The sequence below is a fragment of the Erinaceus europaeus genome, chromosome 2 (genome assembly GCF_950295315.1).
Source record: "Erinaceus europaeus chromosome 2, mEriEur2.1, whole genome shotgun sequence".
In the NCBI taxonomy this organism is placed as follows: Eukaryota; Metazoa; Chordata; class Mammalia; order Eulipotyphla; family Erinaceidae; genus Erinaceus; species Erinaceus europaeus.
Window position 1 is genome coordinate 17,054,181 of NC_080163.1, and position 71,613 is coordinate 17,125,793.

General features: G+C 45.9%; 1 protein-coding gene across 1 annotated transcript; it reads left to right on the forward strand.

The window, feature by feature from the left end:
* Positions 1-14,891: 14,891 nt before the first annotated feature.
* Positions 14,892-39,152, forward strand: LOC132532747 (thymosin beta-4-like). Its single transcript, XM_060171269.1, has 2 exons — positions 14,892-14,950; positions 38,941-39,152. The coding sequence occupies exons 1-2, from the start codon at positions 14,892-14,894 to the stop codon at positions 39,125-39,127; spliced, it is 246 nt and encodes an 81-aa protein (XP_060027252.1). The 3' UTR covers positions 39,128-39,152.
* Positions 39,153-71,613: the final 32,461 nt, after the last annotated feature.

The following is a 71,613-nucleotide window of genomic DNA, read 5'->3' on the forward strand; positions in this document are numbered from 1 at the left end:
AAACCCAAGCAATGTTAGGGACTGTCCCCACTCTCTGCAGGGAGGTTGGGTCAGTTTACTCTGTCACTCGAAGAAGACTGGTCCTGACATGAGTGACCTTGGACTGTGAGCTCAGTCAAACAGGGACTCCTGTTACAGGTTACAGGTTACAAAACCTCCTGTGCTAAATATGAATAAATAGGGCGGAAGGTAGATAGTGTAATGGCTATGCAAATAGGGTCTCATGTCTGAGGCTCCAAAATCCCAAGTTCAGTCTCCCAAACCACCATAAACCAGAGCTGAACAATGCTCTGGTAAAAAAAAAAAAAAAAAAAAATATATATATGCCATAGGTCATATCTATGGGGTAGGCAGTTAATTATATTTATATATTCTCTTCAAGATTGGGAGCTACTCTCTGCTCTAATCCAACTTGCTAGTTCTATTATCAACTCTGACACCATCTTCCCAGATAAAATTTCTAGCCCACCTCCATGTTAGCTGTCAAGCTGAAGCAAAGTCATGGGCCCCTTCGGACATACCTAAAGTAGACTTCCTATTCTTTTGACCTTAAGATCTACTCTATTCCTACTTTTTGGTTCCTGTTTACTGAACATTTTGTCCTACTTTGTATCTGACTGACTTTCAGATACCAACTTTCAAATGTTACTATGACTCCATCCTGACTTCTGTGGCCAGATAATCTCACCAGTGCTTCCTGGAGCCTCACCTCCCTAAAGCCCTACCCCACTAGGGAAAGATAGAAGTCCCTACTCCCAGAGGGTTAAAGAATAGGGAAGCTATCAGGGGAGGGGATTGGATAAGGGGTTCTGGTGGTGCAAATTGTGTGGAGTTGTACCCCTCTTATCCTATGGTTTGTGTCAGTGTTTCCTTTTTATAAATTAAAAAAAAACAGTCTGGAGGTATGAAGCGACCTTCCAACATCCACATCTAGTAGAAAAGCAATCACAAATCCCGGTTCAAGCCCTGGCTACCCATCTGCAGGGGAGTCACTTCACAAGCGGTGAAGCAGGTCTGCAGGTGTCTATCTTTCTCTCCCACTCTCTGTCTTCCCCTCCTCTCTCCATTTCTTTCTGTACTATCCAACAACAATGACAATAATAATAACTACAACAATAAAACAACAAGGGCAACAAAAGGGAACAAATAAATAAAATAAATATATTTTTAAAAAGATTACAAAGTAAAACATAATAAAAAAAAAAGAAAAACAATCACAGAAGTCAAAACTCCCACCTTCTGCACTCTAAGAAGAATTTGGTCCATACTCCCAGAGGGATAATGTTAAGGAAAAATGACCAGAGGACTCTGAACCCCAATTCCACCAGGACATAAAATGTCACCAGGAATCTTGGTGATTTTTTTTTCCTCCAATGTATTTGCTGGGGTTGTAAATGAATCCACTGCTCCTAACAGCCTCTTTTTTCCTTTCCCTTTTCTTTCCTTCCCTTTCCTTTCCTTTCTCTTTCTTTCTCTCTTTCGTTCTTTCATTCTTTTGGGGGGGAGGGTGATAGGACAGAGAGAGATTGAGAGAGGACAGGGGAGGGGGAAAGACAAAGACACCTGCAGACCTGCTTCACCGCTTGTGAAGCATCCCCTCTGCAGGTGGGGAGACAGGGGCTTGAACCTTGCATTTAGTACTATGTGTGCTTAACTGGGTATGCCACTGCCCAACCCTCACCCCCTCACCCCCAGTAATCTTGGTTTTATACCATCACTGAAAGGGAGGTCAATCTGGAAAGCAGCAGAGGAAGTCAGGCAATGTTTCTCTTATCTGAGGAAGAAGGGAAAAAAGGAAGGCCACTTGGAAGTAGTAATCGGTGTGATTATGAGTTAGAAAGGAAGTGAAGGCAGGACCATAGAAAGAATGGGCCAAATATACATACAGATACAGATACAGATAGATAGTTATAGATAATAAAGTTAATGCATATCTGTGACCTTGGGAGAACTACTGCAGTGTCCAGTGGAGGGAATGGGGACACAGAACTCTGGTGGTGGGAAAGGTGTGGAATTATAGCCCTGGTATCTTATAATCTTGTTTTGTTTTTCCAGTTATCTTATAACTTTGTAAGTCAATTTTAAATCACTAATAAAATAAAAAGAAAGAAAAAGAAAAGAAAAACCTAACTGCCTCTTTCCCACCTTCACTCCACCAATCCCATTCTCCACCCCTCCACACACACCCCCATCTCCAATACAGGACCACTGTATCTCTTCTGCCAACCTCCTCCCCATGTGCCTTTAAGCAGACAGGTGTGAACGGAAAGAACCTCAACCCCTCCCTCGCAACAAGTGTCACAACTACCCACCATTTCCTATGATGCTGGCCATCCCTCTGGGTTGATGGAGGGCATCCTCTTAGGTGTTTTTTTTTTTTTTGTAGCAGTGCTGTCTACCCTGGCATAATTCATTTAACCATTCTTTTTTTTTAATATTTATTTATTCCCCTTTTGTTGCCCTTGTTGTTTTTTATTGTTGTAGTTATTATTGTTGTAGTTATTGATGTCGTCGTTGTTGGATAGGACAGAGAGAAATGGAGAGAGGAGGGGAAGACAGACAGGGGGAGAGAAAGATAAACACCTGCAGACCTGCTTCACCACCTGTGAAGCGACTTCCCTGCAGGTGGGTCATTTAACCATTCTGTTGACTGTGTTCAGTATTTGCTGATAGGAAAGAAGGTTGAAATAGAATATCATGTGTGTGTGTGTATAAAATTATACATACATTGTGTGTGTGTGTGTGAGAGAGAGAGAGAGAGAATTATGTGGGTATGGAGGAAAATCCCCAGAAGGGATATAGCTCAATTTAAGAGTCAATGAATTTACATGGACTTGTAAAAAAAAAGGGGGGGCATGAACTTGGGGGATAACTCAGCAGTAGAACTTAAAACCCACATACATGAGGTCCCTGGTTCTGCATATGCTAGAGCTGTGTGGCTCTCTGGTGTCTCTATCTTGTAAAAATAAATAAATCTAAAAGAGAAGAAAAGAAAAGAAAAGAAAAAGGGGTGGAGGGGTAGCATAATGGTTCATGCCTGACGCTCAAAGGTCCCAAGTTCAACCTCCCATACTACCAGAGGCGAGGGAGGAGGAGGAGGAGGAGGGGGGGGGGAGGGGGAGGGGGGGAGGAGGAGGAGGAGGAGAGAAGAAAAAGAAATAAAGAAACAGAACTTGAACCACTGCTCAGAGCATTAGATAAAGATCTCCGGAAAGATCCAATGTCAACAAATCCAGTAACTGAGTTTTTGAGCCTGTCCACAGCCTCTATCGCTGGTTCGTGGGGAAGAGCAGAGGGCCAGGTAGGGGAGTGCACCCTGGCCTGGAGGGGGAGTGGTGGTCAGGAGCCAGCTTCCCAGGGTCACCCCAGCCTTCTGGTGCCCCTGCCTTCCTCTGAGTCCCTGCCCCTTAGCCCTGCTTTCTCTGGATCTGAATGCCTCCTCTGTGACTCCCACAAGGAGAAGAGAGGGAAGGGAGGTGATGAGTGACAGGTGCTGTGGATTCCAGGGTGCAGAGGGGGGGCTTGTCACTAGGCTGGCTCAGGCCCCTCTTCCCTGCACTCAGGGAAGCCAGACTCTGAGAACAGTCCTGGGTGGGAGGAGGGAGACTCATGAATATTCATAACCGCCCTCACCCCCGCCCTCCCTCCACCCCGTTTGGGAGCCTGTGGCAGCTGATGGGAAGCCGCATGAAAGGACTTGATTAACTCCTGAGTCAGCTGGCCCCTAGCCCAGGCTCAGGCAACGGTTGTCATAGAGAGCCTGTGACAAAGGGAAAATGGTCCTGCAGATGTGTGGCCTCTGAGCATCCATCCAGCGTCCCTCCCACAAGGAAGAAAAACCCGTGAAGATCATCAGTCCACTTCGCGTGCTCTTTCCCTATTCATTCATTCCCTCCCTCATCTTCCTTACACAGACATCCATTGAGCATGGAATGTACCTTTACCAAGGTTCAAAGACGTAGCAGAGATGATAATGATACGTAAAAATAACACAGTACTCTAAGTCTGCTACTGGTCTATCATCTCATTTAATTCCTCATTTGGGTAGTTTGTGACTTTACTTTGTGTGTGATGCAGGTTTGAGTCTGGGCCCCACTGCACAGATGGAAGCTTTGGTACTATGGTTTCTTCCCCTCTCTTTATCTCTCTCTCTCTCCTTTCTTTTCTTCTATCAAAAGAGAGAAAGAGAACAGAGCTTTGGCCTCATACATATGTGACTCAGGCTGTCTTTCATTCAGGTAGAGAGAGGGACAGAAACACACAGAGAAACACCATAACATCAGAGTTTTCTGGGAGTCGGTGATAGTGCAGCAGGTTAAAAACACATGGCACAAAGCGCAAGGACCAGCTTAAGGATCCTGGTTGGAGCTCCTGGCTCCCCACCTGCAGGGGAGTCGCTTCACAGGGGGTGAAGCAGGTCTGCAGGTGTCTATCTTTCTCTCCCCCTCTCTGTCTTCCTCTCCTCTCTCCATTTCTCTCTGTCCTATCCAACAACGATGACATCAATAACAACAACAACAATAATAAACACAACGATAAACCAACAAGGACAACAAAAGGGAATAAATGAATATTTAAAAAAACAAAATCAAACAAACAAAAAAAAACACATCAGAGTTTTCCTAGTGCTCCTGTACCTTCCGTGTGGTGCCAGGTCTTGAACTTGGGTAATAGGCATGGAAAGTGAGTTATCTCTCTAGTCCAAGAAGGTTTATTATTATGCCCATTGAACAGATGAGGAAAACTGAGACTCAGGGAGCCCAGTTCATTTGCCCAAGGGTACACAGTTAACATATAATGGTGTGATCAGCAAATCTAAGTTTCTGGCTTTTGTGAGGGAGGGGAAGCCCTTTGAAAATCAATTTTTCTGAAGTGGCGTGTGCTGCACTGTCATCATTCTGAGCTCTATGCAGACCTTCTGAGGAGCTTCTCAATTCCTCCTACCAGAGATGAACCTAAAACCGAGAAAGCAGAAGGAACTCCGTCAGAATCCTGTAGATGGTCAGAGGTCGATCAGAAAGCCACAAACAACCCTCTGCTCAGAGAGAAAAGAGGCTGCTTCCCTTATTCATGATTCCAGGCCCATTTCACACTGACAGCATCTGGTCGACCCTTGAAAAGGGGGAGAAAATAGATGACCTAATATGGAAAAGTATGTCAAATTTTCACCAGAAACAGTCACCCCGCTGCCCCCTTTTCTAACAGAAAGTGAGTCTTATTATTATTTTTATTGGTGATTTAGTTAATGATTAATAAGATTATAGGATAAGAGGGGTACAATTCCATATAATTCCCATGACTAGAGTTCTGTATCCCCTCCCATCCATTAGAAGCTCCCCTATTCTTTATCCCTCTCTGGCAGTATGAATAACAATATTATTATTGTTATTATTACGTGTTTTTTGGGTTTTTTTTTTTTACCAGAGCACTGATCAGCTCTGACCTATTGTGATGTGGAGGATCTAGAGCCTCAGGCATGGAAGTCTTTTAGCATGACCATTATGCTATCTACCCCTGCCCTCAAAATTCTTTATGGGGTGCAGAAGGTGGAAAGTCTGGATTCCGTAATTGCTTCTCCACTTGACATGGACACTGGCAAGTCAATCCATACCCCCAGCCTGTTTCTATCTTTCCCTAGTGGGGCAGGGCTCCCGAGAGGTGGGATCCCAGGACACATTGGTGAGGTTGTCTGCCCAGGGGAGTCAGGTTGGCATCATGGTAGCATCTGCAACTTGGTGGCTGAAAAACATTAAGATATAAAGCGGAACACATTGTTTAATAATCAGGCACCTAAAGGTAAGAGTAGAGCAGATGGAACTAAGGGTCTTTATGTGGGAAGAAGCTAGGAAGTCTATTTTAGGTATATTCCAAGGGGCCCGTGACTTTATTAATTTTTGCCTGAGCCTGACAGCTAACATGCAGGTGGAATAAAACTCAATCAATTCAATGCAGCCAATGCCACCTCTCCATGTTTCACTTTGAACTGTGTCCAGAGATGCTAGGCCTGGGATGTCAACCCTCCAGCTCCATTTCCTAGCTCATGGGACTCCATTTTGGATGACACACTTCTTAACAAAGTTATAGAACCTAGATAAAGACCAGGACCCAACAGATTGAATATCTGTCCACAGGTATCCATAAGTCAAGGAAAAAATATATATCTTAAATTAAATGTATTCAATAGTTTACAGTGAGTAGACATAGACTCTCTAAGTTCAGCGAGCAAGTAGAAAGACACCATAAAGTACTTAATCGAATATTTTCCCCTTAGGCCTAGATATCCTCCTTTATTACCCCCTACATGACTTCATTCAATCACTCTAAGTCTAACCTTGTCAGGTAAAGTAAAGACAACAAAAATGTGAATGAGGGCAAGAGACCCGGAACACTTTAATGATGACCTTTTTGGTCACTGCCAGGCCACTCCATCACCTGGGACTCTAGTCAGGGACTCTTTGGACTCCTACATAGATATGATGGGCCTATACCTCTAAGAGTATAGGCCCATCAACATCTTCATCAGGAACATCATCATAAGCCCTCTGATGGGTCTCTATAGGATTTTGCCCTCAATGTACAACAGCAATGGTAGGGACTGCCCCACCCTACTCTGCCACTGAAGGAAGACGAGTCCTCAAATGAGTGCAGCCTAGAATGTTCCTAGCTGAGACCAGGGCTTGTGAACTCAGACTGATGGGATGCAGAGTTTACAAAGGCTCCCGTGCTGAATATTAATAGACATGGGCCCTAAGTCAGATTGATGGGGTTTACAGTTAATGGTATTTATATACTTTCCTCATATTTGGGAGCTACTCTGTGCTCTGATCCAGCTCTCTAGTTCTATTCCCAACTCTGACATCATCCTCTCAGAACCTGAGTTTTGTTCACTGTCCTCCAAGGACTCACTCACTCCAGAAACTGGTCAAAGCTTCTGGGAGCTGGTTTAGGATGGACCAAAGAACCACTGATGGCCAGTGAGACAGAGAGGGAGGCTGTCATAGAGACTTTTGAAACTTTCAGCACCTTCTTCAATTCATAAAAAAGATGAGGTTTTTCTGGGGTTTCTGTCATGAACCCTGGATAGAATTAGTTGGGGGATGGAGGATGGTGCCCCCGGTTAAGAGCACATAATACTTACCACAAGGACCTGTGAAAGGATCCAAGTTTGAGTCCCAGACTCCCCACCTGCAGAGGGGAAGCTTCACAAGTGTTGAAGCAGGTCTACAGGTGTCTATCTTTCTCTCCCTCTCCCTCTCCTCTCTCAATTTCTCTGTCCTACCCAATAAAATGGAAAAAATAAAAATAAAAGGCCATCAGAAGTAGTGCATTTATACTGCTGACACCAAGCCCCAGTGATAATCCTGGGGAAAGAAAGAAAGAAAGAGAGAGAGAGAGAGAAAGGAAGAATTAGTTCATCATAAAGAATAGGGAAGTTTCCAATGGAGGGGGTGGGACATGGAACTCTGGTGGCAGGAACTATGTGGAATTGTACCCCTGTTATCTTACACTCTGTTTAATCATTATTAAATCACTAATAAATTTTTTTTTAAGAATTGGTCCATCACACCATCAAGAGTGAGAGAAGAGTCTAGAGGAGCTGACACTGACTGTTTATCATGTACACGCACCACTATGTCAAGTATAAGCATCTCAGGGGGGTACATAACATCTTGAGGGAGCACCTGTTGGAATAATCTCTCCCCTCCAACGTAAACCACTCTATTACCAGTTTGTTGTCTCTAGTTCTAGTGATTAAATCGAATTCTGTGTTTACTCTACAAAGCCTGACCTCAGCCCAAGGATGTAGGCATAATTCCAGGGTATCAGATTCTGCAGGGCCTCTTAACTCCATCTGTGTTTATCCTGGTGGCCAAACATCCTTGGAGGCTGGAGACAGGGACAACAGAGAAATCAAAGAACTTCTGATATGACTGGTTCTAGTACAGTTTCTTAATAAATAGAGAAATGGCACCTCTGTGTCTATATAGCGGCTTTATTCACAATAGCAAAAAAAAAAAAAACTGGAAACAACCAAAATGCCCTTCAACAGATGACTGGATACAAAAAAAAAAGTTACGGGACATCTACTCAACAGAGTATTATGCAGCTATGTAAATGGGTGATTTTGTGTCTCTTGGGATAAAGTGGATAGAATTGGAGAAGACGGTGCTCAGTGAAGCAAGTAAGGGGGGGGAGGACACTACAGAGTATGTCATACGTGGAATATAGAAAATTGAGTACATAAATACAAAAAAAAAAGATCAACCTATTTCTTTTTTTATTTAAAAAAGGAAACATTAACACAACCATAGGACAAGAGGGGTACAACTCCACACAGTTCCTACCACCAGATTTCCGTATCCCATCCCCTCTCCTGAGCTAGAAGGAATTATGTCAAGTGAGCTAAGTCAAAAAATAAAGATGAGTATGGGATGACCCCACTCATCAACAGAAGTTGAGAAAGGGAAACTAAAGGCAGGATTTGACTAAATCTGGAGTAGGGCACCAAAGTAAAAACCCTGGGGTGAGGATGGATTTTCGTATTTCCGGGGTGGCGGCGGGGGGGTGGGGGGGAGGAATGGGACACAGTCTTTTGGTGGTGGGAATGGTGTTTATGTACACTCCTATTAATTGTAGTCATATAAATCACTATTTAATTAATATGAGAGGGGAAAAATTGATTGTATGTCTCCAACTTTTTAAAGCACAGACTGAGTCACTTTAATACATAGGCTGAGTCTTTGATATGTTGACTCTCTCAAAAGTCTATACCAGGGAGAACAGAAGCAACCGGTGGCACAGCTATATACAAATAATGTCAAAGGACATAAATTATGGTGCTCAATCTATATTTAAGACTGTGGGAGAACCATAGTGGTTATCTATGGGGGTGGAGATAGGAACACAAACCTCTGGTGATGGGAGTGGTGAAAATAAATAAATAAATAAATAGGATAAGAGAGAGAGGATGTTCTGGGAGGTGGTGCAGTGGATAAAGCATTGGATTCATGACCATGAGGTCCTGAGTTCGTCCTCTCTCTCTCTCTCTCTCTCTCTCTCTCTCTCTCTCTCTCTCTCCTTTCTCATGAATAAATAAATCCTTAAAGAGAGAGAGAAATAAATCATATCCTCAAGCAACAGGCATTATGAATCATAGGTTTCTAACACTAAAGTGCCTTTTCTCTAGCCCAGCACACTATTAACTGTGTAAAACCAGGGATAATGGCAGCCATCTTGAAACTGTGAGAGCCAGGAAAAAAAAAAAACCAACCCATCCAAGGACAGGGAGGTTTTTCTGGCAGACTTTTTTTTTTTTTTAATTTCTTTATTGGGGAATTAATGTTTTATATTCGACAGCAAATATAGTAGTTTGTACATGCATAACATTTCCCAGTTTTCCATATAACAATACAATTCCCACTATGTCCTCTGTCATCCTTTTTGGACCTATATTCTCACCCACACCCACCCCAGAGTCTTTTACTTTAGTACAATACACCAATCTGTGTTGGTATGCTTCTAGTTCTGCTTCTGGGATCTAGTTCTGCTTCTGTTACATTGCTTGACATTGTGGTCTATTTACATGATCTTTTCTGTTACATTGGTTTGGTCTCACTCTCCCCCGCCAGGAGATTTGGTTTAGCCCTTGCTAGTTTTCTCACTTCTCCCTTCTCCCCGCCCCCTATCCTAGTGCTTCCTGAGTTCCTGCGGCTGCCACCGGAGGAGAAAGATGGAGGACGACATGGTGTGGTGATGGTGTGGTGATTAGATTAGAGTAGTTTTTGAATCATTGCTCCTGAATAAAGAAATACAGCTTCTCTGCTCAGCCGTGTATCCTCGAGTCTCTGTCTACCGCCGCGAAGCTAGCCCAGCCTACTGGTGCCCCGAACTCTGACAACAAATCTGGCAGACTTCTTATTAAATATCTATTCATTGCAAGCAACCGCCTCTACATCTGTGTCCCCCAGAATTGGAGGGAAGGTCAGGAAACTCATCAGCTTCCACACAGACACCCACAGTCCGCCTGAGGTCTCCCTTGCTCTGCCTCCTAAGTCTAGTCCCCAGTCCCTGAGGAGAAGGTGTGGACATTTGGTCACCTACATCTGATTTCTCCTCAGCTTGAGTTGTGGTTTTTTGTTTTTGTTTTTGTTTTGTGATTGGGCGGTTCTACAGAATGTTTGGGGACTCACTACATGGTTGCTCTTTCTTTCTTTCTTTCTTTCTCTCTCTTTCTTTCTTTCTCTCTTTATAATATAAAAATACTGGCAAGACCATAGGATAAGAGGGGTGCAATTACCACCACCAGAGCTCCGTATCCCATCCCCTCCCCTGATAGCTTTCCTATTGTTTATCCCTCTGGGTGTATGGACCTAAGGTCATTGTGGGATGCAGAAGGTGGAAGGTCTGGCTTCTGTAATTGCTTCCCCACTCAACATGGGTGTTGGCAGGTTGATCCATACTCCCAGCCTGCCTCTCTCTTTCCCTAGTGGGGTAGGGCTCTGGGGAAGTGGCATTCCAGGACACATTGGTAGGGTCATCTGTCCAGGGAAGTCCGATTGGCATCATGGTAGCATCTGGAACCTAACTAGCCCGGCTCTGCTGGAGCCCAGTGGCAGAGGCAGGATTCAAACAAGCTAAAGCATGCTCTGTACATTATCACAACATACTGACTCATTCATTCATTCATGCATGAGACAGGGGCAGACCTGCTTCACTGCTTGTGAAGTGACCTCCTCCCTTCCCCCCACCCCGCAGGTGGGGAGCTGGGAACATGAACCGGGATCTTTGCATGGTTCCTTGTGCTTCATGCTATGTGTGCTTAACCCAGTGCTCCACTTCCCTGTCCCCTTTTCTCTCTCACTCTTTAGCCTCCCTCCCTCCTCTCTCTCACTCTCTTATTTATTTATTTATTTATTTACTATTGGATAGAGACAGAGAGAGACTGAGAAGTGAGGGGGAGATAGAGAAGTAAAAAGACAGAGACACCTGCAGCCCTGCTTCATCACTCATGAAGCTTTCCCCCTACAGGTGGGGACCAGAGGCTTGAACCCAGATCCTTGTGTATTATAATGTGAGCACCTACCAGGTGCACCACCACCTGGCCTGCCTCTCACTCTCTATCCTCCATTCCTCTCTGTCTCTACCAAAAAATAAACAAGTAACAACAACAACAACACCTAGGGACAAGAATTCTCAGTGACATTGATCCAAAAGCAAAAACACGGAGGAGAGAGAGGACTCCATGAATCCCAAGCTTGGTGCCAGCGGGGTTGAGAGAAGAGTTTGTGATAACGGCCGCATCCTGGTAGACCAAACTGGCAATGCAGCTCAAACCTGATGGAAAAAGAAACCTATTGACTGGGCTGAAAAATAGAGACATGCCATGCCATGAGATCGAGCCTACAGGTCTTGGTTTCTCTTCCACTGTCTCCTCAGTACTCAAAGGAAGAAGCCCTGGCCACAGACGGGTTCCTGTAGACCCAGGTCTGTCTCACCACCACAGTCAGTCGGTCCCAAGGTTCTCACAAAAGACCTGGATTTTTTTGGTTTCACTGTGCTGGGAAATTGTGCAGATGCAGTCACATCTGCCATGTTGTCCCCTCGGGCTACTGCTAGTTCCTGCGAGAGTTGGGACATTCTCGGAGCGCCTGTTCTACCATGTTGTGCCCTCAGGGCATTGTCTATTTCCCCGCCATAGTTGAAGTGCTTTGGTTACTCCTCCCCCTTCCCACAAGAGTTATTATCCTATCCTGGAGTGCTGTGGTTACTCCTCCCCCTTCCCATTCTTGCTACTCCTATAAAAGCCCTTCTTCTTCTCACCTAGCTCTCTCACCGGCGCTTCACTTCGTTACTGCGTGAGGCGGCCATTTTCGCTACCTCCACATGGCCCAACCTGTTTCTCTCGCACCCAACTCTGAGGTGCCAGCACAAATAAAGATTTGTGTTCCCTCTTCGCTCCGAACCTCCTCTATCTCTTCCCCATGGTGCAAAATGACATCACTTGATTAACTCAGCAGATCTGTTCCTCTCTGAGCCAGAGGCTGTAGCTCTGGAAAGAACATGCTGACTGTTGCATGCTGGAGTCACATGCTGATTTGTCCACACTTGGGGTCCCATGCTGACTGTCCCTGCAAAGGTCACATGCGGAGCCCCTGACACAAATTGCACAGTTGGCCGAGCTGGACCAGTGAAAAATCAGGGCTGGAGTAATCCCCCAGAGCAAAATGGAAAAGCAGCCACACAAAGAAATATCCGTGGTCAGGGGCTGGGTGGTGGTGCACCTGGCTGAGCGCACATGTTATAGTGCAAAAGGGCCCAGGTTTGAGCCTCCGGACCCCACCTGCAGGGGGAAAACTTCACAAGGGTGAAGTAGAGCTGTAGGTGTCTCTCTCCCTCTCTATTGTGACAGGCAGTAATAAGCTGTTATATTGAAACCCCCTTCTGAATTAGATTTTAAATTTCTCCAGTTTCTCCCTTTTTAATTTTAGGGTTTAAGTGTTAAGTTGTTTGCTGAGGGAGATGGAAAATTCCTTGCCCTTTCCCCCTTGAATAAACAGGACCTAATCAGTGAAGGCCACCCATTGTTTTCTAAGTTGTTTGAAGGACCCTGCATGGGGACAAGCCTTATCAGGACCTTTGCACAGAGTTTGTGGCATGCTGTTTACCAGACGGGTGGTCATAGCTGATGGTGGGGGGATGTGGTGACCCTACCTGGCTAGATTCTATTGGTTGTGTGATCTTACTATATTTGAAACTAGCCCGTGCTTTGCTTTGAATGGATCATGCTTTTGCTAAGTTTGAAATAATTGGATTTTGTGTTTGTGTTTGGATCCTGTTATTGGATGTAGCTTGATAAGGTGATGTGTTCTCCCTCCCTGAGTGTAGTCTGAATTCCTATAAATTGTGTGGTTTGAGCCCTGTTCGGGGTCGAGCTTGGTAGACTAACACCAGTCACCATCTCGGCCCGGATTGCAATTCGTCAATAAACATCTTTGCTTCCTTTCAGTGGATGGTGGTTTGATTTATGCTCGCCAACATCTATCACCCCTTTGCCTCTCACACAGTTTCTGGCTGTGTCTATCCAACAAATAAATAAAGATAAAAAAATAAAAGAAAGAAATATCTATGGTCAATGGGTAGGCTTGGGGGCTGAGGAACTATAGGGGAGGAACTAGGATGCTAAAGGCACTGGGAAGCCATTAAAGCAAAGCCACCTGCTGACATTTCATTGGCTAACAATTCCCCAAGGTTCTTTGGGGGCCCTTCAGCAGTGCATCTGCTAGAGTGCACATTACTGCCGGGGTAGCATGGTGGTGCCTTCTTCCCAGGCGCACACTCTCTGGGTAGGAGAGAACTCGACCTGAGCCAGCCTGAGCTGCTGCTTACTCAGCAACGTGGGAGAGAGACCAGGAACTCGTGGCAGCATGGTAATACAATTCTTTATTCATGCGGGAGCCCCAGAGTCAGGTGTGAGCACAGCAGGTTAAGCCATGTGGTGCCAAACTGCAATGTCCAGAGTCTGCCTCCCCCTGCACACCTGCCCTCCTCTAGGTCGGGACGTGGAAGAGAGAGAAACCAGAATCAGAAGTGACTTTTATAGGATAAAACCAGAAGTAGCAAGTTGGAAATAGAAATGGCTAGGAAAAGGGGGTGGAGAAAGGAAAAAGGCACACTGGGAACTTCCTTAGCAATTGTTGTGATGGTTTTAACTGGTGGGATTAATGTTACCCTGCAGGCAGGGCGGGTCTTGAGATAGAAAGAAGACAGATCAGTGGCAGGGGTGGCTGGCTTAATGCCCAATACATTACAGCACTCAAGCACCCGAGTTCAAGTTGCCCCTGGTCTCCACCTGCGGCAGGGAAGCCTCATGAGCAGCGAAGCAGGTCTGCAGGTGCCTCTCTTTCCCTCTCCCCCTTTCGTCTCAATTTCTCTCTTCCTCTGTCCAAAAATAAATAATAAATTAAAGGGAAAAAATTAAAAGTTACTTTCCCTTGCTGGGCAGAGAAAAGATTGTAGGGAACTCAGTTTGGCAGGACTGAAATCAGGGGGCCATGACAGAATGACAGGCAGAAGAGGTTGACACCTTGAACCTAAGTGCTGGCATGACAGTGGGACAAAGACACAGAAAGACAAGCAGTCTTGGGGGCAGAGCTGACTTCTACTGCTGAGGGAGGGGCAGGGTCAAGGAGTGGGGGTGGAGGGAGAGGGGGAGATGGCAGGTGCGATTCCAGGAGATTCAAGGAGCAAACATAAGGAGAACAAAACTGGCATATAAATAGGTGTTCGAGGAGTATTACAACGGACCCGTATGACACTGACACTTGTGCCTTGCGGAAGTGGGCTGCTGTTGGCAGTTCCATAGGGCTCCACCAGCCACTCAAGTGCAGGGAGTGTCCCCTCTGGCCAAATGGTAGGTGCACAGGAGGGAGAGATATGACCCAGAGATGACCTTCATTTGAGACCCAGCAAAGAATACCCGCACCCTGCCAGACACTAAAAGTGCTTCCCTGACTCTTAGCTAATTAGCAAAATTGATTACAGAGTGAGCGTAGCAATGAAATTAGGAGGCTAGATCTTGAGGAGACACACCCCTGCTCTGCTTCTCACCAGCTTGCCTTTCTTCCTTTCTCTCTCTCTCTTCCTCTTTCCCTTCCTTCCTTGCTTTCTGTCTTTCTTGCTGGGGCTCCATGCCTACATGATAAAGCCACCACTCCCAGTGGCCAGTCCTCTCCCCTTTTTCTTCTCTCTTTTTTTTTTTTTTTGTTTAATAAGACAGAAAGAAATTGAGAGGGGTGGGAAGAGCGAGAGAGAGAGAAACACTATATCACGGCTTGTGAAGCTTTCCCCCATGCAGGTGAGGACTGGGGCCTTGAACCTGGGTCCTTGGCAACATGGACTCTCAACGGGTGAGCCACCATCTTACCACCTTTCACCAGCCTTACGGTCTTGAGTAAGTCCAACAATCTGGGAGTCCCAGGTCTCTCCTCCAACACCAAGCGGATAATCGAGGCTTTTTGTGAAAATGAAAGGAGGCTACACCTATTGATAGATCAGGACTCTGAGCTTTTGATGACCTTTCATTTGACTCAGAATAAGTGGGATGGCCTGACCCAAGACACTAGGGGCTAGGGGAGAGCTCACTCAGAAGGGCATATGCTCTATTCTGCATGAAACTCTGTCACCACATGGAAGAACCCACGGCACTGAGAGAAGCTCTGGTATCGGATTCTCAGGCAGAGAGAGTAGGAAGCAGTGGGGTTTTTTTAAATTAAATTATTTATTGATTTATTTTGGATAGAGGCAGAGAAATTGGGAGGGAAAGAAGAGATAGAGAGGGAAAGAGACAGAGACACCTGAAACATTGTTTCATAAGCTTCTCCGCTGCAGAGCTGGTCTAGGGGCTTGAACCAGGGTCCTTGTGTACTGTGATACGTGCACTCATCTAGGTGCTGACCACCACCTGGCCCCGGGGAAGCAGCATCTACTTAGTGCTGGCAGGCTCAGCAAATTCAAATCCCAAAAAAGAAACAGCCCAAAGCACAGAGGTGCTTCATCTTTTACACTTATCAACTTTCCCACAGCAATACCCGGCAACCAGCTTAACCAGTTACATTGTTCTTCTCTGTGTGAAGACAGTACAATTTGTCTGAGTTGCCAGCAGACTCTTGGGCAGAAGTATCTGATGTTAAAGCCGCTGACCAAGGCCACTCTGATGACAACAGGAGGAAGCCCTGTTTATGCTGAAGGGAAGGGACAAATGCCAACTGTGGTTTCTCTTCTTCAGTTTGAGAAGTTAACCTTTAGCTTCTCTGCCTCAGTGTCCCAGGTAGAGAAGGAGCGCTGTGGTGTCTCTGTCTCTCCCTTCCTCTCTCACCCTGCTCGTCGTCTATCTCCTTTTGTCAGAAATGGGTGGGATCATGCATACACGAAGCCCTGGCATTGCACGCGCACACGCACACGCACACGCACACGCACACGCACACGCACACGCACACACACACACATCAGGAGCCCAGCAATGCAAGGTCATCCTCCTCCCATCCAGCCGACAGGTCCCAGGAAAACCCTCAGATGGTGAGGTCACCCCTAAGCAGAGCCCCTGGAGGGGCTCTTGATTATTTATTGGAGTGACCCAGAGAGCAGCACAGCACCCTTCTGTCCAGTACTCTAAGGAAGGGGAGCGAGCTGCAGTCACCCAGAGCAGAATGGCTCACAGCTAGTGCGAGAGAAGTGACAGGGGACAAGGGAAGGAGAAGAGACTGTAGCACCCCGGCCCAGAGGCGGCAGGCACAGCCAGTTCTGGTGGGAGGTGAGGGCAGCAAGTGAGCCAGCGTTCCAGAGTGGCTCAGGCCAAGCCCAGGACGGCATGAGGAAAACAGTAAAACAGTAACAGTATCCTGTGGGTGGGCCCACAACCTCTTTAGAGGCCCATAATCTTTTTCTGCCCTTATTTTTCTGCCTTTCTATATATTTTTTAATTTCTCTTCTTTCCTTCCTCCTTTCTTTTTTCTTCCTTCCATTCTCTCCCCCTTTATTTCTTTTTTCTCTCTCTCTTTCTTTTTTCCTTCCTCCCTTTCTCTCTCTCTCTTTCTTTATTATTTGTTGGATACAGAGAGAAATCAAGAGGGAAAAGGAGAGGCAGAAAGGGAGAGGGAACAAAGCGGCAAGGACGGGCGTAAGGATCCCGGTTCGAGCCCCCGGCTCCCCGCCTGCAGGGGAGTCGCTTCACAGGCGGTAAATAAAGCAGGTCTGCCGGTGTCTGTCTTTCCCTCCCCCTCTCTGTCTTCCCCTCCTCTCTCCATTTCTCTCTGTCCTATCCAACAACAACAGCATCAATAATAACTACAACAATAAAACAACAAGGGCAACAAAAGGAAACAAATAAATATTAAAAAAAAATTTTTTTTAAAAAGAAAGGGAGCGAGAGTAAGACACCTGTGGTCCTGCTTCACCATGTGTGAAGTTTTCCCTCTGCAAGTGGAGACCAGGACTTGAACCCAGGTCCTTGTTCATGGTAACATGTTCTCTCCACCAGGTGTGCCACTTTGACGGCTGTTCTCTGTCTCCGCCCACAAAGGCAGCCAGGCAGAGCCTTCCTTCAGAGAGGAGGAAAGGGTCTTGGAGGTGGAGAGTCTGCTTAGCACATGTGAAGCTCTGCATTTGATCTTGACACCGCCCAGGAGGGCAACGAAAACAAGAATACTTGTAAAAGGGGGTCAGGTGGTGGGACATCCAGTTGAGAGCAAACAATACCCTGAACAAGAACCCAGGTTCAAGCCCTGGGTCCCGCCCTACCTGCAGGGGGAAGCTTCATCAATAGTGAAGCAGATCTGCACATACCTCTCTTCCCCCTTCTCTCTCAATTATCTCCGTCTTATCATATACAGTAAGACTAGCAATAACGTAACAATAAAAGAATAGTTGTAAAGAGATAGCTCACTTGCATAGTCTGCTACTTTGCCATGTCCCAGTCTGGCCCACACCACACTGAAGAAATTGTTGGGTTATGTTCTCTTTCATATTCTCTCTCTCTCTCTCTCCCTTTGGGGGAGGGGAGAGACATGCAGGAAAACCAATCCTGGGCTATGGTTATGCAGAAGACTCATGCCTAATGCACCAAAGGTTTCTGGTTCAATTCCCAGCATTGCCATATGTCAGATCTGAGCAGAGCTCTGAGTTAAATAATAATAATAACAACAGTAATACTTGTAAATTCGGGGCTTACAAATTTGTTTTTTATTTGTGTCATTCATACTTTTCATCAGGTGCACATTTTCAAAAATAAACCTAAACTAAAAAAAAAAACAACTTTCTGGTTACAACAAAAGTCAAAAGTAAATGGAGAAGAACCCATGTTCTAGAAGAACCCTCTGGTGACACAGAATTGAAAATCCTCCAATAATATTAAAAAAATTAAATTAAAAAAAAAAAAGAAAACTTTAGGGCCTGTGGTGGTGCACCTGGTTGAGTGCACACTTTACAATGTGCAAGGACCCAGGTTCGAGCCTCCAGTCCCCACCTGCAGGGGGAATCTTTGTGAGTGGTGAAGAAGGGCTGCAGGTGTTGCTCTGTCTCTCTCCCTCTCTATCTATCTATCTATCTATCTATCTATCTATCTATCCCCCTCTTCTCAATTTCTGGCTGTCTCTATCCAATAAATAAATAAAAGATAATATTAAAAATTAAAAGAAAAGAAAATAATCTTCCTACTAGGGGTCAGGCAGTGGTGCACCTGGTTAAGCGTGCATATTACCGTGTGCAAGGACCCAGGTTCAGGCCCCAGTCCCTACCTGCAGGGAGAAAACTTCATGAGTGCTGAAACAGGTCTGCAGGTGTTTCTCTCTCTCTCTCTTCCTTCTCAATAGCTCTCCAATAATAATACATCAATAAAACAAAATAAAAAGACTGAAAAATAAACTTGAAAAAAAATCTTCTTATTCACTTACAAACCCATAGCCATTTTCATAAAAACCCCCAAAAGGGATGAAACCAACAGAAAACGCATGAAAAAGTACCTATAAAAGATAGCATAAAGAAGTCAGAAGCAGACAGTGTGATCTGGGGAGACAGAACCTGGTCAGTGAGAGAGGAGTGACTCAGCAGGACAGAGGAACAGCAGGGCCCTAAGTCACCTGGAGGTGAGTGACATCTGAGCTCAGTCACTGCAACAGAGAACCTGCAGTGCTCAGCTGGAATATGAGAAGAAGCGAGAGGCAGCTGCTACGCGGAGCCGTGGTACTTGGCAGTAGAGTGGGTGAAAGGGGCTGCCTAGGGGAGAGAAACAGTCACACATGAATTCAACGTTCCCTGGGGGAATCTAGTGTTACAAACGGAACTCCTCGGGGCTGGGTAGCAGAGCACGGGGTTAAGCGCATATATTGCAAAACCCAAGGACCGCGCAAGCATCCAGGTTCAAGCCCCCGGCTCCCCACCTGCAGGGGGGTTGCTTCACAAGTGGTGAAGCAGGTCTGCAGGTGTCTATCTTTCTCTCCCCACTCGCTGTCTTCCCCTCCTCTCTCCATTTCTCTCTGTCCTATCCAACAACAACAGGAACAGCAACAACAATGGGGAAAAAAGGTGGCAGATGGAGCCAGGTGGTGGCACACCTGCTTGAGCGCACACATTAAAGTGCACAAGAACCCAGGTTCAAGTCCCTGGTCCCCACCTACAGGGGGAAAGCTTCACAAGTGGTGAAGCAGGGCTACATGTGTCTCTCTCCCTCTCTATGCCCCTCCCCCCCATTTAAAAATAAAAACAAACAAACATAAAAGAACAAAGTCATAGCAACCCCACAAACCAAGTCAATCACAGGGTCTCTGCAGGTGAGACACAGTCTGTGAGAAGGTACCCTGTGTAGTTTGGGAGTGAGCGCTGTGAGACAAAGAGTAGCACCGGTTCCAGCACTGACTTCACATGGGTGACTCCTGACATCTCCAGAGATTTCATCCAAGGTGGCCCTGTAGCACTGCTTGACCACAGGAGGTTGGGGCAGGGTAGTTGGCACACTTGGTTGAGCAAACATGTGACAGTCCTCAAGGACCCAGATTCAAGCCTCCAGGCCCCACCTGCAGGGGGAAAGGTTTGTAAGTGGTGAAGATGTGTTGCGGGTATCTCTCTGTCTCTCTCCCTCTCTCTCTTGCTTCCCTCTCAATTTCTGGCTGTCTCTATCTTTAAATAAATAAAGAAAAATTTTTAAAAATTTTACAAAAAGAAGAAGAAACCAGGAGGAGGTTAAACACAGGTGCTCCTTATTTGGCTTATCTTGGTTCTGCCCTTACTACAAATAAAATATCAAATGCAGCGTCCTGCATTAAAGTCTCTGTGGCTGAGGACTGGATGGTGGGGGGCTGGGAGGGGATAGAGCCAACAGACAGCAACAAATCCATAACGACACCAAGACTTGAGATAGTGAAAGGATGGGGGCTAGCCTCCAAATTGACATTATCAGTCTTCAGAGTTAAAAAAGGAATCACTTGCAATTAGGGTCTGAAGTGGAAACTGCAAGGTGGCTTTGATAAGAACAGGAATCAAGTAGAAACTGTAAGATGAAAACCGCAACCGTCATGATTAAAAAGCAAGACAGATTTTACAGTAGATCAGATCTTGCCACAAGCTTGACACTAGAAGACTGGGGTCTAAGATGGAATAAAGGACCCAGGATGTATCAAAAAAAAAAAAAAAAGTCAAAAGTGTTGCTGAGGAGTTATTCTGATGCAGTCTCTGCCCCCAGGTTTTATTACGCCCTGCGAAATCCTAGCAGTGCCCCCTTCAACCAATCCTGGCCCCACACGTCACCCCTGGTTGTCGCCCAATAAAAAGCCCCCTCACCCCCCCCTGGGCTCTCAGCTCCCCCTCTCTCAGATCTCGCCCCCTTCTTCCCCCCCCCCCCCCCGTGGTCAGGTAGTGGGGACGACCATTGCCGGCTGGCTCCACGTGGTCTGAACCAACCCCCCCCCCATCCTATAATAAAGATTTGTGTACCCCTTTGCTCTGGACGTCCACTCTCTTCTCCGCGGTGCAGCCCGACACCAGACCGCTGCAACAACACAAAAGGATGAGAAAGAGAAGAGGGAAAATAAAAACATCAAGCAGAGGGGCCGGGTGGTGGTGCACCGGGTTGAGCCCACGTGTTACGGTGCCCAAGGACACAGGTTTGAGTCCCTGGTCCCCACCTGCAGGGGAAAAGCTTCACAAGTGGTGAAGCAGGGCTGCAGGTGTTTCTCTGTCTCTCTTCCTCTCTGTCACTCCCTTCTCTCTAGATTTCTGACTGCCTCTATCCAATAAATAAAAATAACGATATTAATAAAAAATTAGAAAAAACCAACAAACATCAAGCAGACATTGGCATATTTGGCTCGAAAGGTCAGACACTCTCCTTTAGGATACATGGGCCAGGAGAGGTCAGGAGATGGGCCTCTCAGAAGAATGACTATCACCTGGGTTCGATCTCTAGCCTCCACGGTGTGTGTGTGTGTGTGTGTGTGTGTGTGTGTGTGTGTTTGCTTAATGAGCTGAGGAATAATATTTCAGGTTTCTTTCCTTATCTCTGTCTCTGTCTCTCATCTTCTGTCAAAAAAAAAAAAGAAAAAGGAGGGGACCACGTGGTGGCGTACCCATTTAAGGGCACATAGTACTAAGCACAAGGACCCGTGCACAGATCTAGGTTTGAACCTCTAGTTCTTTACCTGTAGAGTGAAGAACGCTTCGCAAACAGCAAAGCAGATCTGCAGGTGTCTATCTTTCTCTCTCCCTGTCTCCTCCCACCACCCCCATTTCTCTCTGTCCTAGCCAATAAAATGGAATAAATGGGCCACCCGGAGCAGTGGATCCATATTGCCGGCACAAAGGCCCAGTGATAACCCTGGAGGGGAAAAAAAGAAAAAGAAAGAAGGGGGGGGGGAATGGCCACTAGGAACAATGATGCAATGGAGGCACTGAGCCTTAGCAATAACCCTAGTGGCAAAATAATAATAATAATAAAGGCAAAACAAACAGTAGATTATATTTCAAACTACAAAATAGGTGGCTGACTCAGCGGGTTAAGCACACGTGGAACAAAGTGCAAGGATCAGCATGGAGGATCCCCACCAGCAGGGGGGTCACTTCATAAGTGGTGAAGCAGGTCTGCAGGTGTCTGTCTTTCTCTCCCCCTCTCTCTTCCCCTCCTCTCTCCATTTCTCTCTGTCCTATCCAACAACAATGATAACTACAACAATAAAACAACAAGGGCAACAAAAGGCAATAAATTTTTTAAAAAACTTAAAAAAAGAAAAGAAACTGTCAGCATTAATTTTATTGGCATTTTTAATTTTTTTAATTTTTAATTTCTTTATTGGGGGATTAATGGTTTATAGTCGACAGGGAAATACAATAGTTTGTATACAATAGTTTGCATAACATCTCCACATAACAATACAGCCCCCACTAGGTCCTCCTCTGCCATCATGTTCCAGGACTGGAACCCTCCCCAGTACCCCCACCCCAAAGTCTTTTACTTCAGTGGAGTAATTTTTGTTGACATTTTTATTACATATGCTTATTTATTATATCTACTATTTCCTATATCTATTATGTATTGAAGACAAGCCTCAGGACCAGGCAGTGGTATGTCAGGTTAAGCACTCACATTCCAGTGTGCAAGGACCCATCATTCAAATCCCTGGTCCTCACCTGCAAGGAGAAATCTTTATGAGTGGTGAAGCAGGGCTGCAGGTGTCTCTCTTCTCTTTCAGTCTCTCTATTTCCCCCCTCCCATCTCAATTTCTCTCTGTATCTATCTAATAATAAATAAATAAATGGGCAGGGGTAGACAGCATAATGGTTATGCAAAGAAACTCTCATGCCTGAGGCTCCATAGTCCCAGGTTCAATCCTTTATACCACCATAAGCCAGAGCTGAGCAGTGCTCTGGTAGAAAAAAAAAAAGAAAGAAAGAAAGAAAAAGAACTAATAATAAGAATAAATAAGAAAGAAAAAAAAAAAAGACTAGTCTCCAGTTAGACCTCCCAGAAAAAAAGTAGAATATGGAATGGAATAATGGGCAAGAAGGAAGCAAAGGTTAATAAAAATACTGAAGAACTGATAAAAGACTCGAAGCAATTTTAAAAATTCAGGAGCCCAGAAAGTCCCTAGTAGGATAAACAAAGACATTTATGCTTTGGCGTGAAAGTAAAGCAAAAAAAAGAAAGACAAAAAAAAATAATAATTCCCAAAAGATGTCAGAGTAAAAGATGACCCTCAAAACAGTGAAAGTCAACTTGTAAATATCCAAAAATTAAATGAAAAGACTGGCACACAGGGTAACCTTCTTTCTCATAGAAGAAATGCCACTGACCCTGCAAACTCATACTTAAAGCTGAAAGCAATCTAAAGCCATTACTAGACTAGGGAAACGAAGGGGGATTCTGCAGATCTGCAATGCAGGTCTTAGAACGTGTGTGTGTGTGTGTGTGTGTGTGTGTGTGTGTGTGTATAATTTTTTAATGTGGCATTTATTTATTTAGTGAGAAAGAGTCACACCAGACCTCTGCTCACCTCTGGCTGATGGTGGTGCTGGGGATTGAACATGGGACCTCAGAGTCTCAGGCAAGGGAGTTGTTTTTTTTTTTGTTTTTTTTTTTAACCAGAGCACGTCTCAGCTCTGGCTTATGGTGGTGAGGAAAATTGAAACCTGGGACTTTGGAGCCTCAGGCATGAGAGTCTCTTTGCATAACCATTATACTATCTACCCCTGCCTGAGCATGTCTTTTAGATGGAAGGAAAATGATCACAGACAGAAGGAAGAGTCGGGCAGAAGAGAATAGAAAAGGAAATAGCAAAAAATTGCCACTTAATCTAGATGAATATTGGCTGTGCAGATTCACAGCTATTTGCCTTCTGGTGTTTGATACATGGAGGGAGTTAAAAGAAATCACAATAGTGGCATGGGAGTTGGGGGAATTCTAATATATATATTATACATATACATTTATATGTTTGCTCAAGTGTTTGTGTTCTCTGGGAGAAGAGGAAAGGCACTAATTAACTTTAGTAAGAATTCACATTATCATTTCTAGGATAATCACCAAGAGAATTCTAACACTGTAAGGAACTTCCAAACTAGTAGAACTCAAACGACTGAAAAACAATCAAATAAAAACAAAAAGGCAGGAATAGGCAGATAGCATAATGGTTATGCAAAATGTTCCCAGGCCTGAGGCACCAAAGTTCCAGGTTCAACTCCAAGGAAGGAAGGAAGGAAGGAAGGAAGGAAGGAAGGAAGGAAGGAAGAGAAATACAGCATAATTAACACTATTCATTGTTTTCTTATCAAATATCTATGTGAGTGTGTTTGTGTACTGAAAAGAACCTAGACCATCTACTAAATTATTAGTAGTCCTGGCTAGATTTTGGTGTGATGGTGCTACTGGGGAGATTATATTTCTCATAACTATGGCAGCATTCTGGGTGAGGGTTAATTTCATTGTCTCTCCTTTTAATTTTTTTTTCAAATAAAAATGTTAAAAGAAAAAAGTTGTCAAAAATATTTGACAATAAAGTTTTCATCTCAATTTTGCAATCAAGTGCTAATCAGGAAAATTATATTTTAAAAAATGTATATGTAAAGCCTGTAAGAATAAGTGCATACATTTCTATCTGCTAAAGTCCCTGTGACCTTTATTTAGCAGTCAGGTGCTGGCTGGCCAGGTAGAGCACATGTGTTGCTGTGCTCGAGGACCCAGCCTCACCAACAGTGAAGCAGCACTGCAGGTGTCTCCCTCCTCTTCTATCTCCAGCTCTGTGTGTCTTTGTCTCTCATCTTCCTTTTTTAAAAAGTGCCCTTTAGGGCCTGGGCGGTGGTGCACCGGGTTGAGCACACACATTACTATGCATAAGGACCCAGGTTTGAGCCCCCGCTCCCCACCTACAGGGAGAAGTTTCAGACACACACACACACACACACACACACACACACACACACAGAGGCCTGCAGGTGTCTATCTTTCTCTCTCCTTCTCTATCTCCCCCATCTTAATTTCTATGTATCCTATCAAGTAAAAGATAGAAAGAAAAAGAGAGAGAGAGAGAGGGAAAAAAAAAGAGAGTGACAAAAGAATTGCTGAACTGCTGCCAGGAGTTGTGGATTCATAGTGCTGGCACTGACCCCAGGGATGACCCTGGTGGCATAAGAAGAAGAAAAAAAAAGAGAGAGAGAAGAAAGAAATCTTTATTTGTTGTTTTCGACGGGTTATGTTATTTTCGCCAGGCTGGCTTCACAAGCCGGTAACAGACGACCAGGGACTCATGGTTGAGCTGTAGGCAGTATCTCTTTATTCATGCAGGACGCAGCGCAATCTAAGCCGAGCTAAGCTAAACTCAAGGTACTGTAAAACTCACAATGCTGTCTTTATATATACTTGCCAAGTAGGGTGGAAACAGGATGTGACATAGAGAGGGTGGAGACAAAAGTGACTGGTGAAAATCAGAGTGTGACAAGGAGGGGGCAGAGCAGGTGAGAATCCTATCACTGAACCACCAATGCCCTGGAGGGAGGGTGGTACTTGTTAACAGTGGTTATGTAAATAGAATGAAGTCGTTATGTAAATAGAATAGTGTTAAGCAGGGGGGATTTAAACCAAATGTAACGGAAGGGGTCTCATGCATACCAACATTTATTTATCCTTTTTAAATAGGAAATATTCTACTTAGGTAATATTTATTGAAGACTGAAGAGATAACACACATGGAAGGGTACCTACCCTGTCATGCCCAAGCTTCAGGTTAAAATCCTCGTCCCCTGCAAGAGGTACTGTAGCAATGGAGGTAGCTTTGGTGTTGTACTCCTATCTATCTATCTATCTATCTATCTATCTATCTATCTATCTATCTATCTATCTCCTTCTCCTCCCACTGTATCACACTCTGACTTATAAAAGCAGCTGAGAGTAAGGAAAATGCATGTGTGATGGACCAGCTCTACAGAGAAAGAGCAATTTGTGTTGACTGGTTATCATGTCCAGGGCATAAAACTAGATATGTAATTTCTCCTAACACCCTGGATTCAATATAGAGCATTTTCTTTAGAAAATTACAAGTCCAACTGAAAGGGAGCTACATCTGCTAGATTGTAGTAAGAAATAACCTCAGAACTCGATGGCAATAATGGAATTTTTAAAAAAATTATTGCTGTACTGTAGAGAAACTGAAAAAGATAAAAACGAGGGGGGTAGGTGTCTCTGAATATTATCAGCTGTAAGAACTGGAAAAGAAACGATGCATGAAAATCTGACTCATTCTGTCTTTTTAAAAAATCATGTATGGGGCAGGGGCTGGGTTGTGGTGCACCTGGTTGAGTGTGCATGTCATCATACCCAAAGACCTGGGTTCAAGCCCCCTAGTTCCCACCCGAAGGGGGAAAGCTTCATGACTGATGAAGCCTTGGTGCAGGTATCTCTTTATCCTGTCCTCTCAATTTTTCTCTGACCTATCAAAAAGAAAAAGAAAAAGAAAAGAAAGAAAGAAAGAAAGAGAGAGAGAGAGAGGAAGGAAGGAAGGAAGGAAGGAAGGAAGGAAATGGTTGCCAGAATAGTAGATTCATCATGCAGGCACCAAGACCCAGCAATAATCCTGGTGGCAATTAAAAAAAAAAGGAAGGAAGGAAGGAAGGAAGGAAGGAAGGAAGGAAGGAAATGGTTGCCAGAATAGTAGATTCGTCATGCAGGCACCAAGACCCAGCAATAACCCTGGTGGCAATAAAAAAAAAGGGGGGGGGGGACAGGCAGTGGCACGTCTGATTGGATGAACACACTAGTCAAGTATCTGGGTTCAAGCCCCAACCCCCAACTGCTAGAGGAAAGCTTCACTAATAGTGAAACAGTGCTGCAGGTGTCTCTCAGTTTCTCTCCCTCTCTATCTCCTCCTTCTTTCTCTTCTCAGTTTTTCTCTGTCCTATCAAATAAAAGAAAGAGAAAAAGTGGTAAAAATTCACTTTTTATTTTTATTTTATTTTTATATACCAGAGGACTGTTCATCTGTGGCTTATGGTGGTGCTAGGGATTGAACCTGGGAGCTCAGAGCCTCAAGCATGAGAGTCATGTGCATAACCATTATGCTGTCTCCCTGATGCAGTCATTCAATCTTATATGGTATCGTGCATGGGGCATCATTCCAGTCCAGGCTGCATAATGTAAGGTCAACATTGTCTCTTTCCAATCACGTTCCCAGTGAGAGTAAGGTACTCTGCAAATCCTAAGTCCAAACCAAGCTCAAGTCCAGGCTGTTTTTTTTTTTTTTCCCTCCAGGGTTATTGCTGGGCTCAGTGCCTGCACCATGAATCCACTGCTCCTGGAGGCCATTTTCCCCCCTTTTTGTTGCCCTAGTTGTTGCAGCCTCGTTGCGGTTATTATTGCCATTGTTGACGTTGCTTTTGTTGTTGGATAGGACAGAGAGAAATGGAGAGAGGAGGGGAAGACAGAGAGAGAGGTGAGAGAAAGATAGACACCTGCAGACCTGCTTCACCGCCCGTGAAGCGACTCCCCTGCAGGTGGGGAGCCGGGGGCTCGAACCGGGATCCTTATGGTGGTCCCTGCGCTTTGCGCCACGTGTGCTTAACCCACTGCGCCACCGCCCGACTCCCCAGCCTGGTTTTGTGTGACTCAGTTACACAAGCTCGTACAGCTTCGCCTTCAGTACAAGAGCTGAGAAGATGAAGCCAGGTGAGCTGATATACTTTCCCCATATTTGAGAGCTTCTCTCTGCTGTGCTCCAGCTTTCTAGTCCTATTCTCAACTCTGACACCATCTTCCCAGACCAAACTTTTAGCCCACTTTCATGTTAGCTGTCAGACTCAGGCAAAATTTAATAAATGTATGAGCCCCATGGAATATACCTAAAATAGACTTCCTAGCTTCTTCCCACATAAAGACCCTTAGTTCCATCTCCTCTACTCTTACCTTTAGGTTCCTGATTATTAAACAATGTGTTCTGCTTTATATCTTAATGTTTTTCAGCCACCAAGTTGCAGATGCTACCATGATGCCAACCTGACTCCCCTGGGTAGACAGCCTCACCAATGTGTCCTGGGACCCCACCTCTCCAGAGCCCTGCCCCACTAGGGAAAGACAGAAACAGGCTGGGGGTATGGATTGACTTGCCAGTGTCCATGTCAAGTGGAGAAGCAATTACAGAATCCAGACCTTCCACCTTCTGCACCCCATAAAGATCTTTGGTCCATAATTCTAGAGGGATAAAGAACAGGGAACTTTGCAATGGATGGGGATGGGGTATGGAACTCTGGTGGTGGGAATTGTGTAGAATTGTACCTCTCCTATCACAGAATCTTGTCAATTATTATTAAATCACTAATGAAGAAGGAGGAGGAGGAGACAGAGGTGGTGGAGGAGGAGGAGATGGAGGTGGTGGAGAAGGAGGAAGAGGAACCTTTAGTAATTTCCAAGTCTCTTGGAAACACCAGCTGAGAAGGAGGAACCCTCCTGCCAGCAACTTTGGTGTATGTGGTCATACCCACAACTAATATGACAAGCAGGTTTCTGTCGTCTGCCTGGAGCTGATGCGAAGCTAATCTGTGAAGCCATCCTCCCTCAACCCCCGTCAAAATCAGAACATGGCGGGCAGCTGACATAGAGCCCAGCTGCTCTGGGGTCCATCCACCATGTTTCCTAGAGCCTTCTAGCACATGAAGTAAGTGACTCTTGCACAAAGAAACAGCGGTTATGTCTGGGCTGGGCTGGCCAGGTGCCTCATGGGCTGTGAGTGGCTAAGCTTTCATGACAGCCTGGCACTCAGCTCCTGCCAGGTTTAAATCTGGCACTGCCAGAGTGGCACAGAGAGCCTGTGGGTGTGAGACACCCCAACTTCCCCATCTGCCTGAGTCTATAAGGGGGTTCTCATTTTCTAAACCAAGTCAGAGTGCAGACCTGAGTTCTCATTTTAGCTGTCTTCCTAAATAGCTCGTATCTATTCTCTAGGCCTGAGAAGCTCCAAGTGAAAGACTCAGGAGTGGACTTGATGGTATCTGGCTTTCCTTCCCGCCCCAACATCCTGGAGGCCTTGCCCTTCAGATGTCAGTGCCCACCTGACTGTAGACTTCAGAAAACACTGTCTCTGGCCCTCTGTCCCCTCATGCACAAAAACAGCACCAAACGCAATGAGAAGCTCCAAGGAGGCTGTGGGTTGGAAGGAGGCGGCATGCATGGATGCAGACAAAATCTACCGCATTCCAAACCCATGAAAGCCACTGCAATCCTTGCCATTCTACCTTGACACACCTTCAGCAAGCCACAGGGAGAGTGACAGAGATCCCCGTAGTGCAAAAGTGGACTGGCAATTGGATAAAGAAGTTGGGGGACAGGAGATGGGGCCACAGAGCTTTGGTGGTGGGAGTGGTATAGGACTATACCCCTATAACCACTAATAGGAGGGAGAGGAGGTGAAGCGGGGAAGCAGCTGTGGGATATATGTTCAATGGAAGATGAATTGGCCATGAAGAAAGCTGACATTGACAGGGATGCGGGCGGGTGGTAGTGCAGCGGGTTAAGCTTACATGGTACAAAGCGCAAGGACCAGCGTAAGAATTCCTTCCAGTTCGAGCCTCCCCGGCCCCCCCGCCCCCATCTACAGGGGGGTCGCTTCACAGGCGATGAAGCAGGTCTGCAGGTGTCTGTCTTCCTCTCCTCCTCTCTGTCTTCCCCTCCTCTCTCAATTTCTCTCTGTCCTATTCAACAACAATAACAACAGCAGTGGCAACAATAACATTAACAACAACAACAACAACAAGGGTAACAACAAAGGCAACAAAATGGGAAAAATGGCCTGCAGGAGCAGTGGATTCAAAGCGTGAGCCCCAGCAATAACCCTGGAGGCAAAAAAAAAAACCAAAAAACAAAAAACTGACATTGAGAGATATCTATATTTGACAGAATACTAGTTGACTATGAAAAAAAAGATGACATTGTGTCATTCAAGACCAAATGGATGGAACTGGAGGTGATTATGCTAAGTGAAATTAGAAGTGAAAGACAGTTCCTGTAGATGACATCACTCATATTCAAAATATATGTGAGTAAAGCAAGTTAATTTGCAAAAAAAAAAATTACTATCCAAACTGTCTCCTAGACTCTGTGAAAATCATGGTGGCAGGTTAGGAGTGGGTAAGTGCAGGGGCACAGGAACCTGGAGAGGAGGTGTGATAAGTGTGTTCTAAAACTATACTTCTGAAACCTTCTAAGGTTGTAAGCCAATGTTAAATAAAGACCCTTTTTTAAATTAGTGATTTAGTAATGATTGACAATACTGTGGGATAAGAGAGGTATAATTCCATAGAATTCCCACCACCAGAGTTCCCTATCCCATCCCCTTCATTGGAAGCTTCCAAGTGATTGAAGGAAGTGAAATAGGAAGTAGGTGAGGAAGCTATCTAGGTCCAAGTAGAAATTACTTGATTAAAGACTTTTTTTTTTTAAGTGGGCTGAATTCAGAGCTTAGTGTAAAGCAGTAGCAAATTTCATGTGTCTGATTGATTATTATTTTTAACAGAGCACTGTTCAGCTCTGCTGGTGTTAGGACTTGAACCTAGGACCCCCAGAGCCTTGAACACAAAGGCTATTTGTACATTTATGCTATCTCCTCTTCATCTCCTGCTTAATTTATTAAAGACTAAAACCATAAATTGAGAAGTCTACTAGAACCCCCCAACACCTCCCAACAACCCCCCTATGCCCCTCACCCCCCTCTCAGATGACTTGGAAAGAGGATCAACTAAAAAGGGATCTCAAATGGTTCCAGGACTTGCAGGGCTGAGAACCCAGGTGAGGAGAGTCACCACAAGCCAGCTAAGCAGTGCCTTGGAGGAATGGATGAAGGAAGGAAGGAAAGGAAGGAAGGAAAAGAGAAGAGAAGAGAAGAGAAGAGAAGAGAAGAGAAGAGAAGAAAAGAAAAGAAAAGAAAAGAAAAGAAAAGAAAAGAATGAGAGGGTGGTCCGGGAGGTGGCTCATTGATAAAGCTTTGAACTCCTGAGCATGAGGTCCCAAGTTCGATTCCCGGCAGCACACGTACCAGAGTGATGTCTGGTTCTTTCTTTCTCCTCTTGTCTTTCTCATAAATAAATAAAACCTTAAAAAGACGAAGGAAAGAAAGAAAGAAAGAAAGAGAGAAAGAAAGAAAGAGAAATAAAGAAAGACAGAAAGTAAGAAAGGGAGGTGGGCAGTAGCGCAGCGGGTTAAGCGCACATAGCACAAAATGCAAGGACTGGCACAAGGATCCCTGTTTGAGCCCCCAGCTCCCCACCTGCGGGGGGGGGGGGTCACTTCAGAAGCATTGAAGCAGGTCTGCAGATGTCTATCTTTCTCTCCCCCTTTCTGTCTTCCCCCTCCTCTCTCGATTTCTCGATGTCCTATCCAACAATAATAGCAACAATAAACAACAAGGATAACAAAAGGGAAATAATGGACTCCAGGAGCAGTGGATTCCTAGTGCAGGCAGCGAGCTCCTGTGATAATCCTGGAGACAAAAAAAAAAAGAAAAAGAAAGAAAGAAGTGGAGGGACAGAGGAAGGGAGGGAGGGAGGAAGAGAGGGAGGGAGGGAAGAAGGAAGGGAGGAAGCCAGGGAGGAAGGAGAAAGGAAAGAAAGAAAGAAAGAAAGAAAGAAAGAAAGAAAGAAAGAAAGAAAGAAAGAAAGGAAGGAAGGAAGAAAGAAAGAAAGAAAGACAGAAAGACAGAAAGAAAGGAAGGAAGGAAGGGAGAAAGGAAGGAAGAAAGAGAAAGAAAGGAAGGAAGAAAGACTGAGGAAGGGGCACTGGTGAAAAAGTGAGTGTTAGAGGGAAGGGAGCTGACAAAGCAAGGAATTCCTGGGCACAGAAGTGATGACAGCTGAGCCTAGGGGAATGCTCATTTCCAGCTTAGAGCTCCCACTGGCTCTTCTTCCTGTGAGAGAAACCAGCTAGGAGGAACTAAGTTTCCCTCCTTATGGAAAGGGCTGAGCCTAAAAGAGGAATTGCCACCGAGTAGTGCACAGGCCTCAACGGAGACCAAGCACTAGGTCACCTAGGCCCCACTCTCCTGGGGCCCAACAGGGAAGCAGAGGCTCTTCCTTGGGCAGGAAGCTGGGCGAGGCTCCAGCTAATTTGATTATGAAAACGGTGTGGGGCCAGCAGAGTTGAGAACAGTTTGCAGCTGCAGCCAGCTCCTATCATAATCAGTCAGTTTTACCTCCTCTCCCCCCCGATTTCTACCTAGCCACAGACGAAGATCTGAGTAGATCCCTGAGACTAATGGTGATACATTTCCGAGTACACTGCAAGCTTCCATGTACCTCCTCCTAAACGCTTTGGCTTGCATGTCCTGTTCACTGGAACTCAGCATTTGTTTCCACAGCTTTCCTTTCCGGGTAAAACGGACACACAGCAATACCACAGGTGCTGCTGCCTTCTGATGGATGATTGCTTGCACCTGTGTAACCCAAACCCTTGGGGCTGTTGAGAACACCTGGCCACCTCCAGTTCGAGACTCTGACTTGGATCCCAGCATGCCCTGGTGCTTTCCTCATTATAGATCCCGTTCCCTAAATGCCCAGCTTCAGGGGGAGGCAGGCGGTGGCGCATCTGGTTAAGCACACATAGTATGAAGCGCAAAGACCCGTGCATGGATCTAGGTTCCAACCTCCGGCTCCCCACCTCAAGGTGGGGGGGAGGGGAGGACACTTCAAGAGTGGTGAAGCAGGTCTGTGGGTTTCAATCTTTCTCTCTCTCTTTCTACCACCCCCTCCTCTCTCAATGTCTCTGTCCTATCAAATATAATAGGAAAAAAAGAAAAAGAAAAGGCCACCATGTATATTCCAAGGGGCCCATGACTTTACTAGACGACCTCACCAATGTCTCCTGGAACCCCACCTGTCCCACTAGGGAAAGAGAGAGACGGGGGAGTATGGGTCAACCTGCCAGTGTCCAGTGGGGAAGCAATTACAGAGGCCAGACCTTCCACTTTCTGCACCCTATAATGATCCTGGGTCCATGCTCCCAGAGGGATAAAGAATAGGTAAGCTTTCAAGGGGGGGGGGGTGGAAATTGTGTGGAATTGTACTCCTCATGTTCTATGGTCTTGTTATTTTTATTTTATAAATAACAACAAAAAGCCACCAGGAGCATGGATTCGTAGCACTGGCACTGAGCCCCAGTGATAGCCCTGGAGGCACTACTTTGGCAAGGATGCAGGTCTTACCTGGCTACCGGCACATGGAAAGAAGCTTTGATGCTATGCTCTCTTTCATTCTCTCTCTCTTTCTCTCTCTTCCTCCCTCTCTCTCTCTCTCTCTCTCTCTCTCTTCTCTGCCTCCCTGGCTCTCTGTCTCCATTGGAAAAAAAAAAAAAGAAAGTTGAGAGTCAGGTGGTAGCACAGTGGGTTAAACACAAATAGCACAAAGCACAAGGACCAGAGTATGGATCCCGGTTCAAGCCCTGGCTCCTCACCTGCAGGGAGGTCACTTCACAGGTGGTGAAGCAGGTCTGCAGGTGTCTGTTTTTCTCTCCCCATCTCTGTCTTCCCCTCCTCTCTCCATTTCTCTCTGTCCTATCCAACAACATCAATGACAACAACAATAATAATTACAATAACAATAAAAACAACAAAGGGCAACAAAAGGGAAAATAAATATATAAAAAATAAAAAATAGGGAGTTGGGTGGTAGCGCAGTGAGTTAAGGGCACATCACAAGGATCCCGTTTCGAGCCCCCGGCTCCCCACCTACAGGGTGGTGGCTTCACAAGTGGTGTAGCAGGTCTGCAGGTGTCTCTCTTTCTCTCCCCCTCTCTGTCTTCCCCTCCTCTCTCCATTTCTCTCTGTCCTATCCCACAATGATGACATCAATAACAACAACAATAACAATAAAGCAAAGTAGGGGGGCCAGGCAGTGAAGCACCAGGTTAAGTGCTCACATTACAGTGCACAAGGACCCAGGTTCAAGCCAGGACCTGGTACACACCTGCAGGAGGAAAGTTTCACCAGTAGTGAAGCAGGGCTGTACGTCTCTCTCCCTCTCTAGCTCCTTCTCCCCTTTCAATTTCTCTCTATCTCTATCCAGTAATAAACAAATAAATAAAATATTTTTTTTACAAAAGAAAGGGGGCTGGGCGATGGTGCACCAGGTTGAGCACACGCATCACTATGTGCAAAAACCTAGGTTCATGCCCCCCACTCCCTGTCTACGGGGGGAAGCTTCACAAGCATTGAATCAGGTCTGCAGGTGTATGTCTCTCTCTTCCTCTCTATCTCCCCTACCCCCCCATCTTATCTAATAAATAGGAAGGAGAAAAGAAGGGGGGGTAATGGTCAACAGAAGTGGTGGGTTCATAGTGCAAGCACTGAGCCCCAGTGATAGCCCTGGTGGCAATAAATAAATAATGAATAAGTATATTTTAAGCAACTTCTCCAAGACAGGAAATAAACAGGGTTCTGTATGTGGGAACCTCACTACAGCCAGCCCCAGGGTTGTTTCAAAGCTTAGGGATGAGTGTGGACACCAAAAACCACCACAGCTTTTCCTCGACTCAACAGGGACGTCTTAACAGGCTCGTAAGCCAGGTGACAAAAACAGCTCTTCGGTCTCATTTGAGTGTCACAAGGACCCTGCAAGGGAAGCAGAGGAGGAACTCCTAGCCAGGCTATACAAGGGGAAAAAAAAAGTAAATAATTAATTAAAAACTCCAGGGTTTGCCCTGGGTCCATTTTAGTAAATGGCAAACTTACCAGAACATTAATTTGGTCTCCTGTTGACACACAAACTTCAGGCAGAGAGAACTGGGAGCTCTGTGTCAGTTCCCCCCTGGGGTGTGTGTGTGTGTGGGGGGGTGGGGAGTAAAAGTTTGCACACACTAAGAACATACTTGGGTCCAAGTGACAGAACTTGAACTGGTTAAAAAGAAAAGAGAAGAAGAGGAGAGGAGAGAGAAGGGATGGGGAGGGGAGGAGGGGAAGGGGAGGGGAGGGGAAGGTAAGAGGAGAGGAGGGGAGGGGAAGGTAAGGGGAGGGAGGAGAAGGGGAGGCAAGGGAAGGGAAGGGAAGGGAAGGGAAGGGAAAGGAAGGGTAGGGAAAGGAAGGGAAAGGAAGGGAAGGGAAGGGAAGGAGAAAGAGAGAACTGGGGCAATAGATAGCAAGAAAAAAGAAGAGAGGAGAGGAAAGGAAAGGGAAGGGGAGGGAAGGGGAGGGAAGGGGAGGGGAGGAGAGGGGAGGGGAGGAGAGGAGAGGGGAGGAGAGGAGAGGAGAGGAGAGGAGAGGAGAGGGAGAAAGAGAAAGAGAAAGAGAAAGAGAAAGAAAGAGGGAACTGGGGAGATAGCAAGAAAAAAAGAAGACAAGGAGAGGAAAGGGAAGGGAAGGGAAGGGAAGGGAAGGGAAGGGAAGGGAAGGGAGGGAAGGGAAGGGAAAGGAAGGGTAGGGAAAGGAAGGGAAAGGAAGGGAAGGGAAGGGAAGGGAAGGGAAGGGAAGGGAAGGGAAGGGAAGGAGAAAGAGAGAACTGGGGCAATAGATAGCAAGAAAAAAGAAGAGAGGAGAGGAAAGGAAAGGGAAGGGGAGGGAAGGGGAGGGAAGGGGAGGGGAGGAGAGGGGAGGGGAGGAGAGGAGAGGAGAGGGGAGGAGAGGAGAGGAGAGGAGAGGGAGAAAGAGAAAGAGAAAGAGAAAGAGAAAGAAAGAGGGAACTGGGGAGATAGCAAGAAAAAAAGAAGACAAGGAGAGGAAAGGGAAGGGAAGGGAAGGGAAGGGAAGGGAAGGGAAGGGAAGGGAAGGGAAGGGAAGGGAAGGGAAGGAGAAAGAGGGGACTGGGGAGATAGATAGCATAATGGTTATGCAAGGACTTTCATGCCTAGGCTCCAAAGACCAAGGTTCAATCCCCTGCACCATAAGCCAGAATAGAAAGAAAGAAAGAAAGAAAGAAAGAAAGAAAGAAAGAAAGGAAGGAAGAAGGAAAGAAGAAAGGAGAAAGAAGAAAGGAAGGAGGGGGAAAGAAAGGAAGGGAAAAGAAAGAAAAAAGCAATGGATGGAGAAAGAGAGTGAGAGTGAAAGAAAGAGAAAGAGAGAGAGAGAGAAGAGTGGCAAAGAAAAGAGGCTGTGTTTGCTCTTATAACATAGTGTCTCCTCTCTTCTCCCTTCTTTCCGCACCCCCAACTCCCTTTGCCACTTCCTGCCCTGCTCCCATAAGGCACCCCTCCTGAGGTTTTCAGGCACCAGTGACACTGTTTTGTGTTCCAAAGGGTTCACTCAGGGGCCAGGTGGTGGCACACCTGGCAGGTGGTGCACTGGGCGCACAAGGACCGGGTTAGGGCCTCCCGTCCCCGTCTGCAGGAAGAAAGAGTGGTGAAGCAGGGCTGCAGGTGTCTCTCTCTCTCTCTCTCCTTCTCTAGATCTCCCCTCTACCCTCTCAATTTCTGGCCATCTCTATCCAATAAATAAATTTAATTTAAAAACATTATTTAAGAATTTATTTATTAGGGAGTCGGGCAGTAGCACAGCAGGTTAAGTGCACATGGCACAAAGCGCAAGGACCCGCATAAAGATCTCAGTTCGAGCCCCCGGCTCCCCACCTGTCGGGCTAGCATTGCGGGAGGGAGGCATAACCCAGGAACCAAGTTCATGGCAGTAGCAATACAAATCTCTATTCATGTGGGCGCCCCAGAGTTGGGCGTGTAGGCACCTGGTTAAAACCACGTGGAGCCAAAACCTGCAATGTCTGATGTCTGCCTCCCACTGCACACCCCCCCTTTCCCTTCCCCCTGGACCCCGAAGAGCCAAGCTTGCCCCGAAATGGCTTCACCATCCACACTTAGTTAGGAGAGGAGGGGCAGAGAAAAATGGGAGGGGCTGGAAAGGAAGAACCTCCCTTGCAACCATTGCTAGGGATTCAACTGGCCTGAATTAGAAATACCCTCTGGGGACTTAGGAAGGAGACCTTTAGTCATTTGTAAGACAAGGCAGGAGATTAATATGTAAATAATAAAGGGACCAGACCATTAGTAGCATGGAATGTAGAGAGCTTTGGGGGGCAGGGAGAGGATGGATGTCCCCTCAAGTCAAGCCCTGCCTAGCTCAACCACATGCTCACTATTTCCCAACACCCACCTGCAGGAGGTCGCTTGGCAAGCGGTGAAGCTGTCTCTCTTTTTTAATTTTTTTATTTTTATTTATTTCCTTTTGCTGCCCTTGTTATTTTATTGTTATCGTTATTATTGCTGTTGTTATTGATGTCGTTGTTGTTGGATAGGACAGAGAGAAATGGAGAGAAGAGGGGAAGACATAGACGGGGAGAGAAAGATAGACGCCCCCTGCAGGTGGGGAGCTGGGGGGTTTGAACAGGATCCTTAAGTCGGTCCTTGTGCTTGCGCCACCTGCGCTTAACCCACTGCACTACAGCCCTACTCCCAGATCTCTCTGTTTCTCTCCCCTCTCTGTCTTCCCCTCCTCTCTCCATTTCTCTCTGTCCTATCCAACAACAACAGCTCTGACAACAATAACAACTACAACAAGCACAACAACAAGGGCAACAAAATGGGAAAAAATAGCCTCCAGGAGCAGTGGATTCGTACTGCAGGCACTGAGCCATATTAGTAACCCTGGAGGCAAAAAAAAAAAATTATTTATTAACAAAAAATGGATTGCTCTAATGGCCATCACTGGAGTGGGAGGGGGTGGCCAGGGACCACTTCTGCTCTGATGGGGCATCAGAAGTAGAAAGAGGAAAAAACATTTGCCTGTAGCTTCTCTTTTCCTTAGCACAGATGACAGACAAAAAAAAAAAAAAAAAAAAAGACACATGGCAAAATTTGGAAGAAGTCAGCAGTTTCTTTGCACTCCCCTCGGTTTGGCTCCTGCCTCCACAGTTTCCCCTTCCCCTTCTTCTTTAATGGTTCCCCAGACTTCCCCTCTCTCTCTCTCTCTCTCTCTCTCCCTCTCTCTTGTTATAGAACCTATTTCTTAAATGCCCAGTTCAAAAATCCTGTGTGGGGACAGGGCAGTGGCACAGTGGGTTAAGCACACATAGTACAAAGTGCAAGGATTACACAATAATCCCAGTTGGAGTCCCCAGTTTCCTACCTGCAGGGGGGTCGCTTCACAAGCATTGAAGCAGTTCTGCAGGTGTCTGTCTTTCTCTCCCTACCTCTCCCTTTTCTCTGTCCTACCCAATAAAAACATTAAAAAATGGCTACCAGTTGCAGTGGATTTGTAAGTGATAACCTGAAGGCAAAAAAAAAAAAAATCCTATCAGAAGCAAGCTTGGAATATATTAAGTGCTACTGAGGTCAGCCCCCCACAGGGGACCCTAGAGAATGGAGCTGGCATCTATCCTGGGTTCCTAAACCTGTGGCACAGTTGCCCTAGAAGATCAGGTTATTCTGGGGTTGGTGAGATAGCTCACTTGGATAGAGCACACTGCTCACTCTGGCATGGTTGCAGGTTCAAGCCTGGCACCCAGCACATGGAAGAAAGCTTTCGGTGCTGTGATCTCTTCCACCACACACTCTCTCCACTGGAAGCAACACAAGAAGGGAACGGGGAGAGGAAGAAGGACACAGGGAGAGGAAGAAGGACAGGAGAGAAGAGAGAAGACAGGGAAGGCAGCATGGTAGCCAGAAGTGGGAAAGGAATCAGGACAAGTGGATGTCCAGAAACCTGATGCTGATATTGATCAAACAGGAAACAATTTTCTTCTGGGACACAGACTTGAAACAAATACGCCTACATAGTCACACGTTAGCGGTAAGTGAAAGGGCAGGGTCCCCAGAGATGAGCCTCATAGGGAACTGGCCCCCCACAGGTAGAGAGGCCTTGGCAGAGAGTATGGAGGTCTGGTTAGGGAATGGGAGGTGGTGCTTCCCAGGAGGCAGCTCCAGCCAGATCCAAGGTCCTGGGAGTCTGCTGGTGCTTCAAGACACTGGTGTATGGCTTAGTGGTCTGAGCTCAGTAGGAAGGGGAGTGTGATAATAAGGTTGGGAATATCACTCTTCGGCATTTATCCAGTGGACACTCAAGCGCCAATTAGAAGGGACATATACGCACCTATGTTCATAGCTGCATTTTTCAAATGACTATCAGCAAATGACTGGCTAAAGAAGTTATGGGAGATATATTCCATGGAATATTACTCTGCCATCAAAAAAGATTGATTGATTTCATGAGTGGCTCTGCTCTTTCTATCCTATCATGAACTTATCATCGCAATGGTCAAGCACTGTTGCAATGCCACTGGACTCAGAGAAATAAATGAATCTTCTAACCTAAGGACTAAGATAATGTTCTGTGGAAATGGCTATCAAATAAAGTCCAACTTGAAGTGGAGAATAGCTTAGATAAGTACATTCTGGAAAAGACACCCTTATTTGTGGAAATGAAAGGAGTCACCTGCTTGGTGTGAAGGAATAGTCTAAGGAGACGTAGATAACTCAACTAGGTGGCTGCCCGGCCATAGATCCTCCTTTTTGGTCCGTTCTCACCATGATCCACTCTCCTTCTCAACTGTGTCTGATAAATTTGATATGGAGGAGACTGAGAAATTCAGTAAGTCGAAATTGAAGAAGACAGAAACGCAAGAGAAAAACTCACTGCCTTCAAAAGAAACGATTGAACAGGAGAAGCAAGTCGGTGGATCATCGTAAGGCAGCCATGGCCCATATGCACAGCGTACATCTCACAAGCACTGCCTTCTTATTTTACTTCTTAACTTTAACTTTGCAAGAGGCAAAGACATGGGAGCAAGTTTTAATGACTGTACGGCCCCTTTTCACATTCAAGAACTACTGACAACAAATGGCCGCTGAGCTGCCTCTCCCACTGCCTAGCTGGCAGGGAAGAGAAAGATCTTGCATGTTGGTGGAGGAGGAAGCTGGGTGGAGACAGTGAAATCTAGAGTCAAAAGCCAAGTTGGTCTAAGGTGGCCTGCTGGTTATACAGTGCAGTTTAAGTGGTGTGGGAAGTGGCGCAGCAGATAAAGCAATGGACTTTCAAGCATGAAGTCCCCGGCAGCACATTTACCAGAGATAGAGTGATGTCTGGCTCTTTTGCTCTCTCCTCCTATCTTCTTCATGAATAAATAAATAAAATCTTTCTAAAAACCATAAAAAAATAAAATAAAATGCAGTTTAATCAGTGTCTTTTTTTGTTCAATGATTTTAATTATTGGAATACACTTTTTTTTTTGTATCTCTGCAGTCTTCTTTCTGTGTTTCATGTGTTTCATGTTTCCATAATTCTGAAGAGGACAAGCCTTATTTCTATTGGATGCCCATGAATGTGGTATCTGATTTACCTTTAGAACCAAACTTAGGTCAGAAACCTTGGTAGGACTGTCCCCATGATAAGTAACCCTGATCTCAGTGTTGTCTGTCTTTTGTCATCTGAAAGCCATCCTTTCCCCATAGGTTCAATATTGTGGGAAAATATTCTGAGAATATGCTTGTATCTTGCTCATGACCAACCCTTCACCTCATCAGCTTCAGCACCCAATTGCTGACTGGGACTGGTCAGACCCCTTGGAATACACAAATTTTTAATATGCAAATAAAAAGGTTTAAAACCTAAAAATAAAAAGTAGAAGAAGTAGTAGACAACTGAGCATTCATTTACCTGGATGCATGAGACCCTGGGATCGGTCCTCAATACCACATAAATAAGTGTATTTTTTTTTAATTGTAGAAAGATGTGCTTAGAGGCTGGGCAGTGGTGCACCTGGTAGAAGATACATATTACCAACTCAAGGGCTTGCCCGCATGAAGCCCCTACTCCTCGCCTGCAAAGGGGAAGTTTCACAAGCAGTGAAGCAGTACTGCAGGTAACTCACTGTCTCTCTCCATCTCTGTTCCCCCCATCATTTCTCTCTGTCTCCATTCAATAAAATAATAAAATATAAAATATGATATATATATATATATACACATATATATATGTATATATATATACACACATATATATATACACCAAGGGGTATGGGTGGGTTGGGGAGGAGGGATATAATATCTCTCGTTTTCTCTTTCCAGATGGATGTAGGGAGGAAGCTGAAATGTAGAGGCAGGAGAAGACAGTGAAGGTACTTAATGCTACTAAAATGAACCTAAACAGGTAGCAGCAACAAATGCTGGAGAGGTTGTGGAGACAAAGGAACCCTCCTGCACTGCTTCTGGGAATGTCAACTGGTCCAAGCCTTGTGGAGAGCGTCTAGAGAATTCTCAGATGACTAGAAGTGGACCTTTCCTATGACCCTGCAATTCCTCTCCTCAGATATATCCTAAGGAAGCCAACATAACCATCCAAAAAGATTTGTGTAGACCTATGTTCACAGCAGCACAATTTGTAATAGGCAAAACCTGGAAGCAACTCAGGTGTCCAACAACAGATGACAAGTTGTGATCTATCTACACAATGGAATACTACTCAGCTATTAAAAATGGTGATTTCACCTTCTTCACCTCATCTTGGATGGAGCTTGAAGGAATCATGTTAAGTGAGATAAGTCAGAAACAGAAGGATGAATATGGGATGATCTTGTTGAAAAACAAGACCAGAAGAGAAAACACTAAGCAGAACTTGGACTGGAGTTGGTGGATTGAACCAAAGTAAAAGACTCTGGTGTGTGTGTGTGTGGGGGGGGGGTTTCAGGTGCTGGAACATGATGGAGGTGGACCTAGTAGGGGTTATATTATTTTGGGGACAACTGGGAAATGTTCTGCATGTACAAACTCTTGGATTTTGCTGTCAACTGTAAACCATTACTCCCCCAATAAAGAAATTAAAAATAAATAATAAATAAGACAAACCCAGAAAAATGACTCAAATGCACCAAAGCAAAACACTCTGGGAAAGGAAGGAAGAGCAGGGGGCTGGGGGCCGGGGGTGGGGTGGGGGAAGCTTTGGGTTCCTGGTGCCTGATGGTGGAAATGACCTAAGGTTGTTGATGTGAGTGTTTTGCAGACACTTACCATAGCAAGATCAGAAATTGTGCCCATGTGTCAACAACTGTGCTAGAAACCATTAAACACCACCCCCCCCTTCTCAATTTCTTCTTCTAGCGTTTGCCCTTCTTCCGTAGCCAGTCAACAGCGTCAGGTTGAGCCTGATGTAAAGTTTCGAGACCTCCTTTGAATCTGGAGAGGTGGCAGTCGTTGACTATGTGGGTCACAGTCTGTCTGGAGCCGCAGGGGCAGTTCGGGTTGTCTCTGGCTCCCCAGCGATGGAACATAGCGGCGCACCGGCCATGGCCTGTTCGATAAAACGATGGAGAACACACGCCTCAGATGAGAGCTTCCTGTAAGCTCCTGTTTGGGTCTGGTGGGGTACAGGCTCCGCAGAAGGGGCAGGTGGTTTCCATTGAGATGAAAGAAGAGAGGGCAGCCTATTCAAAGGACTCTTGTGCTCTCTGTCTCCTCGTTCATCAGCTGTTCTGGAACAGCAAGTGTCAGCTCCTGCACAGTGAAAGTTCAAAATCTGTTCCCCTGACTCACTGTAAGATGTCCTCGAGGAACGCTGAGGTCTTCCCCCCCCCCCCCCATGAAGACAGACAGCTTTGCTACAGGCATTTCGTTTGCAAATGAGATACCTCTCCATCCTCATCAGAAAATGCACAAAGATGGAGGGGGGGATATTGAGAGCAGAGATTCATTTTTAGTAACTGAGAGGAGATTTCACGGAACCTGGGGAGAAAGAAATTCAGCAGAGAGTGGTAGAGTCTATTATTGTGCTCCTGGCAATCTTCTTTTACCTTCTTTTGTTTTCTTTTCCTCCCCTTCTATCCCTTCCCTTCCCCTTCCCTCCCCTTCCATCCCTTCCCCTCCCTCTCCCTCCCCTCCCCTTTACTTTTTTTTTTAATAGGACAAAGGGAAATCCATCACTCCTGGAGGGCATTTTTTTTCCTTGCACATGGTATCATGTGTGCTCAACTCGATGCATCACTGCCTGGCCCCTATTTCTTTCTTTTTCTTTTCTTTCTTTATTTTATTTAATAGAACAGAGAGAAACTGAGAGGATAGGAGGAGATTAAAAAGGGAGAGAGAGAGAGAGAGAGAGAGAGAGAGAGAGAGATCTGTAGACCTGCTTCACCACTTGTGAAACCTTCCCCCTGCAGGCGGCGTGCTGAGGCTCAAACTTCTCAACCTCCTTCTCTCACTCTCTCTCTCTCTCTCTCTCTCTCAATAGTAGCTTAGGGAGAAGGAGAAGCACCCCCACACCCCTGGGGCCATCTAGGCCTGGTGCTTTCCTATGGTGCCAGGTTCAAACCCAGACCCCCTGCATATAGCAAGATGAGCACTTTTCCTGGCAAATTATCTCTTTGCCCCTTTGTTTTCCATAAGAGGCAGAGAAAAAGAGAGAGTCAGAGACAGAGAGAACACAGACCATGGCTCCAACCTCCATGGTGTCCTACTCCATTCATCTTTGTTGTGGATTAGAACCCCAGGCCTCAGGCATACAAGGCAGGAAGCCTACTGCTGGGCCACCTCCCTAGTCCTATTGGCCTCTTTAAAATGGGGACATCGCTGGGGGCCAGGAGGTGGTGTAGTGGTTAGAGCTCTAGACTAACAAGCTCGGGGTCCTAAAGTCAATCTACAGCATCACTCACGCCAGAGTGATGCTCTGGTGTCCTCTTTCTCTCCCTCTCCTCTCTCTCTCTCTCTCTCTCTTGTTCATCATTAACAAGTAAATACATAATTTTTATTTTTAGACAGGGGCATCATAAGAGGTAATGTCTACCGTAAAAAAAATAGCAATGAAAGGTTTTCAGAGAAGAAAAATAATCAAAAGAACTCTGCATTAAGTAACCCTTTCCCATGCCCCTGAGGTCAGATTATCTTTCTGGATGAAGATAGTGAAGGGAAGAATGAAAGCAGAGTGAGATTCCAGTTAAGCCATGGCACACCCGGTTAGGTGCACATAGTACTAAGCACAAGGACCCGAGCAAGGATCCAGGTTCGAGCCCCTGGCTCCCCTCCTGCAGGGGGGATGCTTCGTGAGCAGTGAAGCAGGTCTGCAGGTGTCTATCTTTCTCTCCCCCTCTCTGTCTTCCCCTCCTCTTTCCATTTCTCTCTCCTATCAATAAAAGTAGGGGGGGAAAGTGTGTGTGGTGGGGAATGACCGCTGGGAGTGGTGGATTCACCAAGCCCCAGCGATATTGCAGGGACTGCTCTGCATTACGATTCAGCTTCCAGCTGGGCCCCTCAGCAGTCTTTGAGATGTCTCGCCCACCCACCTGTAAAATGGTTGAGCAGTAGCACTGACAGCAGTAACACTGAGTAATTTCAATGCTGTAACCCCCCCCCCCATGTCAAGAGGGATTTTTAAACTAGGCTACATAAATTGGTTCTGAAATGTGGCATTCTCGCCCCACTTAATATCATTAGGAGCTTGGGGTGGCCCTCATCACCTCACCTCACCCTGAGCACAGGGTTGGCACAGAGCAAATGTGAATTGAATGTGAGTAGGAGGAAGAGATCTTTACTCTTCTGAGATTTCCTAGAATAACAAGAATAACGAGAGGTAAAAGCACAAAGAAAAAGCATCAACTTAAGAAATCAAGGATTGGAAGATAGCTCACCCAGGAGAGCATGCCTTTTTTTTTTTTTTTCCTTGCCTCCAGGGTTATCACTAGGGCTCGGTGCCTGCACTACAAATCCACTGCTCCTGGAGGCCATTTTTCCCACTTTTGTTGCCCTTGCTATCGTTACTGTTATTGCTGTTGGATAGGATAGAGAGAAATTGAAGGAGGAGGGGAAGACAGAGAAGCGAAAGACACCTGCAGATATGCTTCACTGCCTGTGAAGCAACCCCCCCCCCTGCAGTTAGGGAACTGGGGGCTGGAACCGGGATCCTTAAGCCAGTCCTTGTGCTTCCTGCCATGCTACCACCCTGCCGCCAAGAGAGCACACATTTTGTTATTCATGAGGCCCTAGGTTCAAGCCCCCAGCACCTGTGGCAGTGCTGTGCATAGCAGCAGGGAAAGTTTCATGAATGGTGGAGTAGTGCTGTGGTGTCTCTCTTTCTTTGTCATTCTTTTCTCTCTTCCTCTCTGTCACCTTCTGTCTGAAAATGAATAAAAGGGAAATTCCTCTGGTAACAGCAGAATTGAAAAAGATGCTGGTGGCCATTTGAAAAGAAGGAGAAGGTGGCACAATGGATAAAGCACTGGACTCTCAAGCATGAGGTCCCAAGTTCAGTCCTGGGCAGCACATGTACCAGAATGATGTCTGCGAAAGAAAGAAAGAGAGAAAGAAAGGGAGAGAGAGAGAAAAAGAGAGAAAGAAAGAAAGAAAGAAGGGGAGGAGGGGAGAGGAGATGGGGAGGCAGGGAAAGAAGGAAAAGGAGAAGAAGGAGGAGGGGAGGAGGAGAGAGGATGGGGAAGACTGGGCGGAATGGAGAGGAGGAGGGGAGAGGAGAGGGAAGTAGGAGATGAAAAGAAGAGGAAGAAACAGAAGGAAAGAAAAAGAAAAAAGGAAGCAAATTCCTGTGTTTTGTTGCACTCTGGGCCCCACATGGGTAGAATCATCACTTATCTAAGGAAACTGGTGCTTAAATAATAGCTACTCATAAATGGTGACCTTCCTGCAGGGTAATTGACAAAGCATCAGAGCAGGCACAGCAGGGCACAGGCTCCATGCCTAGGAAGCTATGGGAAAATAGCCAAAGGTGTAGACCCCTGGAACTACAAGGGCTTTGCAAGGGCTTTCCATGCAGAAAATCCAGAAACCACTTTCTTACCCCAAAACAAAGGCTGGGAAAACGAATTGTATATATCCAGACAATAGATAGGAAACTTTTAAAATGACTGTGAGATGTCTGGAGCATGCTCAGTTAAAACAGACATCTTGGGCTAGGGAGATAGCCTGGTGGCTATGCAAAAAAGACTTTCTTGCTTGAGGTTCTGAAGTTCCATGTTCAATCCCCAGCTCCACCATAAGTCAGAGCTGAGTAGTGCTCTAGTGTGTCTGTCTCTCTGTCCCTCTCTCTCTTTCTCTCTAGTTCTAATTAAAAATAAATAAGTAGGGAGTCAGGCGGTAGCGCAGGGGGTTAAGCGCAGGTGGCACAAAGCACAAGGATCCCGGTTCTAACCCCCTGCTCCCCACCTGCAGGGGAGTCGCTTCATAAGCGGTGAAGCAGGTCTGCAGGTGTCTATCTTTCTCTCCTCCTCTCTGTCTTCCCCATCTCTCTCCATTTCTCTCTGTCCTATCCAACAACAACGACATCAACAACAACAACAATAATAACTACAACGACAAGGGCAACAAAAGGGAATAAATAAATATTAAAAATAAATAAATAAGTAAATAAAATAGTATTTTTAAAAAAGTCTTGCTAAGCAATCAAAGCAAAAAAGGAAAAACTCTATACACGCAAAACTATATACACGCAACAAGAATGACCAAAGATTACTTTTGGACTTAGTCTTTAGGGATTTGGGGTTTTTGTTTGCTTGCTTGCTTATTTGTTTTTGCTTCCCCCCACCCCTTGCATTTACTTGGGCTTTTAAGATAAGCATGAATCCTTCATGAAATTTGAAGAAAACAGTAGCAACAACAGAAGAAAGAACACATGGTGGGGCGTAGGTAGAAAGCATAGTGGTTATGCAAACAGACTCTCTTGCCTGAGGCTTCAAAGTCCCAGGTTCAATTCCCCCACACCACCATAAGCCAGAGCTGAGCAGTGAAAGAGAGAGAGAGGGAGAGGGAAAAGGGGAGAGAGAGAGAGGGAGAGAACGTTGTTTGAAGTGGTTTGGGAGGCTGAGGAAACATAAGAAAGCCTAGCCAGGGCCAGAGAAATAGCTTATCTGGAGAGTGTGCAGCTTTGCCCTGTATGAGACCCAGGTTTGAGCCCCACCGCTCCACCGTATTGAAGGAAGGGGAAGTATTTTATTTTATTCATCTATTTAGTTTCGCCTCCAGGGTTATTGCTGGGGCTGGGTGCCAGCGCTACGAATCCACTGCTCCTGGCGGCCATTTTTTCCCATTTTTATTGTATAGGACAGAGGGAAATTGAGAGTAGAGGGGGAGATAAAGAGGAAGAGAGAAAGAGAGACACCTGCAGACCTGCTTCATTGCTTGTGACGTGTCCCTGATGCAGATGGGAGGCGGGGCTCCAACCCAGACCCTGCCTACTATGTGAGCTTAACTGGGTATGCCACCACCAGGACCCTTAATAATTAATTGATTTATGAGAGAGGAGGAGGAGAGAGAGGAGGAGGAGAGGGAGAGAAGGAGGAAAGAGAGAAGGAGGAGAGAGAGACAGAGAAGGAGGAGAGAAGAGGAAGAGGAGGAGGAGGAAGAGGAGAAGAAGAAGGAGAAGGAGAAGGAAGAAGGAGAAGGAGAAGGAGAAGGAGAAGGAGAAGGAGAAGGAGAAGGAGAAGGAGAAGGAGAAGGAGAAGGAGAAGGAGAAGGAGAAGGAGAAGGAGAAGATCTCTGGAATATGGGAATATGGTGGAGCCAGGGATCGAACCTGGAACTTCCAGGGCATGCAGGTCTGTTGTGCTACTGCTTTGCTAGCTCCCCGACCTAATACTGGCACCATATTAGAAAACCCTTACTTCCTGGGTAAATAGATCTGTTGGGACTCTGTGGGTTCCAGTTGAGAAAAGCCCTAAGATGAGCAGGATGAGCTAAAAATTGCAGAAGGGGACATCACCTCAGGGGAAGGGACATGCCACTCAGAACTAAGGCTCTCAGCTCTGTCTTCCTGACTGTTCACCCCACTTCCTGTGTGTGGACCTGCCCCTCAGCATACTCTGGTGCTGACCTGAAGAACCCAGGCTGTTGGTGGATGAGGCTGAGGAAAGGGAGTTTCTCTCCTTTGAATTCATTTCTCCCACAATCCAGACTGATTCCCCATTGCCCTGCTCAGGTGGACAAAATGAGCCCACTGGCAGATGTGTTGCTCCCCAGGAGGAAGGACAGAATTCAGGCCAGGACACCAACCTGTGTCCCCAGGGTGTGTGGTAGCCTGGGGTGTAAGAGAGGACTGCTCATGGGTCAGTGGTTCCAAGCATCAACCACACTAACAGGCCCTGAGCATGGAAGTTCCCCACCCCCTACAGGGAGTATGGTGAAAGCAACCTTCAGATACAATCCAACTGTCACAAGTTCAGGGAGGAGCAGAGACTCCCTACTGAGCATGTGTGTCCTGCAGAAGGCTGGAGTGGACTTAGACTGAAGCCTGGGGAAGCTTCACACTGAAGGCAGGATTTGCGTGGAGTCACAGTCAAACCAGAGCACACCCTTGGGCTGAGGTTGGGTAGTGGGTAGTGGTTGTAGCAAAGGCTCCCAAGGACTATGTGTGTGTGTGTGTGTGTGTGTGTGTGTGTGTTTGAGGAGTTAACAGCTCTTTGCTGGCCATGCAGAGTAATTAGGCCATGAGCTGTACAATTCTGTGGCCAGTACAAGGCTTTACATATTCTCTCTCCACCTCCTCTCTCCTTCTGCCCACCACCCCCTTCTCATGATTCAACAGAACAGAAAAGCACTTCTTCTGAGTGCCTGCGCATGGTGGTCAGAAGCAAGTCAGGGCCCAGCAGTTTTTCCTGGGGTGCACACCCCCATCAACCTGGAGTCCCAGTCTCAGGCTGCCAGGAGACACAGGGGCAGCAGCCTGTCCAGGAGTCTGGCAGGGGGTGATGCTATCTATTGTCGTATGCTTTACATTGGTTTGTTCTAGCCCTCCCCCCGCCAAGAGAATTGGATCTGTCCTGTTAATTTCGCGGGCCTGCTTGGCCCCGCCCCAAGGAACCCCGAGAGAGGGTTCCTGAGTCTGAGAGTTCCTGAGTTCCTGAGTTCGAGAGTGCCAGAGTTTCAGAGGGTTCCCCAGTACGAGAGTTCCAGAGTGCCAGAGTTGGAGAGTTCCTGAGTTCCAGAGTAAGAGAGAGAGTGCTTGTGCCGCCGCAAAGAGACAGCAGAGTTCTGTTTGGTGATTAGTTTGTCTTAGTTTATGAATCGTTGTTCCTGAATAAAGAAATACAGCTTCCCTGCCCAGCCGTTGTCTCCGCGTCTCTGTTACCCGCCCGTGAAGCTAGCCCGGCCGGCCAGAGCCTCCGAATTTTAACAACAATCTATCACATGCCAGTCTTCATGTGACATTCATTCTCCCCCAGGGTGGGATCCAGGGCTGGGGGGCTTTGGGCAGAGACCAGCTTGGAGGTGGGGAAGGAAGGAAAGATGGAGAACAAGGAGGCCTTCGGCCTGAGAAGTCTGGACACACACTGAAGACACACAGCCTCGAGGCCCGAGAGGCCTCAGTGTGGTCAGAACATGCACACTTTCCACTCAAAGGAGAGAATGTTTAGAGGCTTGAGACACAGTGTGGGGAAGACAGTTCCCAGTACTTTGTCAGGTTCTTAGTGGGTGCTGGAGGTGTGTCACCGTCCAACAAAACAACAACAACAAACACCAACAAGATGAGGTGGTGGCTGTGTTAGCTGAGTGGATAATGGGAACCGTTTTGCACTGTTCATCCATAGATTTTCATCACACTAACCACAAACTCACTGATATTGCTCAACCAAAAAAAAAAAAAAAAAAAGACCTTGGTTTGAATCTTGTGAGCTGGGAGACAGAAATCAGTCTCCTTGAACTTGCCTCACTAATAAAACAAGCCCCTTATAAAATGTGTTCTGTATAATCATGGTTATGCAAAGACACTCTCATGCCTGAGGCTCCAAAGTCCCAGATTTAATCCCTCTCACAGTCAAAAGCCAGACTTGAGCAGCGCTCTGGTGAAAACAACCAAACAATAAAATGTGTGTGTCTAGGGCCAAGTGACAAGGCCACTCAGTCGAGAGCACGTTACTGTGAACAAGGACCCAAGATTCAAGCCCCTGGCTCCCACTTGCAGGAGGGGGGGGGGAGAATCTTCACAAGTAGAGGAGCAGTGCTACAGGCCTCTCTTTTTCCAGATCTTTCTCTCTCCCTTCCTCTGTCTCTCATTCTCTATTAGAAAGAAAGACCATGGGAATGATGGAACTTGAGCAAGCACCAAACCCCAGAGATCATCTTGGTAGCGGGGGCAAAAACCATCCTTACACCATACTGCAACTATTAACAGGAATGGGTCAAGTGAAGCCTTTGGCACACCTAGGACGATTCTGCTTTGCTGTAGGTCCTGGGATGGAGAGACCTCCTTCAGCCATAGTTTCCTCATCTGTAAAATATGAAAGACAAGTTGGATAGTCCTGAAGAACAGCCAAGATAAGGCCTAATAAGCTCAACATATGCAGGAGATGGTGGGGAACACCGGCGAGACTGTGTCAGCCAGGAGTCTTGTTGGGGAATAGAACAGAAAAGTGTCACAGACAAACTTTAGGCAAGTGCTACAATTCACCTGTCGTCAAGTTCCAAGGTCAGGAGGTTGCAGTGGGAATCATTCATGAGCTCAAAGGCATCACCAAAGACCCAAGCTCTTTCCTGCCTTCACTGGGCATGTTGGCTATTTCATAATTGGGGCTGTCACACCTCCCTTAGGGGTACAAGATGGCTGACACCACTGCAGAGGTTACATCTTCTAACAGATGGAGGAAACGGAGCCTTTCCCCTTTAAGAGAAAAGACCTTGGCCAGACTAGGAGGCTTGAACCCAGGCGGTTGTGTAAGGGAACATATGTTCTCAAGCAGGAGAACCACTGCCTAGCCCCAGCCCTGTAGTTGCTGGGGTTTCACTGCTCCAGGCTGACTCTTTCAGATAGAGATAGCGACTGAGAGACAGAAGGAGAAAGGGAAAGAAACCACAGTGCTGAAACACCACCGCCCCCCTCCCGCAAGCAGTGCATTGGGGGCTGGGCTCAGACCTGCATCTCACCCAAGGCAAAGCAGCAACCTTCCTCTGGTGAGCTGTCACGCTGGCCCTGACCCTGGCACGTTTTAACCGTGCGCACAGGCTTCCTACATCTTTGCTTCCACAACTGTGGACCAGTGTCCAAAGAAGTTGAACCTCGTGTGGTCCGGGAGGTGGTGTAGTGGCTAAGGCACTAGACTCTCAAGCATGAGGTCCTGAGTTCAATCCCTGGTAGCACATGTACCAGAGTGATGTCTGATTCTCTCTCTCTCTCCTATCTTATTTATTAATAAACAAATAAAACATTAAAAAAAAAAAAGAAGTTGAACCTCAAATCATGAGCACGGGCGTCCAGTGCGCAGCGGGTTAAAGGTATGTGGAGCAAAGCGCAAGGGCTGGGGTAAGGATCCCAGTTTGAGCCCCTGGCTCCCCAGCTGCAGGGGAGTAGCTTCACAGGCGGTGAAGCAGGTCTGTAGGTGTCTATCTTTCTCCCCCCCCCTTCCTCTCCTCTCTCCAGTTCTCTCTGTCCTATCCAACATCGACAACATCAACAATGATAATAACTACAATTAAACAACAAGGTCATCAAAAGGGAATAAATAAATAAATATTTTTTTAAAAAAAGCATGAGCACTCAAAAAGCACATGAAGCCTTCAATGTTCTGGCCTTGCTCAGAACACAGAAGCCAGCGTGGTTGCCATGCCAACCGTCATTGATGGAGCCCAATTCAGACTCACAGTGTGTGGCTTTGCACCCTTTCTTCTCTGGGCTGCAAAAGCCAGAAAGAAGAGGAAGAGGAGGAGGAGAGAGAGGAGGAGAGAGAGGGGAGGAGAAGGAAGGGCTTTTGTGAAGTCATACAGGGTTCAAAATCTGCCCGGAATGTCCCCATTCTAGGGAGCTGTGTGACCCTGGCCGAGTTATGGGACCACCTCATGCCTCAGTGTTTCTAGCTGCAAAATGGCATCATTACCCGTTAAGTTGCGGACTTAGAAAAAGCCTACCAGGCGGGCTGGGCAGTGGCGTTCTTGGTTAAACGCACGTAACAACCACCCGTTCCCCACCTGCAGGGGAAATGGCGAAGCAAGTCTGTAAGTGTCTGTCTTTCTCTCTCCCGCTGTCCCTTTCTTGATTTCTCTCTGTTTCCTATCAAATAAATAAAATAGAAAAAAATGGAAAAAATGGCAGCTGGGAGCCATGGATTCATAGTGTCGGCACCAAGCCGTGGCAGTAAAAAATAATAATAATAAGGAGTCAGGAGGTAGTGCAGCGGGTTAAGCTCATGTGGCGCAAAGCGCAAGGACCGGGGTAAGGATCCCGGTTCGAGCCCCTGGCTCACCACCTGCAGGGGCGTCACTTCACAAGCGGTGAAGCAGGTCTGCAGGTGTCTATCTTTCTCTCCCCCTCTCTATCTTCCCCTCTTCTCTCCATTTCTCTCTGTCCTATCTAACAACAACAATAACAACAACAATAGTAACTACAACAACAATAAGAAGATAACAAGGGCAACAACAGGGAAAATAAATAAATAAATAAAATTAAAAAATAAATAATAAAATAAAATAAAAAGCCTACCTGCTTCCCACCTGCAGGCAGAAAGCTCCATGAGCAGTGAAGAAGATCTGCAGGTCTCTCTCTCGCTCACTCTCTCTCTCTGTCTCTACTTTCCCCTCAATTTCTGTCTGTATCCAAAATAAATAAATATAAAATATTATATAAATATAAATTAATGAATATAAGGTATTATATTTTAAAAAGAGAGAGACTACCTCATACATCAAGTACTTCCTTATTAAAACCTGAAGTAATGGCTGAGTAATGTGCCTCCACCCCACTCACCCACCCACCCTTCTCTCCGGGGATAAGAGGTTACAGATAAAATGTCTGGAATATGAAAGCTCAGGAAATGCTGGCCCAGGAGGTGGAGGCAGGCCAGAATTCTAGATTCACAAGGATGAAGTCCTACATTTGATTCCTAATAGTGCTCATGCCACGGTGATGACCTGGCTTTCTCTGTGTGTGCGTCTCACACACACAAAGTAAATCAAATTTAAAAAATTTTAAGAGTTTTTTTTAAGTTCATGACATAATATTCCATTTAAAAAAAATATATATATACATATATATATATATATATATATTTATTTTCCCTTTTTGTTGCCCTTGTTTTACTGTTGTGGTTATTATTGTTGTTATTGTTGTCATCATTGTTGTATAGGACAGAGAGAAATGGAGAGAGGAGAGGAAGACAGAGAGGGGGAGAGAAAGATAGACACCTACAGACCTGCTTCGCCGCCTGTGAAGTGACTCCCCTACAGGTGAATCTGGATCCTTATGCCCATCCTTGCGCTTCACACACTTGCGGTTAACGCTTAACCTGCTGTGCTACCGCCTGACTCCTAATATTCCAGTTTTATACTTAATTCCCACAATTTCCATTTCTCTCCATCTCTCTCTCTCTCTCTCTCATCACCCCACTGTGTTGACTTTTTCTGAAACAGAGAGACAGAGAGAGAGAGGGAAAGTTACCAAAGTATCTTCCAACACAGTTTAAAAGCAGCTCACCTGGGCAGTGTGCTGGCTTAGCCATGAGCATGACACCAGTCAGTTCAAGCTCGTCTCCCGCCTCACTGCCTCCCCATACATGGTTTCCTTTGACTTTCTGCCTTGAACTTTTTCCTAGTAAAAAAAAGAAGAAAGAAAAGGAGGAGGAGGAAGAGGAGGAGGAGAAGGAAAGAAAGGAAGGAAGGAGGGAAGGATAAAGGGGAAAAAAAGAAAAACAAAGGTGGAGGACAGGTAGTAGCACACCCAGTTGAGAGCACATATGACCATGCATGAGGACCCAGGTTCGAGTCTCTGGTCCCCACCTGCAGCAGTGAAGCAGTGCTGCAGATGTCTCTCTTTCTGTATCTTCCTTTCCCCCTCTCAATTTCTCTATGCCCTGTCAAATAAAAGAAAGGAAGGAAGGAAAAATAAAATAAAATAAAATAAAATAGCCACTGGCAGTGGTGGATATGTGGTGCAGGCTCAGAGTCCCAGAGATAGCCCTGGTGGCAATAAAAACAGGAAAAGAGAGAGACAGGCTGGGAGTATGGATCGACCTGTCAACACCCATGTTCAGCGGGGAAACAATTCCAGAATCCAGACCTTCCACCTTCTGCACCCCATAATGACCTTGGGTCCACGCTTCCAGAGGGATAAAGAATAGGAAAGCTATCAGGGGAGGGGATGGGATATGGAGATCTGGTGGTGGGAATTGTGTGGAGTTGTACCCCTCTAATCCTATGGTTTTTGTCAGTGTTTCCTTTTTATAAATAAAAAAAAAGTCATGGAAAAAAACAATAATAAATAACAATAATAATAATTTTAAAAAGAGAAAGAAGAGGAGAGAGAGGAAGGAAGGAAGGAAGAGAGAGAGAGAGAGAGAAAGAGTGAAACTGCCCCTCAAGAGATGACCTGCACCCATCTGAGCTGAAAACTCTCATTACGAGTAATAATGCCTCTCAGAACACGTCATGAATTGCAGCAGCTTCAAAGGCGGTGTCCCTGGGACAGCATTAGAGTCTAAATGCTTTCCCAACCTGGAATATTTGAAATGTTTATGTCGTTTCACCACACCAGATGGAGCCAAGAGGATGCCTCTCTACCACAGAATAAATACCACTGACCAGTTCCACAAGCTCCTCCTTTCCCAATTCTGCAGAGAAAGAAGAGGCTGTTGGGAGTTCCAGGACCATAAATCGTAGTCCACAACTAGGTTTTTTCTGTTTGTATCAGAGCACCACTCAGCTCTGGCTTATGGTGGTATGGGGGATTGATCCAAGGACCCATGAGCCTCAGGCATGAGAGTCTGTTTGCATAACTATTATGCTGTCTCCTCAGCCCCAGCTGGGTCAGTTAGACCCTAGAAAAGTTGGTGCCAGCTAGGGAGCAGGGGAGTAAAAATCTTCACCAGGCAGCTAGACAATGGGATGAAATTCCCTCTGAAAGTTTTTCCCCCAAAGATTTATTTACCTATTTATTTTAAGGTGTTTTTTTTTTTAATAGAGACTAAGAGAAATTGAGAGGGGAGGGGGAGATAGAGAGGGGGAGAGAGAGAGATCTGCAGATGTGCTTCACCACTTGTGAAGCTTTCCCCCTGCAGGTGGGGACCGGAGCTTGAACCCAGGTCCTTGCTCACTGTGATGTGTGTGCTCAGCCAGATGCACCACCACTCACTCCTTTGCCTGTTTACTTTGATGAGAGTGGAGGCGGAGGAAAGGAAGGTATAGTAAGAAGAGGGGACTGAGACAGAGCAGGGCTGGATGGTGATTTACTATACTGAGCGCAAGTCCCCCAAGAAAGAGGAGGGAAGAGAGCAACTCTTATTTTTGACATTGCCATGGAGGCACTTTATAAACAAGGTCTGATTTGATTCTTACAGCCACTTGGCAAGAAAGGTACTGCTATTCTTGTATAACTTCCTTCCTTCCTTCCTTCCTTCCTTCCTTCCTTCCTTCCATCCATCCTTCCTCATTCTATTTCTTACTTTCTGACAACTTACCTTTCATTTTCTCTCTCCTTTCTTTCTCTTTCTTTTCTTCTTTCTTTCCTTCCTTCTTTTTTTTATCTTTCTTCCTTTTTATCTATCTCTTTTTCTTCCTTTCTTTCCTCTTCTCTTTCTTTTTTTCCACTAGTCCTTCAAAATTCCAGGCTAACTTTTACACATGAAAAGATAGATAATAGATAGATAGATAGACGGACGGACGGACAGACAGAGGGGCTGGGTAGTGGCGCACCTGGTTGAGCGCACATGTTACAATATGCAAGGACTGAGGTTCCAGCCTCCCCCCCCCCCCGTTCCCCACCTGTGAGGAGGAAAGGTTTGCGATGGTGAAGCAGTGCTGCAGGTATCTCTCTCTGTGTGTCTGTCTCTCACTGCCTCTCTCCCACTACCCTCTTGATTTCTGGCTGTCTCTTTTAAATAAATAAAGATAATTAAAAAAAAAATTAAATAGACAGACAGATTACAGCACCAAAGCTTCCCCTAGCGGCATAGTGCTCCAATCTACTGACCAGGGACTCCAAGCTGGGTCTCCCCCATGACAAAACAGGCACCCTCCCAGGCAAGCTATCTCATCTTTATTTTTTTCCTTTATCTGGGGGATTAATGGTTTCCAGTCAACAGTCAAATACAGTAGTTGGTACATGTGTAACATTTCTTAGTTTTCCACTCTAACCCCTCAACTTGGTCCTCCTCCCCCATCATGTTCCAGGACCCGAACACTCCCCCACCCCCCACCCCAGAGTCCTTCACTTTTGTGCAATACACACTATTTTTAAAATATAACACTATTATAAAAGGAAGGGCCCCTGAGCCTTACATATATGCTATATCCTGAGAGATTTCTCCAAGCCAAATTTTCTATTCTTCCTTCTCCTCCTCCTGCTGCTCCTCCTTCTTCTTCTCCTCTTTCTCCTTCTCCTCCTCCTCCTTTTTCTCCTTCTCCTCTTTCTCCTTTTTCTCCTCCTCCTTCTCCTCCTTTCTCTTTCTTCTCATCCTCCCTCTCCTCCTCCTTCTCCTCCTCCAGCTCCTCCTCCTCCTCTTTCTCCTTCTTCTCCTCTTCCTCCTTCTCCTCCTTTTCAGGGTATCTCTCTCCCTCTCCGGCGGGGTGGTCTCCAGGGGAAAGGTAATGGGCTGGTTCTTTCTCGCTCACGACAGGGGTGACACGAAGTAAAAGACACCAGGGGACTCTTAGCGTGAATCTAGAATCTGAGTCCTTAGAGTCCCAGAATCCTAGAGTCCGTTTATTAGCAAAGTGGACATGAGTTAAATAGAAAAGCAATGGAGGTAATTATTGTTGCAATATGACAGAAATTACAGGTTTCTTAACAGTCAGCATGCCCCTAAGGTAGGGGGTTGGTTTGACAGGAATTGATGAGATACAAGACAGTTATTTTCCATAACACAAGCAACTTAATTATCCAAAGGTATTTGAGAGAAGCATAGGGGTTAAACCCATAGGGTGAGACAGAGAGAAGATGGATATCAAAAGGCCATATAGTTTGGAATCTCTCTTGTCTGGGGTCTGAGGTGTGTGATGAAGTGTGTGATAAGGTGTGTTCTTCTGTGATCAGAAGGTGACTTTGAATGAGTGAATCTGCAGCCATGTGGCCTGCAGTTAATGGAGGGAAGTACTGGGGTATCTGTGGGCCTGAGAGTCAAGAAGGAAAGAACCAAGTCTGAGTTTCCCCCCTTATGCTCACCTCGGTTGAGAGAGACTTACCAAGAGGTTATCTTCTCAGACCTCCATCCAAAGATGGGGCTGGTTCTCCCTAAGCTCTATCAGGCTCACACATGTTCCCAACACCTCCTTCTTCACTTCTTATTCTCCTCCTCCTCTTTCTCCTACTCCTCTTCCTCCTCCTTCATCTCCTTCTCCTTTTTCTTCTCCTCCTCCTCATCTTTCTCCTCCTCCTTTTCCTCTTCCTCCTTTTTCTTCTTCTTCTTCTCCTCCTCCTTCTCCTTCTCCTTCTCCTCCTCTTTCTGAGAGAGAGGGAGGGAGGGAAGGAAGGAAAGTGAGAGAAACACACAGAGAGTAGAGAGAACAGCCCCCTCCAAGGTTTCATGGTCACCCATGGTACTCCGTGCAGTGGGTCAGAACCCGGGCCCCAGGCACAGCAAGATGTGCGCTTGCTCTGTCCAGTGGGCAGTGTCCAGAGCCTTCTTCCTATGGTTTTCAGTGAGGAAGAAGGTATCCAGGGGTCAAGTACTAGCCCAAAGCCACAGGTGAGTAAACTGAGAGAGGGAAGGGGTGCTGACATGTGGGAGGAGGCTCAGTGCTCCCACAACCTCACCAACCAGCTCCCCCCCCCCCCCCCCGCCCCCAGCCAGCCACCAGGGCCAACCTACTTTCACACACTCCTGGCCCTTCTCCCCCACCCCTGGCGCTCACTCACTCCTCTTCATTTGTCAGCTTGTCCTACATTTGCTCTAGAAAGCTGCTCTATTTGAAGGTTCTCCCTCCAGGCAGCAGGGCACAGACATCCTTGGCTGGCAGGGGCTGCTGTTGCTGCTAATTAAAGGTTCCAGAAGCAGGAGAGCAGCCCCCAAGTCACCCTTGGTGGCTTTGCCTGTGAAAATGGGGCCCCAAGGGACTCCAAAGGGGAACAAAGATTAAAAAAAAAACTTCTAGCTGGGGCAAACACCTGCCTCTCCCCCTGCAAAAGGCTGAAACCCCTTTGAGCCAGCCATCTAAACGACCTAGAAATATGGCTTCCCCTACAGAGATCTCTTTGGAAATATCTCTCTTTCTTTTTAAAAATTATTTTCTGGTTTTTTAAAAATTATCTTTATTTATTTATTGGATAGAGACTGCCAGAAATTGAGATAGAGAGGGGGAGAGACAGAGAGACACATACAGCCCTGCTTCACCACTCGCAAAGCTTTCCCCCTGCAGGTGGGGACCGGAAGGTCGAACCTGGGTCCTTGCACATTGTAACATGTGTGTTCAACCAGGTGCACCACCACCCAGCCGTTTCTCTCTCCCTCTCTCTTTCTCTCCCCCCCCAAACCCCCAGCAAATCTCAGCTCACATATTCCCAGGCATTGGCAAAGGAAGAGAGAAGCCGTCTAAATTTAGGGTCCAACAGTTGGCATGCAATTAGGACTGTTAATTATGCTGGGCTCTAAAAGAGAAGCATTTATTCACGGGTAAATTAGCAATATGGCAACACAAACATGGAACAAGCATGGGACCCACTCCCCTGGCCCAGTAAGGTCTCTGCCATTTATTTATTTGTTTGTTTGTTTGTTTATTTATTTATTTATGTTTTGTTTTTCCCAATGTGGGACTCCCTGTTCCAAACACTGGCCCGGTTCCACACCAGTCTCCAAAGCTGCAGCAGAGTTTCCTAGTCTGGGCTGGCTCTATTTTTAACACCACAGTGGTTTTCAGGTATTTGACCAAAGGCAGCTTGAGATGGGAGAATTTTCCCCACCTTCCTAAAAAGCTATGTTTGTGTGAAAGTTCAGGAAAGAAGGTGGGGGTGGGGGAGTGGGGTGGCGGGTGGGGGGGGAGAGCTCTTGTCTGCATTTTTAATTTTGCTGATAGGAGATTTAGGCTAGGAGAGCTCAGCTGGCTTATTTCAGGTCCTGGATTTGCAAGAATGGTTTCGTATTTCCATCTGAGAGATGTAAGAACAGTAAGTCAAGTCTCTTAATAAACAGCCCTTGTCCTTGTGACTGTAAGCTTTCTGCAACACTCCTGCCCATCAGCTGAGTATTTACTTTCCACTTCGCTGCCACTGCCAGAATTTCCCCATCTAATTAGAGTGGGTTCCCGCCTCCACCCCATAGCTTTTCCAAAAGATCTAACATCTAAAAGTACACACAAAAGTCCATGTCTTTCCCAATTTAAGGCAATATCACAATGTTCTCTATGCAGGGGAAACATTTTGATTTTGATTTTGATCTTGTTTTTGTGTTCTGATGTTGAGGGGGGGAATCTAGGGGCCCAGATGGTGGTGCTTAGTAGAACGAACGTTACCATGCACAAGGACCTAGGTTCAAGCCCAGGGCTCCACATGCGGTGGTGGGGGAAGTGCTGAAGCAATACTGAAGGTGTTTCTCTCTCTCCCTCTCTATACCCACTTTCCTCTCAATTTCTGGCTACCCCTATAAAATAAATAAAGATTAAAAACATTAGAGAAAATTGAAAGATTATTACTATGAGAGTTTTCATATTTTCCAGCTTAAAAGCTGCTTTAATTTTTTTTTTAATAGTCCTTTTCTCTTTCCCTTAAAAATATCTTTTCAGAGGCTGGGTGTTGGCACACCTGATTGAGCATACATATTACAATGTGCAAGGATCCAGGTTTGAGCCCCTGGTTCCCACCTGCAGAGGGAAAGCTTTGTGAGTGGTGAAGCAGTGCTGCATGTGTCTCTCTGTCTCTCTGTCTCTCTCCCTCTCTATCACCTCTGTCTTCAACCAATAAATAAAGATAATAAAAATATTTTAAAAAATATTTCAATGACTTGCTGTGGTTGTGATTGCTGAATAGCAAAATTGTAGTAACATCTATTCTTTCCATTCTTCAAAAGCATACACAGACCACGTATATAATGTGCTTTTTAAAAGAGGAATCCACTCCCAAACTATGTCAATACATGGGTACCTATTTATAATGCGTTACTATTCTGACTTGTCAAATATTTATGACTTCTTATGTGCTACATAGTATCTAAGGCATACCAGCCTGACACATAGCTTTCAGATATCAGGAGCTTCACAATTGAATGAACAAGACTTCATAACCCGGGAGTCGAGCGGTAGCACAGCGGGTTAAACGCACGTGGCACAAAGCGCAAGGACCAGCACAAGGATCCCGGTTTGAGATCCCGGCTCCCCATCTGCAGGGAGTTCATTTCACAGGCGGTGAAGCAGGTCTGCAGGTGTCTATCCTTCTCTCCCCCTGTCTGTCTTCCCCTTCTCTCTCCATTTCTCTCTGTCCTATCCAACAATGAAGACAATAATAACTGTAACAATGAAACAAGGGCAACAAAAGGGAATAAATAAATATTTAAAAAAGAAAAAGACTTCACAAGCAGTGATGTCATTCCATAACCAGTGATGTCATTCCATAACCAGTGATGTCATTCCATAACCAGTGATGTCATTCCATAACCAGTGATGTCATTCCATAACCAGTGATGTCATTCCAAGTAGAGATGACCTCGTCCTCAGGGATGCTCATGTGGGGAGCAAAGGTCACTAAGCTGGAGGCTTAGCCATTGGTACTGCAGGTAAGCAAGGCCTTAATCCTTCCTCTTCCCTCCCCTCCCCTCCTCTCCCCTTCCCTCTGCTCCTCTCCTTTTCTCTTTCTCTTTTTTGCTACCGGGGCTATCACAGGGGCTAGATTCTGCATGATGAATCCACCATTCCTAGTGTTTCATAGTTTCTTTCTTCCTGTCTGCCTTCTTTCTTTCTTTCTTTCTTTCTTTCTTTCTTTCTTTCTTTCTTTCTTATCTAATAGGACAGAGAGAAATTGAGGCAGAGACAGGGATCAAGAGAGAAAGAGAGTGAGAGAAAGAGACACCTGCAGCACTGGTTCACCATTTGTGAAGCTTCTGCCGTGTGGGTGGGGGACTGAAGGTTTGAACTATGGACCTTGTGCATGTCAATGTGTGTGCTCTGCCACCGTGAGGGGCAGGGGTAGACAACATAATGGTTATGCAAACAGACTGTCACACACTGAGGTTTCCAGGTCCCAGGTTCAATCCTCCCCACACTGCCATAAGCCAGAGCTGAGCAGTGCTGAGAGAGAGAGAGAGAGAGAGAGAGAGAGGGAGGGAGGGAGAGAGAGGAAGAGAGGGAGGGAGGGAGAGGGAGAGAGGGAGAGAGAGAGAGAGAGAGAGATGAATGTGCTGTTAGACAAGGGGAAGGACAAAAGAGGAATGAAGCAACCAAGATTTGGTTCTCCCCAGACGTGGCTACACCCCCACTGTCAGAACAGCGTGGACATTTGCACAAGCATTTGGTGTTGGAACGCACCCCTCACTCCTCCTATTTCTGTCCGCTGACCTAAATGTAAGCCAAGAATTAAAAAAAAGGCATCATGTCCGCAGTTAGGCTCAGCCTTGTACAAACAAGACCAGCAGAAGCCAAGGCTCTAAGGCCAAGGTCACCACTCTGAAGGACCCCAGCAGATTAAGCAGCAGAGCAGGGCTGGGTTGTCACTGAGAGCTAGTCCAGCATCTGAGCCCACCATGACCCCACAAGTCTGTGCCCCCTATGTTCCAGCTCTGAAAATTCCAGCCATGCAAAGCCTCAGATAAACCGCTCTCTTATTCCATGTTTGGGCCAGTTTGGAAATATCTTGGCTTCCCCAAGGAGAAATTTTGCTCTTACTTTTGGAAATGGACAGGCATCTCTTTAACAGAACATCTGATCTCACAAAGTCTTTGCGCTTCCTAGCACTGGAGGAAACTTCACAAGTAGTGAAGCAGGGATGCAGGTGTCTCTCTTTTCCTCTATGTTCCCTCTCCTCCTCCCCCTCTCAATTTCTCGGTGTCTCTATCCAATGTTAACAGCAAATGAAAAATAAGTAAGACACTATTATCTTTATCAGATAGAGACAGTCAGAAATTGAGAGGGGAGGGGGAGATAGAGAGACAGAGAAACACCTGTAGCACTGCCTCACCACTCGCAAAGCTTTCCCCCTGCAGCTGGGTACCAGAGACTTGAACCCAGGTCCTTGTACAATGTAACATGTGCACTCAACTAGGTGCACCATCACCTGACCTGACACCCTTCATTCTTCTTCTTCATATCGAATCTTCTGTCCTTCAAAGTCGGTCAATTATATCCAAAGTCTACCCCAAATCTGTCCCCTGGGGGCCAGCTGATGGTGCACCAGATTAAACACACATAGTACAAAGTGTAAAGACCCTGGTTTGAGCTCCCGGCTCCCCACCTGTGGGGGTCTCTTCACTAGCATTGAAGCATGTCTATAGGTGTCAAAAAAAAAAAAAAGAGAAAAGAAAAAAGGAAAGAAGGAAGGAAAAGAGAAAGTAAAGAAAATGTGTTTGTATATGAATACTTGAAAGCAAAGTTGTTAATAAATATAGATGCCCAAACCAAACAACTATCTGTCCCAGAGACCCCAGGCGGCTCTCAAACTAATAAGCCTTTGTCTGCTATAGCTTCCACCCAAAGGAAGAGAAGAGTAAGGACTTAGGAGCCAGGCAGTGGCTTGAGGGTTGAGCACATGCATTATTACCATGTTCAAGGACCCAAGTTCAAGCCCGCAGGGGGGAAGCTTCTCAAGTGGTGAAGCAGGTCTGTAGGTGTGTTTCTTTCTCTCCTCTCTTTCTTTCCCTTCTTTCTCGATTTCTATCTGCATAATAATGAAAATAAATAAATAAATAAATAAATAAATAAATAAATAGAGGAGCCCCAGCTCCCACCTGCAGGGGAGTCGCTTCACAAGCAGTAAAGCAAGTCTGCAGGCATCTTTCTCTCCCCCTTTCTGTCTTCCCCTCCTCTCTCCATTTCTCTCTGTCCTATCCAACAACAATGACATCAACAGCAACAACAATAATAACTATAACAGCAATAAAACAACAAGGGCAACAAAAAGGAATAAATAAATAAATATTAAAAAAAAAAAGATGAGGGGGGGAAAAAAATCAAGAACATGGCTGCCTGGAGAGGTGGATTCATTGTGTTGGTACTGAGCCCCAGGGATAACTCTGCTGGCAGAAACCAAATAAACAAACAATCAAACAAACAAACAAATAAATGCATATTAAAACTGCGTTGTGTGACCCCACCCCCACTCCACCCCACACACACTGGGGGAAGTTTTGGTACTGTGGTGTTTTTCCTCTCTCTCTCTTTCTCTCCCTCTGTCTCAGCTTCGAGCAGTGGTGAAGCAGGACTACAAGTACCTCTGTCTCTTTCCCTCTCTATATCCCCCCTTCCTCTTAATTTCTCTCCGTCTCTAGCCAATAATAAATAAAGTACTTTTTTTTTTTTAAGTAGCAAAAGGAATGAAAATCCAGATCTTTTTTTTATAGTTGCCTCTTGCATCCTCTGTATCCTCCACAAGTTGAAAACCAGCCTAGTTCCTGCCCGGGGCACCATCACCACTGACAGCAAGGCTGAGACCACTCTTCAGGTGCCCTGAGCTTGGCCTGGGCTTCTGACCACTGTGCTCAACGGCAAATTATTTCACAAATTACAGGCACTTTCAAAGATGGAGACTGAAAACCAGCCTTCACAAAATGCCCAAGACACTCAGCTGTTTCAAACCCTATGGAGAGGGTATTTGCGGGAGTGGCAGCAGTGCTGCCTTGAATGAGTATTGGTATCGCGTCACCTTTCTTTCCTGAAAAAGTCCCGGGAACCAATACGGCATGGAAGGCCACTTCCAAACACACGCGCTTTTGACACCATGACCTTTGGAGGCCTTGGCTGTGAGGAAGTAGAGAACACAAGAGTCTCTTCTGTCATTCTTTAACTCAACAGTTAAACATGGTTTTCATGACAACCAGGAGTCCTTCCCAAACAATCATAAGTGAACGGTGTTTCTCAGCTCGATTGTTCCATCACAAACAATGGGAAGTAGCAGGAGCTTGGTTATTCCCAACCACGCTGAGAGGATGGGGCAGAAACTGCAGAAACGGGTCTCAGCAGAAGATGAGGCTCAGTATGTGTGTGTGTGTGTGTGTGTGTGTGTGTGTGTGTGTGTGTGTGTGCCTCTGTGTGTGTGCCTCTGTGTGTGTGTCTGTAAGTGGTTGTAGCCAACTGGGCATCTTTTCAGGACGTCTTGGTGGAACATAATGAGTTCCTGTCTTTTCTTCCTGGGCATTAAACTCCCTGAGACTGTTTTTGACTGCCTTGCCTCTGTCAAAGTTAGCAGGGCAGCCCCCTACCCTCACCCCCGAACATAGTCACCATGAGAGAGAGGACTTGTCAGACCAAATCAGAAGACTGTTAGGCGTCAAGACCATATGGTGTTGGGCAGAAGGACCAGGGAGGGTTCAAATTCCCTTCTAGGACTCCAGGGGTCCTGCATCATGGCCTGAGAAGTATTCATGTGATGATAGTGGCTAATTTAATACACTAGGAACAGCCTCCTTCCCACCAGCCCAGCACTGGGAGAGTGACGTCACTTGGTGATCACTTTGTATTTGCACCAGAGGGGATATGGGAGATCCACTGAATATACTAGCTCCCTTAACATTTAGCTCATGGGTTCTTTTTGTTTGTATGCTTATTTTACAAATTCATGTGTATCAGTTCTCTGGATGCCATATAAGAGTACCTGGTAGTTGTCTTTCATCTCTTTTACTTCACTAAACATAGTCACTCTGGGGCCGGGTGGGTGGCACACCTGGTTAAGTTAAGGTTACCATATGCAAGGACCCAGGTTTGAGCCCCCAAGTTCCCACCTGCAGGGGGAAAGTTTTGTGAGTGGGGAAGCAGTGCTGCAGGTATCTCTCTGTCTCTATCCCTCTCTATCACCCCCTACCCTCTCAATTTCTAGCTGTCTCTATCCGATAAATAAAGATAATAAAAAGGTAGTCGGGTAGTAGCTCAGTGGGTTAAGTGCACCCGGAACCAAGTGCAAGGACCGGGGCTTAAGGATCCCAGTTTGAGCCCCTGGCTCCCCACCTGTAGGCGAGTCACTTCACAAGAGGTAAAGCAGGTCTGCAGGTGTCTCTCTTTCTTTCCCCCTCTGTCTTCCCCTCCTCTCTCCATTTCTCTCTGTCCTATCCAACAATGATGACATCAATAACAACAACGATAATAACTACAACAATAAAACAAGGGCAACCAAAGGGAATACATATTTATTTTAAAAAAGATAATAAAATTAAAAATAGTAATAATCATCTCCAGTTCCATCCATTTTGTCCCAAAGGACACAACACCATCTTTTTTTATTTACTCCTTTATTTATTTATTAGCTAGAGACAGAGAGAAATTGTGAGAGGAGGGGAAAGATAGAGCCTGAAAGACACCTGCAGCATTGCTTCACCACTCATGAAGCTTTTCCCCCTGCAGGCGGAGACCAGGGGTTTTGAACCTTCGTCCTTGTGCACTGTAACGTGAGCTCGCTTAACGAGGTATGCCACCACCTGGACCCAACACCATCTTTTTTTTTTTTTTGATAGCAGAGTAGTATTACCTGCAGTATATACCCCATAACTTCTTTAGCCAGTCACCTGTCGACGGGCACCCTTTGGCTATTGTGAATAATGCAGCTATGAGTGTAGGGACACATACGTCCCTTGGAACGAGTGTCCGCACGTCCTTTCACGGATTCTTTTTATGTTAAATAAAGAGAGGGAGGGAGAGGGAGAGACCACAGTACCACTGCACCACCTGTGGTGCTTCCCTGATGCCAGCCTTGGTGCTCCATGGGCCACAAATACAGTAAGGCTAGTCGTTCCCACAGACGCACAGGCACACGCACACGCACACGCGCACACACAATCTTTTTATCCACTTCTCATGGTGATTTCCCTTTTCTGACTCAGGTATATCTAGACCCCTGTATTCCTTGGAGATCCAGCTAAATGTTAGCCTTTTTCACATTTGCACTGCTGCTATTTTGGAGAAGTGTGAACCCCAAACATGGATGATTGGGCTGTCTTCATACTTCCTCCTACAAGTCTCTAAATAAGTCAAACTATTTAAGATGTTTCTTTTCTTTTTTCTTTTTTCATTGTGGATCTAATTTTCATGTTCCCTGTGAACCAAAGTCATTGCCAGTGTGTCTTTATTTATGGCTCCATGTTTTTTCTTTCTTTCTTTTTTAAAGATCCTGACAGCTATTTTCAGTAGCCCACATATACCAAATGTCATTTGTGGTGTTGCGTGGGTGTGTGTATGGATGGCTTCTTTTTCTTCTCCTTCTCCTCCTCCTCCTCCTCCTTCTCCTTCTTCTTCTTCTAGATTCTGATAACCAAGGAAAGAGTCGCTCTTGTGTTTGGGGAAACAAAGACAATTTTTTAAAACATCAGGGTGGGGGAGATGACACAGAATTTAAGCAAAAAGACTCTTGGGCCTGAGGTGTGGTGGTCTCAGGTTCAATCCCCTCACCGAAAGCCAGAGCTCAGCAGTGCTACGGTAAAGAGAAAATTGGGGCTGGATGGTGGCACATCTGGTGGAGTGCAGATGTTACAATACACAAGGACCTGGGTTCGAGCCCCTGGTCCCTACCTGTCTCTGTCCCTTTCTATCTCTGTCCCCTTCTCTCTCGATTTCTGGCTGTCTCTATCCAATAAATAAAGAGAAAAAAAGAAAATCATCACCATCATTATCCTTTCAAGGAAGACAATTCCATTTTTGGAATCCCCCATCACTGCCAAGGACAACCACGCACTGCCATGTCAAAGCAGCAGTGTTTCAATGAGTGGCAGAAATGACAGGGATGTCAGCCATAGGGTGGGTTTTGTCTTATAACAAGAGAGTGACAAGTTGCCTAGCATCTGTTTAGAGTCCCTGGCTCTGCTCTTCTCCCTCACACAACGTCATCCAATCCAGCAGCGATTGTCCAGAACATGTCTCTAAAGCATGATTCCGTCTCTGTTCTTCTCTCTCAGTGTCTGTGATTAGTGGTGGAGGAGACAGCAAAGTGGTTATGCAAAAAGACACTCATGCCTGAGGATTCAAAGTCCCAGGTTCAATCTCCTGCACCACCATAGGCCAGAGCTGAGCAGTGCTCTGGTGAAAATAATAATAATATTTGGGTGTATTGCACCAAAGTGAAAAACTCTGAGGTGGAGGGGGGTAGGGAGGGCTCAGGTTCTGGAACATGATGGCAGAGGAGGACCTAGTGGAGGTTGAATGGAAGTGTGGAAAACTGAGAAATGTTACACATGTACAAGCTAATGTATTATACTGTTGACTGTAACCCATTAATCACCCCCAATAAAGAAAAATAAAAATTAAAAAGGAATCATAAAGAAGAATATATTAATAATAACACCATGACTAGGACCCTGGCCCAGCCACCATGGACTCCGATCTACACTGAAATGAGTCTCCTAATGACAGTGGCTGGTTTTGTACACCAAGGAAGGCCTTTCTCCAACCTCTGCTTAGCAGTTGGGGGGGGCAGCTGACTTCCCAGCTGCCCACTTACAATAAGGTCGTCTCCAGCCAGAAGCCAAGGTTTTCTTTCCACACCACAGAGTGTGTCTATCCCATGTTAGGACCCTCCGGTGCTTCCCCATTGGACCCAGAATAGAATCCAGTTCCACCCAGGCCTGGCAGAATGCACCTGTCAGCCTCTCCCAGGCATGAGCTATGTCCTGGTCATTCCTGAAATAGCCATGCAAGGCCCTGCCCGGAGCCTTCCATCTGCTGATCTGTCCCCAGCACTCTGCCTCCTTTAGCTTGACTTGCTGCTTCTTCCTCAGGCCTCAGATTACATAGTAGGTCTCGGAGAGGTCTTTGATGATTCCCCCTTCCCTGGTCCCTTCTGCAGGCCCATCCTCACCTGTCATTAAAATTTGGGGCTCCAGCAGGCCAGGCTAGCTTCGCAGCAGTAAACAGAGACTTGGGGACATATGACTGGGCCGGGAAGCTGTATTTCTTTATTCAAAAACAACGATTCATAAACTAACCCAAACCAATCACCACACAGATCTGTCCTGCATCCTTCTCCTCCAGTGGCTCCACCAGAACTCTGGAAGTCTGTAGGGGTTCTGGGGGCGGGGAGAAGGGCGCCCGGGAAACTAGCAAGGGCCATACCACAATCTGGGGGTGGGGGAGGAGACCAAAACCAATGTGAAGCATACAACACTCACCTGCAGGCCCTCCTTCTCCATTGATTTGAATATGTTATTTGTTTTCTTTTAATGAAAGAGAGAGAGAGAGAGATACAGAAAGAGACCAGAGCACTGCTCAACTCTGGTTTATGGTGGTGCAGGGGAATTGAACCTGAGACTTTAGAGGCTCAAACATCAAAGTCTTTTTGCATAACCATTATATTATCTCACCTTACCTCCACTGGTTTTTATCTTTTTCCCTCCAGAGCAAGTATTACTCTCTGAAATCACCTTTTTTTAAAAAAGTATTTTATTTATTTATTATTGGATAGAGACAAAGAAATTGAAAGAGGAGAGGGAGATAGAGGAAGAGAGAGAGACACCTGCAGTCTTGCTTCACCACTTGTGAAGCTTTCCCCCTGCAGCTGGGACTTGGGGCTTGGACCTGGGTCCTTGCTGATTATAATGCATGTGCTTAACCCGGTGTGCTACTACTGCTTGGCTCTATGAAATCACTTTATAAATGCCCTCTCCTGCTGAATGGTAAGTTCCACAAGAATGGGAACTTTGTCTTAATGGCTGCTGATTCCTCAGCCCATGTGGCATAGCCCATGACACAGTATATCCTCTATTCATACTTGAAAGATAGGGGCAGGATGGGGGCACACCCAGTACAGGGCACATGCTATCATGCTCAAAGACCCAGGTTCAAGCCCGTTTTTCACCTGCAGAGGGAAAGCTTCATGAGTGGTGAAGCATGGCAGCATAAGTGTATATGTCTCTCTTTCCCCCTTCCCTCCTGATTTCTCTGTCTCTATAAAAAAATAATTAAGTAATTTAATTAAATATAAAAAAACCTTGAAGAATAAATTAGTCCTATATCCGAATACAGTGGTTCTTCCCCTTAGTAGTGTATGGATCCAGTTACCTGAACAGTGGAACCCAGAGCACTGAAAAGGCAAGAAGTGTGCAAGGTCCTGTCAGTTTCTCTCTGTCTCTATGCAATAATAAACTAAAAAATGAATATATATATATATATATATATATCTTCCAGGGTTATCACTGGGCTCGGTGCCTGTGCCATGAATCCACTGCTTCTGGAGGCCATTTTTTCCCCATTTTGTTGCCCTTGTTTGTAGTTGTCATTATTGTTGTCATAGCTGCTGTTGTTGTTGTTGGATATGACAGACAGAAATCGAGAAAGGCTGGGAAGACGAGGGGGGGGGGAGATAAAGACACCTGCAGACCTGCTTCACCGCTTGTGAAGCGATCCCCGGTAGGTGGGGACCCAGGGCCTGGAACCAGGATCCTTACCCTGGCCCTTGTGCTTTGCACCATGTGTGCTTAACCTGTACCTCCCAGGCCCCAAAATAAAAATATTTTTTGAAAAGGAAAAAAAAAATCAAAGTAAGGAGTCTGGAGAGAGTTAGCGGGACAGAAATAGGCTGCGCAGGACTCTGGAGACCCCTGCTTCCACAGCTTCCTGGGCTGGCCCAGAAGCCCTTGCTGCTGGATGACTATCAAGGACTCATAACCCAAGAACATTCTGTCACCTGAGAGTGTGATACCTCAGGGGGTAAAAACTATTGAGAACACATAACAGGCATTCTTTTTTTACCACCTCACTCCTGTGAGAATGGCATACATCAAAAAGGACAGCAGCAACAAATGCTGGAGAGGATGTGGGGACAGAGGAACCCTTTTACATTGCTGGTGGGAATGTAAATTGGTACAGCCTCTGTGGAGAGCAGTCTGGAAAACTCTCATGGACCTTCCATATGATCCAGTAATTCCTCTCCTGGGGTTATACCCCAAGGACTCCATAACACCCAACCAAAAAGAGGTGTGTACTCCTATGTTCATAGCAGCACAATTCATAATAGCTAAAACCTGGAAGCAACCCAGGTGCCCAACAACAGATGAGTGGCTGAGAAAGCTGTGGTATATATACACAATGGAATACTATGCAGCTATCAAAAACAATGAACCCACCTTCTCTGACCCATCTTGGACAGAGCTAGAAGGAATTATGTTAAGTGAACTAAGTCAGAAAGATAAAGATGAGTATGGGATGATCCCACTCATCAACAGAAGCTGACTAAGAAGATCTGAAAGGGAAACTAAAAGCAGGACCTGATCAAATTGTAAGTAGGGCACCAAAGTAAAAACCCAGTGGTGAGGGGTAGACATGCAGCTTCCTGGGCCAGTGGGGGGTGGGAGTGGGCGGGAGGGATGGGTCACAGTCCTTTGGTGGTGGGAATGGTGTTTATGTACACTCCTAGCAAAATGTAGACATATAAATCAGTAGTTAATTAATATGAGGGGGGAAATCAATTGTATGTCTCAAAGTTTCTCAAAAGACAAACAAACTGAATCTTTTTAATATATAGGCTATGTATTTGATATGCGACTCTCTCAAAAGCCTAGACCAAGTAGATTAGAAGCATCCAATAGCACAGCTATATACAAGATACTGGATACTGTACAGCAAACCATAACAAAGGGACTTTTCAAAGTTAACCCAATTAACAAATAACGTGATGATAATATTAACTATCGATTGTCTTTTTGAACCCTAAGACAGCAGGAACCTCACATCTCCACTATAGAGCCCCTACTTCCCCCAGTCCTGGAACCCTTGGATAGGGCCCACTTTCCTGTATGCCTCTCCCAATCCATACCAAATAATATTGCATCCGCCGATCACAACCTAACCAACGCAACGATTGCCACCTCAACATGCTTCACCTCAGACTGTGTCCAGAGACTTCACGTGTGGAATGACAACCCTTCAGCTTCATTACTCGGGTGAGACCTTTCCTTTTATAGTACACTCTAATTTCATCTCAGGTGGTTCACTTTCTAACAAAGTCCCATAACCTAGATATACATCAGTTTCTGTGAGAGAGAGCTTATGTTCACAGGTACCCATAAACTACTGCAAAATATATACCTGAAAGCAGAAGTACACTAGAGTTTGCAGTGAGTACCTCCCTAACACTTCCTCTCCACTATTCCAAGTTTGGGATCCATGATTGCTCAACAAATTGTTTGGCTTCGTATGTTAACTCTCTTTTCAATCACCAGGTACCAGATGCCACCAGGATGCTGGCCAGGCTTCCCTGGATTGAAGACCCCACCAATGTGTCCTGGAGCTCAGCTTCCCCAGAGACACACCTTACTAGGGAAAGAGAGAGGCAGACTGGGAGTATGAACCGACCAGTCATCACCCATGTTCAGCGGGGAAGCAATTACAGAAGCCAGACCTTCTACCTTCTGCAACCCTCAACGACCCTGGGTCCATGCTCCCAGAGGGCTAGAGAATGGGAAAGCTATCATGGGAGGGGGTGGGTTATGGGGATTGGGTGGTGGGAATTGTGTGGAGTTGTACCCCTCCTACCTTATGTTTTTGTTCATTAATCCTTTCTTAAATAAAAAATTTAAAAATTTTTTTCTCTTTCGTTGCCCTTTTTTTTAATTGTTGTTGTAGTTATTATTGTTGTTGTTATTGATGTTGTTGTTGTTAGGACAGAGAGGAATGGAGAGAGGAGGGGAAGACAGAGAGGGGGAGAGAAAGATAGACACCTGCAGACCTGCTTCACTGCTTGTGAAGCGACGCCCCTGCAGGTGGGGAGCCAGGGGCTCGAACCGGGATCCTTCCATCGGTCCTTGTTATTCGTGCCACATGCACTTAACCCAGTGCACTACTGCCCAACTCCCACAATGGGCATTCTTAAAAAAACAAACCTACAGCATGTGGGGGTGCCAGTGCCCAAGTCCAGCAGAGAAGCAATTACAGAACGGGAACTTCCACCTTCTACACCCCATGCAGAGTTTTGATCCATACTTCCAGAGGGGGAGGAATGTTGGGGGGAAGACCATGTGGTGGCACAGATGTTATACTGTGCAAGGACCCCGGTTCAAGCCCCTAGTTACCACCTGCAGGGGGAAATTTTCACAAGTGGTAGAGTAGAGCTGCAGGTGTCTCTGTGTCTTTCTCTATCTTCCCTTCCCTCTTGATTTCTGACTGTCTCTATTGAATAAATAAATTAAATAAATAAAAAATAATGATAATAGTCCAGAGGTGGG

Coding starts and splice junctions, on each gene's coding strand:
- LOC132532747 (XM_060171269.1), top strand. CDS start 14,892: ATGGACTCTCAACGGGTGAGCCACCATCTTACCACCTTTCACCAGCCT. Junction 14,951..38,940: donor CACCAGCCTTACGGTCTTGA/GTAAGTCCAACA, acceptor GCCCGGCCATAG/ATCCTCCTTTTTGGTCCGTT.